The 72,089-nt window shown below is 41.3% G+C and overlaps 2 protein-coding genes across 2 annotated transcripts in view; both read right to left on the bottom strand.

Moving 5' to 3' along the window:
* The window catches only part of sema3e (sema domain, immunoglobulin domain (Ig), short basic domain, secreted, (semaphorin) 3E), a gene marked incomplete at both ends in the record, with an annotated part of 20,132 nt that extends 1,251 nt beyond the window's left edge, over positions 1–18,881 (bottom strand). The window contains 16 exons of the mRNA XM_083973241.1: positions 51–175; positions 421–491; positions 748–914; positions 1,103–1,144; positions 1,537–1,628; positions 1,804–2,029; positions 2,350–2,494; positions 2,581–2,650; positions 2,922–3,036; positions 3,133–3,275; positions 3,785–3,901; positions 4,190–4,283; positions 6,030–6,149; positions 7,174–7,233; positions 7,561–7,721; positions 18,767–18,881. Of these exons, the coding sequence (XP_083829367.1) occupies positions 51–175; positions 421–491; positions 748–914; positions 1,103–1,144; positions 1,537–1,628; positions 1,804–2,029; positions 2,350–2,494; positions 2,581–2,650; positions 2,922–3,036; positions 3,133–3,275; positions 3,785–3,901; positions 4,190–4,283; positions 6,030–6,149; positions 7,174–7,233; positions 7,561–7,721; positions 18,767–18,881 (1,863 nt within the window). The remainder of the gene's footprint in view (positions 1–50; positions 176–420; positions 492–747; positions 915–1,102; positions 1,145–1,536; positions 1,629–1,803; positions 2,030–2,349; positions 2,495–2,580; positions 2,651–2,921; positions 3,037–3,132; positions 3,276–3,784; positions 3,902–4,189; positions 4,284–6,029; positions 6,150–7,173; positions 7,234–7,560; positions 7,722–18,766) is intronic.
* A 14,382-nt stretch (positions 18,882–33,263) lies between these two features.
* sema3ab (sema domain, immunoglobulin domain (Ig), short basic domain, secreted, (semaphorin) 3Ab) lies at positions 33,264–56,547 on the bottom strand. Its single transcript, XM_083973204.1, has 17 exons — positions 55,755–56,547; positions 48,342–48,502; positions 47,866–47,928; positions 45,306–45,425; positions 44,269–44,359; positions 43,405–43,524; positions 42,490–42,632; positions 40,835–40,949; positions 40,643–40,712; positions 40,395–40,539; positions 40,058–40,277; positions 39,851–39,942; positions 39,712–39,753; positions 39,131–39,288; positions 37,525–37,592; positions 36,161–36,306; positions 33,264–35,950 (listed from the first exon to the last, which is right to left on the bottom strand). Exons 1-17 carry the CDS (start codon positions 55,876–55,878, stop codon positions 35,408–35,410), a joined length of 2,421 nt encoding a protein of 806 aa, XP_083829330.1. The 5' UTR covers positions 55,879–56,547; the 3' UTR covers positions 33,264–35,407.
* Between the last annotated feature and the right edge of the window lie 15,542 nt (positions 56,548–72,089).

The following is a 72,089-nucleotide window of genomic DNA, read 5'->3' as shown; positions in this document are numbered from 1 at the left end:
TTCATATGTCTGTAGTACAATATGTTCACATGTACAGGTATACAACTCACCTCGTGTTTTTCATCTTCTTTCTGAAAGAACCAGAGGACTTTGGCCTGAAGTGATCGAGGGACACACTCCAGTAAGGTGCTGTTACTTTCAACACTGTACACCAGCCTCTCCTCAGATCCTTCATCTACACACACACATCATAAAAGATAGTAAGGCATGTGCATTGTGCTACTCCAATGAACATGAAGAAATTGTATATTTTTTATATCAAGTCTAACACGTCTGAAGAATTGCATCATTTATTCGCTTATATACAGCATTTGTCGCGACTAAATTGCCTGAAACCAGTAAATATACAAAAGCATACCCATGCACACACACACACACACACACACACACACATCACACAGTCATTTTATACACACTAACCATCCATTTGCAGCCCATTGCACAGCTGGACGGCGTTGCCATGGCGAACATCCTGCCGCCTGAATCGTCTGCTGAGATGAGAGAGTGAAGCAGAGAGACAGCAATTTTGAACATATGATGAAAGTGCAAGAGATGGAAAAGAGAGGAAGAGGTGTGATCGGTGCTGATATGCAATACATAACACCAAGGAGTCGTGTCTGTCAGTGCCTGTGATAATGACTTAGGAAACTAGCATCAGAGCATTGTGAACTACCAAAGGTGTGAACAGCTGATTATCACACACACAGACACACACACACTCTCTGTAGGAGAAAAAAAAGCTGTTACCTCTTGGTGTAGACTCCAGCAGGGTAGTATCTGGAGCAGGTGAGACCATCCCAGGCACAGTAGGGATCTCTAGCTAGACAACAATCAGCACATTCAGAACCGTAGAGGTCACACTGATGCAGTCTGACCTGGGCCACACCCACTTCTGACCCAACATAAAGCTGTTGCTGTGGATCCAAAAAGAAAATGACAGAGTTATAAATAGAGATATATACTCATTTGTAAGCCAGAAGTAGGCTCCAGTCTAAGTTATGTTAGTACAAAGTGATGCAGTGTGTTGTGATGATATCATCTTGTGGCTAAACAACAGAATTGCAGGAATGAATGATAATAGGGATTCAGGTGCTCGTCATACCCGTTTAGGTGATATAATGATCTCTCTTATTGGTGCTGACACCTGGAAATAAGAAAAGATTTTTATATTATTCAAAAATGAAGCTGAATCAGTGGCTCATCACATCCTGAAAGAATAAAGTCTTAGTCCCTGGAGGCTTCCTGTCATGCTTCTATCCATCCCAAATCAGTTTTTAATTAAAATTCAGCCACTGCTTGCAGACTAGTTCTCAAACGTAACTGATCCAAGTAAAACTGATTATGTTCAGATCATTCTGAAGATCTTTCTGCAGGCTGGCTGCACAGTCATACTTGTGTCCCTCTGATGATTGAAATGGGAGAAAAAAAATCTGAAGGAAAACATTAATGGATCTGATATGCGTGCAATAAAATGGAGGATTTGCACGGTTACAAAGTCTAGTTCACTTTAACAATTTGCATCTAAAAATAAAGTACCTTGAATACTTGCAGTTCTTCCAGCAGCACCTCCTCCATAGTGTCTGTGTCTTTGTTGTAGATGGTGATAACTTTCAGCACCACTGAGTCATCTTAGGAAAAGGAGGCATCGATGTTAGACTGTTGCTTTTGACAAATGTTTGACAGGTAACGGCATTAAGTTCTAAAAATAAAATTTCAGGTTCAACACTGTCAACAACTGATGTTTTGGTGTTGGTGTTCTGGATTAAGCACAAAATATATTGTGTTCACTCTTAATGTGTATACCAGTGCCGATGTACAGAACATGGTAGTATCCATCCTGGGCCTGAACTCTGTCCACAGCGATCTGGGTCAGCTTTCTCCTGCCCGGCTCTGTCTGGAGCAGGACAGGTCTCCGGTGCTGCGGAAGTACTGGTCGATACATCACAGGATGAGCACGCACAAACCGCAAAACCTCATCTGGAAACTCTTTCGAGCTAGAGAAGCCACCGCCATTCACTTTGCTGGCACACTGTTAAAGAGAGAGAAAAGGAAGGAGCAGGGACAGACACAGAAGAGGGTCATTAATTGTGCTGGCACTGTGTATGGCGTAGGAAAGAAAAAAAAGCTGACATGCTGTAGTCTGGCTCAGACTGTCCCCGCATGACTTGCTGAGGTAGCTACAACACTGCTGACAGTCACCAGAGCTGTCCGACATGCTCTCAACACTGCCCCTCTCTAAGGGCGTCCGTCGTGGACACAGACTTGTGGAGAGTGCTGTGAATGCATAATGTCGGTGCATCAGGGAATGAAGCCCCATAAACACAACTTTATTCAGGCTTTAAAACTCACAGATCCAGGTCGAGGGTAGGGGACTCTGTCCTCATAAGGTGTCCAGTGATGCTCAGGTCTCTCTCGGTAAGCAAACGGACCGTTAAAGGCCGCTCTGATGTCATCCATGTGATAAACACACACAGCGTAACCTTTAAAGACCGCACTGCAAAAGAAGGTTTCTATTAGTGATTTGAAGGATAACATAATTGTGACTCTATAATGAAAGACAGATGTCGTCCTTTCACTCACCTTGTTGTGCTAAAGAGGCCAAAGATTTCTGGATTTTTCCCATCTTTGTTCTTGAGAACAAACACGTCCTCTGAAAAACAGAATTCAAAGTTTGTAGTCAGACTACAACTATGTTACTCTTTTAGTCACGCTATTTTTTTACTGGCTGTGCAACTTGAGGAAACAACCCCAGGTGTTGATGTTTATTGTGTTGATATTACTGCTGCAGGTGCGAATCACATGCAATAAAAAGATCCTTAATATTATTTAGTTCCAAATCTTTATGGCTTCATAATAAGGTATTTGCATCATTAACACTGTAAGTTCAACAATTAGTGTTAAAAGGTGTCCTTGAGACGTACCAAGCTCATCAAAGTGTGTATCAATGCCGTTAGGTCCAGCAACAGAGCAGATAAGGCGAGTTTTCAGGAAGGAGCTCCATCTATTCACCAGCATCCTCTGTCCTCCCTGGTCGTTCTGAGAGATGAAAGCAGATATGAGTTATGACTGCACTGTCAGTACTTTGGCTCTGTATTGTGCTCGGAATGTTTTCCAGAGCATCTGCATTCTCACCGCACAGACTCGCCCAACGCGCGTGTATACGGCCTTGCTCACTCCCTCAGCATCCAGCTCTTGTTCAGTGAAGAAGAAGTAAACTTTGTCATCATCCCTGTCATCGTTGTCAGGAATAACTGCTGACCCCACAAATTTCGGTTCTGTAGGAAGAATAATACAGAACAAAAGGCCTGAGGTGAAACATAAAAGTTAAAAGATAAGGTAGTACTAGTAAATATGTGCTGGAGCAAATCCGTATTGTTAAAAAAATCCTTATTGTATTTATTGCAGCTGAATAAACATTTGGTTAAGAAAAAAAAGAAAAGAAGAATCTTCAAACAGGACCAGTCTAGTTGAAAACAGTTATATTGCCATCATGTGGAACGTATCTACATCTTGGCTTGGGTTTTATTATCTTAAACATTTAATAAACAACTAATTTAATTTAACAATCAAACTACAATGAAACTATTAGAAACATATGTACAAAATATTTACACTGCGAAACAGTACATCTCCTATAGAATAGCATCTAATTTCCTGAAATGTAAAACTATTTTGACATATTTTTAAAAACAAAATTATGTGTGGTTGTAGATATACTGTGTCTGTTTGCACTGCCCTGCATTTCAAGGGAGATGTGATCATTTTTCCTGTAACGCACACCAACCATTGAGCTGCTGCCTGTCGTCTCTTTCGGTCCGTGTGTAGGTCTGGTTGTTAAGTCGACACAAAGCCCCATCATTCTCCCAGTAGTCAGTGTACAGGCCAATATAAAGCTCTCCTCCTAAATGCACAGACACACACAAGCAAACAAAGACTTAATTATTTACAGTGCGTATATCAAAACTGCAACCTCCTCTTGCTGATTACAGTGAAATACTGATATGAAAAAGACCACAAGATGGCAGTATTGACTGGTTGTAGGTCAGTGACTCAGTGTAGTGAGCCAGGCTCTGCATTGTGGAATTACAACCATGTGCATTCAGCTAACTGAAAACATACATTACAGTTTCACAGCTTTTGACCAAAGCTGATAGTGAGTGGGTGAGTGATTGATTGAGCAGTATCTTACTGGAGAGCGTAGATGTGCAGGGACTGTTGGGGTCATATGGACTGCGTCCTCTGCCACTTGTAACACTGTCCTCTTCCACAGTAAATAGCCTGCCCTGAAGACAACACACAAAAGGCACACAGATGTACACAAAGATACCACCAAAGCAAAATGTCCATGAACATAAATGTCTCAAAGACATCAAAGAAACATCTAAAGAGGAGCTGGCGAGTGTAGTGGAAGAGAGAGAGTGATTGAGGTGAATTAGAGTGAGGAGGGATCTGAAAATGATGGATGAGAAAGAGGAAGGAAGATAAATGAGACAAAGAGTGATGGATGACCAAATGAACGACTTAAGTCCAAATGTGTATCACCAACTATGCTCCGCTCTTATATCATAGTGAGTTCACTACTTCTGATCTTGAGATGTTGCTGCCCTGCACAGCAGTTGGCAGAAACACACACACACACTGACATGCAGACCTTAACTCCCTATAGAACCACAGTTCATATACTGCGGGCCACCACACTGTTTATGCTCGTCACTAGCAGATCAAAGAGAATGTCACGCATTGATTTATGAATGCCCATGGAGCCCTACTGTGCTGTGACTACCGCCCAATGTATGACTGTAACAGAAGTCAGTTTCTTGGTTAAACTCATCCATCATGTGATGTGGTTTATCAAAACCAAACAGAAAATTGGGTGAAGTGGTTGAATCATTACTTAGAAATTTGGGACTTTCTATTAAAATGCCTGGACCGGTGGTGGATAAATATTTGATTTGTTAGTCAGTGGTTGATTTGATGGTTAATAGGATTAGCATTTTACATCATATTCACCATTGTGTAAATATTATTAAGATTAAGCTTTATAGTAATTTTAGACTATATGTAAACTCTCACCACGATAATTAAATTTATTGGAGTTAATCTCATGGACAGATTGGGTTTCTCAAACACAAGGCTAGCAGCTGTAGCTGATCCAGCTTTGCTCACTCTGGCCATTCCAAAGATGTGACTGATGGTTGAGCCGAGCGTGGCTTGTGTGTGTAAGGTGTAAGGGGTCGACCTACTGGACTAGTGTTGGAATGCAGTGGAAACCTTCTCCACTCATCTATCAAAATAAAACCTGCACACACAAACAACTGGGACTGTTCAGTGTTTGACATCTGGGAGATTTGTACCATGTTGTAAAGAAACATGTTCACACTGATGTATGCAGGCGATTTTGCATGCCATTAGTGTGCACACAAACAACTGTGCAGCTGATACACAAACTTGACTTGACCCCAGATTAGGAAGGCAGAGCATTTGTCTTCCATGACCTGAAAGTCCCTGCTACAGAAAGCAGCACCTGGCCCATTCTCCCTGTTCAGCTGATCAGTAGCAGTGCCATCTGTTTTTCAAATAAAACTTGAAAAACTTGTATCAAACTATTCTTCCTCTCTAGGGGGAAATCAAAAACCCCACCCACTCTTACTCCATCTCAACCTTGTTGCTAGGAGGATAAACTCGCCCTCAGTAGCATGTGCAAAGTGTTTACAGTTAACAGCTTAGCAGTGGAAGCTGTACTAACAGGTCTGGAAGATCTTAATTTGAATATTGTCCAAAGAGTATGAATAATCAAGGTCCAGGCCACAGCTCATCCTGAAACATTTTCATCACCTATCATAACCCTATCCTTTGCAGTGTAAAACCGATGCACTAGGCTAAAAAAAGACCACAGTTTTTAAGATTGAAACAAAAATTTTAAGTAATAAGCGATGACTCATACCACAGTGCTGTTTGACTCTGCCATTGAAATACCACTTGAATATTTGATTGTTTTTTCAAACTTTAATGCTATCCTTGAGACTCACCTGCCCTGTGTGTCCTACTTTGATCAGGGCACAGAGGGGGTTAAACGCTCCTGTTCCACAGACCAGCAGATGGGTGTGGTTGTACTGCTGCAAGACCTTGATGTAGTTTGCACACTCCGACTGTTGGAAGAGATACAAGATGAAGCAGGCAGGGAGGGACAGTGGCGTGGGTGAGTCAAGGGTTGTGAGGGAGGACTAAGGTCACACAGCGAAAATGCTTTAATGGAAAAATGCCAGGCTTTTACTGCATCATCAATAATTCCAATATTAAGGTGAAACAAAGGTTAATGAGCACAGAGGGATATGTAAATCAAACCATACATACTGACAGGCTTAAAGGGATAGTTCAACATTTTGGCAAATTGGCCCATTGCCATAACCCCTATAGTCATAGCAGTAGGTTTGTTACCTTTATATGTCGGTGTAAGCTATTTTTAGAACGGAGGAGCGGAGCGGCAGGCTGTTCAGAGCTACACTATGGAGGCTAATGGAATTTCTTGGTTTCCCTCATCAAACTCATCAAATACAAAATCCCAAAACTCCAAAATGCTTTCGTGGACAAGTTGTGAGCTGCACAATCACCACGCTATGAGATAATAATGGAACGTTACGAAACTGAGCCGTTTTCGAGGTAAATACAGAGTCTGCTTGCTGAAAAACTGTCCCTGAACGCAACGCGCATCAGCGGTTTTGCATGAATTTACCTCTAAAACAACTCTGTCTCGTAACGTTCTATTATTATCTCATAGCGTGGTGATTGTGCAGCTCACAACTTGTCCACGAAAGCGTTTTGGAGTTTTGGGATTTTGTATTTGATGAGTTTGATGAGGGAAACCAAGAAATTCCATTAGCCTCCATAGTGTAGCTCTGAACAGCCTGCCGCTCCGCTCCTCCGTTCTAAAAATAGCTTACACCGACAAATAAAGGTAACGAACCTACTGCTATGACTATAGGGATTATGGCAATGGGCCAATTTGCCAAAATGTTGAACTATCCCTTTAATAGCTACAATGGATTTTAATAAATTAACCATTTAATATAGGCAGATTGCAACTTACTGTTATGCATATTGTCATTTGTTCTCTACCCATGATAATCAACCTCAGTCATGCTACCAATATGTACACTAGAGGCTGTGCCTTACCTTTTCTCTCCCCTTCATCAAACACTCCTCTATCTGAGATTCTGTACTGGGCCATTGGATCTGAAAGAAAACCAAGAAACATCAGTGTTGTTTAACTTTATATAAAAAGAAAGAGAAACATAAATTGCAAGTATTTTGTACAAATAGTTACATATAGACCTGTGTGTTGGAAATCTGACCAGAATGTGAGGGTATTGACTGATTTGCTTAAATAATCTCACAAGGTCTTATTCCGCTAATTCAAATAGTTTTAGTTTAATACTTTATGCTGAATACAGACATGTCACAGATACACACACTTAGTTTGGCTAACCTATAACCCCATGGGGTTAAAAGTTCCATATGTCTCACTTCCTGACAGGCTGGCAGAGTTGAAAACAGGCCTACCTCTCTGTGGTGTGTGTTAACCCGGTCCAGGCTAAGAGAGAACAGAGTATTCTTGGCCCCAATATAAAGTCTCTCGTGGCCCTCATCCAGCAGCATGGTCTGGGGCTGAAGAGACACTCCATGTCCCTGGAACACCCATGTCCTGTTCTGCTGCCAGAGCTCTGCAGAGACAACAACACACACACAGAGATAAGACAAAAAAAATATAGCAACACAAAAGAGGCCCGCTGTTTAGCTGGGGCTCGATAGCTACCTAAATATAGACAGAAGCCACAAAGCTATTCATAGATAGATAGATAGATAGATAGATAGATAGATAGATAGATAGATAGATAGATAGATAGATAGATAGATAGATAGATAGATAGATAGATAGATAGATAGATAGATAGATAGATAGATAGATAGATAGATAGATAGATAGATAGATAGATAGATAGATAGATAGATAGATAGATAGATAGATAGATTCTGCCCCTTACCTGTGCTAACCAGCAAGATCAAATTTGACCAAACCCCTCCCTAAAGGGATTTCCAACTGCTCTTGTAACCTGTGTTTGTGGCCCAACTGCTCCCATGGCCAAGGGCACATTGCAGCATGTGTTTCTGATTCATAGCTTCCTCAAGAGAACGGTTATCTTTCCATCTCATGTCTCCCTCCTCTGTGGCAGGAGCCTGCGCCTCCTCTCATCCAGTTTACCTTTGCTTGCATGTGTCAATGGTCGGATCATAGGTCTACAATGCATCTTGTTTTTTATCACCGCTGCAAGTACACAGGGTGCTCAAAGCTGACATCTTAGGTATGTACTAATAAATTGTTTTAAGGTCTAGTTTTAAGGTCTACAACTAACCTTCGACACACCTTCACTGAGAGGACCTGTTAACCAGCCTTAAAGGCATTTAGCAGAAACATGGACAGAGAACGATATGAGTCCAGCATGGGAAAGATGTTATGATTAAAGGGAGGCACGTTTGAAGTGGACAGTCAGCCCTATGGTCTCTTTCACAGAGACGCAGTTTTATCTGAGAGGAAACGGAACCGACCCCTTTATCAGTCATTAGTTTGAGATCAGCTGCCACTCCCTGTCAGTCTTGCTTTAGGTAATTTTAAATTGTACTTTCAAAAGGAGGCAGTGGACTGTGACAGACATGTCATTAAATATAAACACATAGTCATCAGAACAGCCAGAGATCTTTGAAAGTATCTTGTTCAAACTCACAGCAGAATACATAGATCATTTGCATGCAAACACATACACGCAGCTGTGCAACACACCCAGTTTTATCTAACTGATTAAACCTGACAGGCTGCTCCTCCACACCTGAACTGTGTTACAACAAGGTTGAGGATGAAGGATTTAATCTAGATGCACAAACCCCAAAGGTGTTCACTTCCTCTGGGTTACACTGGCCTGAAAACCAGCATGGATCCGGTGTCCTTGTAAAAAATAAAAAAAGACAGGGGGATCTGGTGTGTGTTAGCAAGGCTTTCGAAACCCCAGAGTTTCAAGCAGTCAAGCTAGGGTGTGTGATAAAATTTATAGCGCTTGCACTTTGAATTAATAGAAGAAAGAAAAACTGACTACCATCAGCCCTACACACATGACTGTAATTCTATAGGGCATTCTTTCAACTGCCTTAAAAATGCTGAGGTGTCTCCACATGCTAGAGTTGCAGGGGGTAATTGTAAGGTTTGTTTTTCTAGCATCTGTATATTTTAAGTGATACTTGATCCCCCAGATAGAAGGAGAGTGTTTATCCCATTTTCCTAGATTACTCATAGCAATGGCATACACACTGTGGAAGGTTATATTTGTTTAAAATGGGATTAGGTATCCACAGAGGAGTGGGTGACTGTGTACATTATGTTGCTATTAAGATTTCTACGTTGGAGACAAGTGACTGTTTGTTTGAGCAGCGTCAGATCTCGGGTGGTTGGGTGGCAGAGACAGAGGGGATGTGGCAGCGGTGTTCTGCCAGGGCTCAGACATGCTTCCTGTAATTATCTAATCCACACACTTGACGCTCTCTCTCTCTCTCTGTCTCTTTCTCTTTCTCTCTCGCTCACCACACACACACTGTCTCTCCACCCTCTATCTCCCCACAGCTCACTCTGAGTTAAGCTGAACTTGGATCAAAAACAGTCTTCTAAAACATTTCACCCTAGCTTTTGTACAAATGTCAGGCTGGCTCCCAAACAATCAGCTCCTTCTTTATGTGAAGTCAAATCTGCTACCACTTATTTAGATGACAGACTTAGACGGCTATTTAAACTGATGAGGTAAACAGTGTTTAAGATATTTTCCTACTTCTTTTCCCCTGCCTTTGGTAATAATGATGTTGAACATGGGTAGGTCATCAATTATTGCCTCTCAGAAATAAACATTTAACATAACTTCAATTATAAGTTATCCTGGGGGCACCCAACCTATAAAGGGAGTACAATACAGTCTCAAAATATGATATTAATTTGGAACTTTGGAATCAATAATTAATAAGCATAAGTATACTCAAAGGCATTAATTTACAATATCACAAAAGCAAAACATACCGTATTTAAGCTAGTGAACTGTATGAACCTGATCATTGGGACCTGATATGTTTTTCTCAAGACTCATGTGGAACGTTTATGTATTACATACGCTTCTGTGGGGGGTCTGTGTTTTTTTTTTTTACCTCTCCTCTTTTGTTTTTGCACTCCACGGGAGAGTTACTTGATATTGTGTTTGTAAGGTACATTTTGTGTGGTGCCAAGTAGTAAGCTGCTGCACTTGTGTTGCTTCATTTGTGTGCTCTTTTGGTAAAATCCTATTCATTCAGGTAAGTTTTCTTGTATGTGTTTTCAATGTATTGAATCACAAACTTTTGTTATTTAACTACACAGGAGTCCAACGATTGACTGGAGAATTTTTCCAAGGATGTCCTGGTGTCCTCTTCGTCGGAACACTACGCACACCACACGGACATTAAAAGGTTACATGCAAGTACTACTACTGGATGTGCTACAGGAATGTGCATTAAATATACAATATATCATCCTAATGATGTGGTTAACCAACATCCTTACCAGACCAAATCAAGACATGTACTATCCTGAAAAAGGTGGTTGTGTGCTTTTCTGTGTATATGCTATGCTAGGCCAGGCCCATCAGTTCCCAGTGTCTGGGACTCTCTTGACTTAAAATGGCTGTCTTTGGTCTGTAGAACAAAGGAACATATGGGCTCCATGCTTAGAATAGACTGAGGCCCAACAATGAATGTGATGATGATGATGAGCTGATTTATATGGACAGATGTGTGCCGCAAGACACAGACAAACTCTCTTGTTCTGTTACACGCAAATGTAGATACTTTTCCTTCCGTAATGTTGTTTACATATGTGGAATTGAACATTTGATCTTCTAAATCTATTGCGTCCATCTCTGAACTTGGATGTTTCCATGCCATGCTCATTTAATTAGGAGGAAAATGTAACCATAGCCACCACTCTAATCATGAGAAAGAAAGAAAGAAAGAAAGAAAGAAAGAAAGAAAGAAAGAAAGAAAGAAAGAAAGAAAGAAAGAAAGAAAGAAAGAAAGAAAGAAAGAAAGAAAGAAAGAAGCTTCCAACCATTATAAATACAAGTGATAAAAAAAACTACCACCAGGTTTATAATAAAAGAAGGCGGTGATTAATACACTTAATTACACACACTTACAGAGTGACTATAAAATGCAATTGGTGGTTGACACACAGGGATGCTCCAGGGGGCACAATGCTGCTTTCTCCTCTGTTATTAAGTGAGCCAGACACATGCAACCACTGCTCAGAATGCAGAAGGGAAAAGGGGGGTTTTCTGCATACACCCCATTCCTCCCCCTCTCTCTGCTCTCTAACCTTTTCTTCCCATTTGCAGCAAGTAAGGACTCCTTGGCTGTCAGCTAAGGAGCCAAAAGGAGGAAGTGAAGGAGCAGGAGGAGGGTGTTTCACCATCAGCAACCGAGCCAGGGAGACACATGGCCCTACTGTGATCCCACTTCAAATGGAAAACACAGAGAATGAGGACTCCCTGGAGACAGACACTTTCATCGGCTGTCTGAGGAGTGCTGAGAGATGCCTGAGAAGATTTGGTGAAGTGAAATCAAAATAAACTTTGTGATCTCCTCTTTATCCATCTATAGAAACACTGTTCCCCTGCACCAGGGAAAACAATATGTGTTTATGCCTGTGGGTTTGTGAATGTGCAGTAGCAACCTACTGTTCATTAATGGTCTCTTAACAGCATGGGGAGAAATGTTCATGTTTAGTCAAAGAAAGCGAGATAAATGCACCTAGGAGATCATAAAAAATATTCCTTGGGAAACTTAAAAACACAAATTAAATTTGCTATCATAATTTGATCTATTGCAAGTACTAAGCACACATTTTATGCCAGAAATTAAACTTTTGATAGGCGGGCTCATATTTCCAGAGGAATAAGCCTGCATTTACTTGTTGAGTAATGGGATTTGTGCTGGCACAGAAAGAAAGAGATTTATAGGAGTGAGCTGGAGGATGAATAAGAATAAGGGGGGAGTCTGTTCGCCTTATGTCGTTGAGGCCTTGGTGAGATTGTAGAGCTCTTGGGGGTGGGGTCAGGAGCTGGATAACTGGGGTGTTATGCCATTATCGGTATAAGGCCTTGTGTTTCTGAATGTAGGTAATGATGTCACTCTGCAAAATGAAAGCCACATGGAGTGTCTGAGGAGGATGAGGGAGCTTAGAAGTACAGTAAAGTGTGTTTCTTTGTAATAATGACAGAGAGCAATCCTGATTGATGAGTATCCCCGACAAGTGACAGATTGTGTTGTTGTTGGCCTGAACAGACATAAAGCGCTTCATTAAACATTGTCAGCATCTGCATACAGAACATGTGTCATCTTCCAAAAGTGTCCTTGATTTTGACTGACATTTAATCAAAGTCTATCCCTGTTAGTTACAAACAACGTTGCCTCTGATAGAGTACATGTATGCAGTTCCCTGTTGTTATGACGAGCAAGGCACGCCATAGACTTGAACTGGAACGATGTGAACGAAAGAACCGAACAACTGAGATGGGGGCAATATCTCTTACAGGTCAAGGAAGTTCTCTGTCCCCTTAAGGATCTGAAAGTATACTTGTTTGCATTCATCTTGTAATTTACCCTCTTTTTGCAACATTAGGCTATTGGCTCTGGAAGTTAGGTTAGCTTCTTAAGACGTGAGCTTTGATTTGGTATGCATTTTTTATTTCTCATATTTCATATTTCACATATTTGGGCCTGGTAAGTATAAGAACTTAGCATCATCTTTTGCCATGATGTAGTTGTTGAGGAAAATTATGTCCACATACATGGACTCTCGGTCTGAATTTCCATAGAATAATACGGTTACTATTGTGTAATAAAGTGCAAAACTCTATATCTCCAAACTGCACACAGCTGTGGTTTTCCTGACTGCTTTTGCATTTATTCAGAATGCATATAAACATGCTTTTAAACATGTTTTGATCACTGTGCAAAAACACTGTGATGTTCACAGTGCCCCTTTCAGTTTCAGCACAGTTGCAACGGATCTTTGATCGTGCTGCAAACAGTTGCAGGTATATATTGTACAATATATATATTGTACAATATATAAGTATAAAACATTTAAAACATAAAACAGTCTTTGTGGTACAGTAGCCAACTGGCTGAAGCCAGATCCAAGTGCATTATCATCGGCAGTGTCCACTTCATGCAGTAATAACTCATCATTCTGTTCACCAAGTCCATGGAGACGTGGACACTGGGCAGTGGAATGGGGTCCTCATCCTCACTACTGTTATCTGGACACTGGGTCCCATTAAGCATATTTAAGTATTATGGTATAGACAAGCCAAAAAGTGATGTCCATGCATGTGCAATGTGGATAATCCTAGAATCCTTGACAGGCAGTTATCTATAGAAAACAGGGATGACATATTTTTGTCAGCGAATCTGGGTGTTAATTACACCTTGGTTCCTTGAACAAAAAGCTATTTTTCCACCGTGACCATAGTGTTTGGCGTTATGACATTTAATTTCCCCTACAAGCTTTGTAATATAATTTAGCCACCTGTTGGCAGCCACCCCTTATTAAGGCGTTAAACCAAGAAGAGGTGAAATTCTAATTTATTATGCTGACGTTATTTCCGACTTGTAGGACTTTCCTGCTGCTTTAGAGCTAGCTAAACCACAGTTTTGAAAGGTTGTGATATTGTGCAATATATTCACAGAGGGAAACTTTACTTGCATGTTAGAAAATATCTTCAACAATCTTTTCTTCTCTAAGCCTTAAGAGGGATCAAGTAAACAAACTCAAATCAAACAATAAACAGTCTCAAATCCTATCTTTTCATTTACAATCGCAGGATAACCTGATATTTCTACATGTGTTTTTAATTGCACCACTTTGTTTTTTCATATTTATTCACGAACGCGTGTCTGCTTTTTGTTAATGTCTGTTCTCTCCTGTGAAGCAAAGTGAAATGTTTTCATAGCAAGATAAGCAATAAGTTTGAAAAGTTTGTGACAGTCTTTTTAGGCATGAAAATATCAGATTCTTCATTATCACGAAAGTGTATCACAAGTGAGTTCTTTAGATTTTTGCCCACTGTACTGCACACTTGATATGTTTACTGTCAGTTCAAATGAATAATTTACAGTTTAGTTCTCTGTGTCTGCCTAGACTCTGCTCGCCCACTTGCCTATATGTAAAAGTCGCCAAATCCCAATGAACTGCAAAGTGATTTTCACATGCACTGTCATTTGGAATATCTACAACAACTTCAGCATGGAAAACGTATCCCCAAGATCACATTTAACAAACCTAAACTTGTATATAGCTGTATAGTAGGACATGTGTTATTCAATTTATTTCCTCTCAAGATATTATATATATTCCAGATGAACAGTTCTCCTCTCTGTCCTCTGCTAGTTGATGTTGTGAAGAAAGGAAGAGAGGCTTAGCTTTGCTTTTAAAAGGCAAGCCTACAATAAACCAAACACACTTGGTCTTTGGTGTCTTGAAGTGCTCACTGCACTTGTCATCCATCATCTGCTTTTTCCCCACTGTAATATCATTGCACCATACTCTCTGTGGACTCGAACAATCTTCGTGCTTTCTCTTCTTTTACCATGTCACAAACTTAGCTCATCTCCTCTCCCTGGTCCCTTCACCAGGGAAAGGTCAGAAAGGATATTAGACTTCCACCAGCTGCCTTCCCCTCTAGACATCTCATTAATGAACTGCAGAGCACACACATAACACAATGGGAGAGAAAACGACACTGAGATGTACACAGACAAAATGAGAAAGTGAGAGCGAGAGAGAGAAAGAGAGAAGGGGGATGTAAAGGAGATGAAAGCAAGTTGAAAAAATATTGTTTTTCTTTTACTGACCTAAAAGGTGTGATTTATCTAATCATCACCATACCCTCCATTTTCCAGTGGTTAGATATAAGGTCTGCATGTGTCCTATGGCCATGGCCATGATCCAATGTGGTAAATGTTAATTATAGGTCTCTGCACATGTAGGTGGAAGAAAGTTAATGGGACTCCTCACTTCACACATTAGCTTCAAATAAGAAAAGAAAAAAAAATTAAATCCCCCCATGTCATTTCATTTCAGACAGGCACAACTTTAGGCCATACTGGTATTCCCCGTCTCACTCTCAGAACAAAGTCACCTACAGCCAAATCATTTCAAGGTTGTAAAATATAGAGAAAGCTTTTTCTTGTCTGGAGAGGAAGGTCTAAAATTACAGCTCAAAGGGGGGTTTCATACAGCAGTAATTGCTACCTGAGTAATCCCTGTGTTCACACATGCATGGACCTCAGCACCTTTTGCTGAAATCTCACAATTTTACAGTATGTGCAGAAGAAAAGAAATGTCTTAACAAGGCACAGCACTGTGCTCACACACATTCTAATTCAAATGTTGGACAAGTATTTGTTTATACAGTATAAGCAAGCGCACGTACAGTAACCCCATCAGAAGAGCTTAACATCTTTCCTTCTGAGACCTGCTGAAGAAAATATTTCTTTCTTACTAAACCACTATGACTTCTAAGTAAACACGTCCTTCACAGACCTGACACCTGGTCAATTTAATTATTGTGAATGGGTGTGAAACCTTTGTTCCAGGTGTTTGCTCTGGTTGCTCTCACGAACGCTTTAACTAAAATCAGGCACGCTTTCAGAGGCAGACAAGCTTGTGTGCAATAATAACAAGTCATTTTTCAGGAATGTGTGAAACAGTTTTGGGATTTATTTTCCAAGAAACTGTTTAGCAAACATGAGCAGCAGGCCCTCAGATCTATAAAGAATTGAGGTTTTGGTGTTGTTGTTTTCTCCTGTCTGTGAGGGGGATGCACATTTCCAGAGCAGTTCTGGACAGGTATCTATTATGTGGGTGGGGTGACATTTTGAGCTTTACTAAACCAGGAATACATTATCCCGATTTTGTCCAAAAAAACACCACTGAATTAAATGTATTGACATGATGGAATAAACAGGAATTGAATGTGGAACACATGCTTGACTTTAGCAATATTGGCAAAAAAAAGAGAAGGGATTAGCCACCATAGTGAACTTTTTGAAGCAGTGAAGAGTTTTTGGAGGTCACTTTGGATTAGGTCATGACCACCATGAAAACTGCTGTATTACACTTTCTGCAGCTCAAGCCAAGCATGACGACAGTTAGCAGAGCAACAGCTTCATTAGCAGCAGAATTGATGGTTGTCCTAAGAGAAGGGATCATCTCACTCCACAGGCCTGGAGATCTGAGTGAAGGTGGTGCCAAGAAAGAGCCTCGAATGATTCAGGTCCAAATCTTATGGATCTGCATCTAAGCATAAAAAAACTGACGAGAACACAGAATTTGTCCTAATTTCTGTACTATAGTGAGCTCATCTTCCTGCAGGGTATTTCTACCTAATAATCCAGGGTTTAGGAAGTTTGATTGGCCCAAAATCCAAGCAATTGGATGTATAGCCTGTGTTTAAGTTCTCTGGAAGCTGTGCAGCCAAAGATTATGGTCAGTCCACTCTATAGACGGTGTGACTGTAACCCAATACTTCACGTGATTTAGGTAACAACCTTATGGAACTGAAGTTAATTGGGGCGTAAGCAAATGAAAGAGTGGCTGGGATAAAAGTGAATCAAATGCATTTGGAAAAATCTTTACTGGTCCAGAAGTCTAGACGAGTAGATGAAAGACGTAGAGAATGATAATTTCACAGTGTGTGTGAAGTACGGCCAACATCAAAGCATCCAGAGATCTATACAGTGTGGTAGTGAGGTCGTCCTTGGAATGCATGATAATGTGCCCAAAGGAATTCATTCCCAGAAACCAGGAGAAAGCTGATCTGATATTTTATTGAGACCTTTATTGATCCTACACTTGGTATCATGTGTGGCATACCAAAGAAGTTAAAAATATTTCAGTTTTAACTTTTGTACCCGTTATCAATCTTTCTCTGAAATTGGAAAATCTTGTTTTTCCACCCTGTTTCTGTCACCAGATGTTATGGTAATATTTTTCTCAGTCCTAAGGGTGAATAGTTAAAGCCACATCCCTCTCCATCTTCCTGAACTGCATCCAAGTCATTGGCTCGCAAAGAATTCACACTATTCCTGTGCATGTGTCGGTCTGTTTGTGTGTGCGAGTGTGTAAGTGTGTGTGTGTATGTGTGAACTTAAGGGTGTGTGCAAAAATCACTGGCAGAGCCCATGAGGCATATATTAAGGCTTAGATGTTTTTCATTCCATAATGATAGGATCCAACTGCAGCCTTTTCATAGCGCTCTACACTAGCCAGGACATGTATCAGAGGAGAGAGAGGGAGTGACAGAGAGGTGGGATGTCAATCAACAAAGTAGCTTTCCCCTCAGGCGGTTAATGAATTGGGTGATATATGAGAGTCACAATCATAACAGATACTGATGTGGCATTCATGACTAAGCACATCTGCAATTTTTTCAATATATTAAACTCTCTCTCTTTTTCTTATCCTTTCCTCTGAGTTTAACTTTCAATTAAGTTTATTAGCTATTTTTATTTCCATCACCTATTACAGTTTTTTAACAACTTACTGACAAAACCCATTATGCAAAAATAATAAAAATAGAAATTTACAATACAGTACACGTCATAAAACAACAAATCTTCATTGCGGCTGTAAATGATGAACCAGACATGTCACCTCTCATAATAGACTCACAGTGCCGTATTTATGAGTTATTGACCATCCAAATTCCACACCTATATTCAGCCATGACTAACAGGCTTATGAGGAATTGTCACCTCCTGTTGCTATAGAGATCAAAGAAACTGTGAGAAAAAAGCCAGTGTTTACTCAAGAGTTTTATCTACAAAGATAAATCCCTCATTATTGTCCAAGAGATACACGACAGTCAGTCCGCATACCAGTGCATATACATATCTTACACTCCCACACACAGGTAAACAAGCTCTCACACTCACGTATACGCTTTTTTCTCTCTCAGACACATACACATACTGTATAAATAACCCTTTATCGTTTCGCCACTATGGTATGACAGAAAGCCGCATTGTGCATTCCCAGCCACCATGGCTGAAGGACCAAAACAAACTTCAAGGAGGCTCCTTGGGCATAAACAGTGATTGAAAGAAGTATGTACCTCACAAAGTCAAAGCAGAAGTTGCCCTCCTTGAATCCAACCCTGCGTGGTGACTTTCTATTCCTCTCAGGCTAAAACATAAATCTTCCATGCCTGTCTCATTACATGATAATGATAACCTGCGGCTTCTTTTTCTCACTCTCAGAGGATGCCGCTTCCTCACTAAGTCTACAGCACATATATCTTGAAGAGAAAGACACCATAAACTACAAATCATGGTTGACAGGTACAATAAAAAATGTTAACTTTTAATTTAGTAAATCTTACTAGCACTAACAAACATGTATCGGTGATTACTGCTAAGCATCAGAAATAGAGCTCTATTAATGTGTGAAGAATTCTGTTTTGTTACACTTGTGTTATGCTCAGTCTGCAGTGAGGGCTCTCAACAGAGGCTGCACTTAAGATTTCAAACAGTTTAACACACGGTGCTGCATCTTCTATGCCTTTGCTTTCATAGTGGTGCAACACAATAGAGCACTCAAATTGGAAAACAATGCAAATATTATTTTGGCACCTCTTACCTTTGTGGGAGAGCCGAATCCTTGGGTAGATGCTGTGGGCTGCGTGAGCCGTGCCCAGCAGGACAAGATACAGCAGCATCAGAGTCAGATACACAGTCCGCACGCACTCTGCCATCATCAGTGAGAAACTCGCTCCACACTCATCTACGCAGAAAGCATCTAAGTCCACACAGCATGAGCAGCAAAGTCAGTGATAAGAGAAAAAGTCCACAGGTCGTCACTAAGTTCCTGCAAACAGTGTTTGATGAGAGGCAGTGTCAGGAATAATAATCCATCAAGAGTCAAGATGGAGGTAACAGTCCATTTTTCTGATGATCAGCACAATGTGGATCAAGTAGATGTTTCTGTGCTGCTTCTATACAGTCTCTGCTATCCCCTATAGCAGCCTGCTGAAAGCTGCATCCACCCACTACCTCTGTGGACAGGGTAGTGTTCTGGCTGTTATCCTTCCTTGGTTTTAGTAGTCAGGGAGAAGAGAAGTCCAGTTGCTACATTCACGCCGCAGTGCCCACTGCTCTCTGTCCATTTGTCTGCTTGTTTGTCCGTCTTTATGCCCAAGCTCAGGTCCAGTTTTTCTGACTTGATGAAAGATTTTCAAAAATGTAAATAAAGTCTATAGATTAAAAAAACATCAAATCAAAACAAAACAAAACAAAACAAAAAACATCAATAGGTTCTCTGTCCCAGCAGGCAGGAAGGGTTGTAGCTGCTGTACTGTCTCTTCAGGCTGCGTTCCTCCTCTTGGGTCCACTGAAGCCAGTCATTCTCTGGACAAGAGCCCAGGAAAAGGCAGAGCGGGAGAGGGGAGGAGTGGTGAGCCTCGTGCCTGGCGTGAGGTCTCGCTGCACTGAGGAAGAAAGTGAAGCTCTTGCTCCTAGCTGCTCATGCTGGAACAGTCAGGGAGGGTCCAAACCTCAGCTCAAACCTCATTGAGTCTGTTCAGATGGTTTCTACCACAGCTACTTATCTGGGCACAGGCCACCTGGCACTGTGTGGTGTGTCTGTGTGTGTATGAGGAAACGCCTCCGTGTGAGTGGTTGGTAATGTGGCGAGTGTGTATCAGCTTGACGGGCTGAAAATTGCCTGCTCCTTCCTCTAGATTGTCTTGAGATCTCTCACCCCCTCCCAGGCAGCTGGATTAAGTGTGCTGAGTCTCCCAGGCGGGCTCCGTAAGACTCTCCCTCTAAGAAATACTGCCTCTCATGTCACTCTACAGACCACCCCTCTCCTCTCTTCTCCTCTCCCCTCACCCTCCTCCTTCACCTCTCTTCTTTTTGCTCCTACCTCTGCTGCATTAGCATGGACCTCAGCCAAGGTTTTCAGCCGCTTAACTCTGACACTTCTTTCATTTTCAATTATTGCCCTTCTTTGTGTTTTCCTCCATGTGGATAGTCATTATCACTGTTACCATGGATTTTCATGGACAAGGTTTCTTTCATGGTGATTCTCTCCTCCTTACCCGTGTAATCATTCCTGTTTATCTGTCTCCCCATCTCTCACACTCACACCTCAGTTTTTTAAAACCTAGTTATTAGCTTGTCCTTTTTACGTTGTCCTTTGATGTTTCATACCATCCCTGACTTCTTCTCTGTTTTTGTTTTTGTCGTTCTCCTTCTTTCCCTGTCGCCGTGTTCTGTCTAAATGATTTAGTATCAGTTTCTGTTTTCAGCAGAGTCTTTTTACCTGCATGTGAGTACATTTACTCATGGTATTATTGTGTTGGCATAAATTATTCATGTTGAGCTGATTGTGCTGCAACTGAGCAGTATTTTGTTTTGTCTTGAAGTCTGCAGTTTTAGTTTTTTTAAATATGAACCTAGCAAATGAACATTCCAGGAAAAAAGTGTCAAAGATGTGACATGTTTCGTTATTGAATTTGCTCATATCCCTCAGGAAAGTCCCAGGGGCGTCCAGCTGAGCATTGTCTGTCTCCTGTAAAGCTCTGTGAAATACATCTGTCTCTCTCTGTCTCAGTCTCTTTCTCACGGCTGTGTGGTGACACCGACATTAAGTCATGCTGATCCCTATAACATGGAAATGTTCCCTCAGTCTGCAAAGACAGAAAAAGATTTCCCTTTGTTATGCTCAGATCTGTTTCACTTTGAGTTATAGTTATAAATCTCTTTGTATTTGCAAAACAGGGATATAATGAGAGTGTTTCCCAGTGGTGATCTTCATTCATAATTGAGATCTCTACAGCAATTAAGAGCAAAAAATAAAACTGCACAAACATCATAAAAATATGATACAAAGACAAAGCAAACAAATATGGCTGAATAAACAGGAAGAATAACTAGAAGGGGAGACAGAAGAACAGAAGAAGAGAGCCACACAGTGTGAATCTGAGTGTGAATTAGGACCAATCCACAAATGGCAACCCTATAAATTTAAATACATGCAGTGATATGGAATTGGAAGTGATTGCATTTGGCTGTAGCAGCTGCACCCCCACCCCCTCTGCAACACCCTGGGATCTGATGACTCCAACTCCCACATTGCACCTGTTCCTTGCCAGAACAGAAGGACTTTGTGTGTGTGCACGGAGGTCTCGTAACACACACTATCTCTGTTATGCCATTGCCTGGTGCAATTATAGACTCATCTGTTGTTGAGGGTGAAACAACTGTTCACCGTCAGCTTCCCTGGAACTGACACTATCTGACTGACTGTGACACACAATTCCATCAGTTCTGGATCCAGACATTAATGCAAGAGCATATTTTAGCCTTGTGTCCTGATAAAAGGTTCTCCGGAAGATTTTCATTTCCGATCTCTTAAGCTGCAGCCTCAGATTAATAGCAGTTTAAAGAGCCTAATGCACACAGGCCCGTGGGCACGGCATCCACTTACTCACGTCGGCTCCTCTGTGACTGTATGTGTTTCTACTTCCTTCACCCAGTATAATAGCAGTAATCAGTCAGAAATGGTAACAGCAACAGCCCACCTCCACCCCTCTCCACTGCTTTTTTTTTTACTACCCCTCCCTCACTCTGTCTCTGCCTCCCTCCCCTTTTCTTGATTTGTGTTATACTTCCATTAGTATAACTGTGTTAGTAGCTCGTTCCAAGGGCCCTCCCATGCAGCACTCCTGTTCGTAGTTACTATGCCAAGCCGTAAACTACACTTTCTGTGTTTTAAATATCTGGGGGTCTACATTTCTTCTGGCCTAACCTGGACCAAAAACATCTTTGATCAAGTTGGGAAGACCCAGCAAAGACTATTTTTCCTCCAGAAGCTGAAGCGGGCTCATCTTCCTCAACTCCTGCTGATCAACTGAACAGTGAAACTCAATTTAAATTACTTGTAAAACAGCATCTTTTAAAGAGAGATAATGTTTTGTTTGCCCAACCAACCACTAATTGATTGATTATTGATTGATTGATTTAGTGATCGATTGGCCACTACTGCTGCAATGTGAGGTTCAGTAGCTGGACAGTAATGACCTGCAGCGGTTGGTGACGATGGCAGAAAGGTTGGAACCACATTACTTCCCCTCAGTGAAAGATATGCTGGCCGGCTCCGACATCACCCACCCTGGTCATGGACTGTTTACCTCCCCTTCCCTCGGGAAGAAGCTACACAACAATAAAATCACACACAGTCTAAAGAACAGTTTTTACCCACAGAAGGTCAGGTGTGTGGAACCATTGTTAGTTATTCATACTGGATGCTTGTTTGTTTTTACACTGTCGTGAGTTGCTAAACTGTTTTTCGATATTTTTTATAACAGTGACAATGTAAGTCTAAACTAAACTAAACTAAACTTTGCACCATTTAAAACTTGCCCTCTCAGATTTGTCCGTGAGATTCCACTAATACTTGGAATTTTTATTCAGCATGTAGTCTGCTGCAGAGATATTGGTTCAATTTTGTGGCTGAAATGTCAAACATGGCAACTTTCATGGTCAGAAAACCTGACAAGCAGCCTGTCACATTCTGCTAAATGACTCCTTCCTTCAGCTGCTGCTTGAGGAAGCCCGTGTGTGTGAAAAGACTGTTTGATTGAGTGCTGGTGTTCAGTGTTTGTTTGAACAGGCCATGTCCAAACGTCTGGCAGTGTTCCTTTCATGCTCTCTGAACACAGAAAATATTTTCATTCATGTTAATGCTCTGTCAATATCCGCCCAGTTCAACAGAAGCCCCTCTCACCTCACATCTGACCCGCTGAGACAGACATGTACACTCCCCCTGCCTCCCCCCGAAACCTACAGACACGCACTGTTTACATCCAAGCAAGTGTCTAGAACGCTGTGCATTCACCTGCAATGTGTTATCATGAAAGAGAGAGAGAGAGAGAGAGAGAGAGAGAGAGAGAGAGAGAGAGAGAGAAAGAGAAAGAGAAAGAGAAGGGAATAAAGACACTGATGGGTCAGTATGTGTGCATACATTTATGCATGAAACTGTGTGTATGTTAGTGTATGTCCACCGCCGACTGCCTGCAGGTTTCCTGTCCTGCTAAAGAAAGGTCAGGCCTCTGGTCTCCCGCGGCAACAGAAGCAGCACTCTGTGGATCCAGTGTTTCATAGCCATGAGATACTCCCACCGTTTACACAGGTGGCTATCATATGACCAGTGAAGATTGTCCCCAAGGCACACACACACTCACGCACACATATGCACACACTCACTGCAGAAACATCAGTCAGAGTTTGACAGCAGTTAGCAGACTTAGTATCCTTACTATAAATCAGTGGTTACAATATATATGATACAACTTCACTGAGACACGTAAATGTTTATCCTTTTCCTGCAGTTTGCAGGTTCTATCAGAGAGCTCATGTTGCGCTTTGTGTGATAGCACGCAGAGAGACGGAGCCACCGTCTGCCTCGAATGGACAAACTGTCAGAGAGGCAGACAGCGACAGAGGAGATATAGACCTACTTTGACTGAGAAGCCAGGTGTATTATGGTTGGCTTCGCTGGATCTGCTGAGTGTGAACATTATGGTATACAACCCACTGCGCCCAACTTCACACACAGGAATCTATACATGTAACCACTTTTAACATATGGCTACAGATAAGTGGAAAGAAGTCTGTATATATATATTTCGTTACCCTCCATTATTTCCCAACATCTCTCCTGCTGATTGCGGCTAACCCTCAGGTGAAGCCCTAAGTAGGTGAAAGACACGCATGAATGTCCATGGCACCAGACTGTGGTAAACACATTCTCCCTTTGGTCAATATGACGCCACTGATGACAAGGTGTCAGTCAATATGAATTGGTTACGGGACTACTGTTAAGGAAAGCTATGCAGCCACCATTTTTGGCTTCCTCACTTCCTGTGATTCAGCTCTCAGGACATATTTCTTAGTTACAGGCTTAGTAATGGAAAACCCAGGCCAGGCCAGTGCACTCGCAGTGCAGTCACAGATGGTGAAGAGGAGGAATGGGTTACACCTCTGGAGTGACATGTGGAAGTGGCCATCTGGCCTCATGTGTATTCTCATCCATCATCATGGTAACGGTCACATAATCTACAGGTGGGTGAGGGTGAATCCCCTTGAATGCATCTGTATTGTGTGCCTGTGTTGAATTCAGGTGAATTCTGGCATGTGTCCACACATGTGCAGAAGATGAAAAAGCACACGGACGTGGAATCCTCCTGTGCATTGTCATATGTTATGCTTCCATGGTGACATGACTGTATTTATGTAGAAAAGTCCAGGATTGAAAAAACAGGTGACTTTAAAATCTTTTTTAAAATGTTGTTTCGTCATTTCATCAAGTCCTGTATTTGTCTTGATCCTGTTCTGTTATGATCACTGTTAGCTGGCAAAGTACAGATAAACATACCATTGATAGTGCATGCATCAGACATCTGTATATTGAGTGTTTTTTCTAGCTCACTGGTTTGTAAATTATGCCCACAGAAAAATTTCACTCAGCACCAAAAGTAAACTAAGAGTTTCAATCACTTAGGAGAAAATGCATCAACTCAGACGGCACTTTGAGTTCTCTGTAGTAAAAGCTCCCCCCATAAAATGACCAAAGTGGAAAAACATCTCCTCCCAGTCTGACTGAGTGTAAATGTATATGGTGCCACTTGATGTGTGTAAGAGTTCATGACATGCATATGTTTCTATGATGTGTTTATGCCTCTGTGTTTATGAAATATGAATAGTGACAGGTAAATTGAATCAGAGCTCTGCCATCCTGCTTCAGGGCAAGACCACCATGTGGTACTGCTGCAAGGAAAAGTTTCTGACAGTCAGCTTTGAAGTCCTTCAGCAGAGGTAAGAGTGCTCAACCAATCTAAGAAATAAACATCCAACCGCATTAAAGAGAACCCCCTGTTTAATGTAGAGAGACATAAACAAAGCTTAATTGAGACCAAATGCTCAAAAAGTAGTACATGTCCACATTTGTACATTAAGAGTAAAAGTCATACCCTGGGCGTGTCTGTGAGTTGCTGTGTTTCTTTGTAAAGTATGTGCTCGTGTGTGTTGCTTCGCTCAGTTTGGCTTCCAACAAATACCAGACACTCTTCAAATCAACACCTTGTCCTTGAATGAACTCCAGCCTTGCTTATCACGAGGACAGAGTTGTTGCGAGACAACGCTTCAAGTTGTGTTGAGATGACAGTCACAGTGCTTCAGTCACAGTGTGGCTTTGTCATTGTCAAACATGAGTTAGGATGTGAGTGGGTAGATGACATATGGGTGGGAGATATCAAGGCTAATGTCTGTTCCAGATGTGTTGTTACTCTTGGCAGAACTATCAGTTAACCTGTTAACCTCCACTATATCATACTGACTGCTTTAAATGACCGTATCAGTGACCTGTGTCAAAACGTCTGTAGATTAATCTGCAGATGTCACTAAGTTTACATTTCTCCCTTGCTCTGATTAATTACCACTGGGAATCTTTTTGACCAAAATGAGACGTATTGCAGAGATCTCTAAAAGCAAACACACTGATATACTGTATGTGTGGACCTGTACACGCAGACACATGCTGTATGAACAAGAATGTGGTGCCTTACTTTGGAAATACAAACATAACCTTGGCATTTTCTCCCAGCTGGGTCAAAAAAGTGTGCTACAATAATCTGAATAATCAGATATTTTGGGAAATGCACTTTTTAAATTTTTGCCAAATTAGATATCGATACTGTACAGTTTACCATCTGCACCAAGACAAAAATTAGTCTGCCATTCAAGGGTTACAATATTCACCTTTAAAGCTCAATTACACCAATTTTACACAAAAATTAGATTAAGTTTAAAGTTTAAACCCTGGTAAACCTATGGAAAAAAAAGACTACTTTTGCCATGCAAGCTGGGTTTGCCTTTCGAGACACACAGGGGAGAGAGAATGAGCTGCTAGCTTCTGTGCGGACTGCTAAAACAGAGACGACACATCTCATCCCCGGGTTGGTGCTCCTGTCAGTGTCGGAGCCTCTGTGTGAGACGCTTCAATCGGTGATTGTGTGTTTAACTTACTTCAGGTCTGTGCTCACTCTTCCATTCCAAAACGCAGTGTAAGCTGTGGTGTGTCTGATACAGCAGCACCCACCATGCTGGGCAGCTGACAGATCTGTTTACAGAGTTTGAACTCTGAAAGATGTCACAGTGTGGAAAAGGTGTGAAAATTGGTGAGTTCACGCGGGTGTTGTGTTTAGGGAAATGCTGATAGGAGCCGGAGCTGATAAAAATCCATGTCTGCAGAGTCATTTGACCCTTAGGCATGAATGCCAATTGTGCCCTTTTCCAATGCCAACAAAAGCCAGATGTGAGCAAGACTTAGCAGGTTTTTCAACTGGTGGAAAAGCGGTTAAATGTCACATGTTGTTTGATTGAACAAAAGCTGAGGTGTAAAAACAACACATTGTGGATTTACAGGGTGTTATGTTTCCTGTATTTCCAGTTACTGGCTTCATATATATTGTACAGACATTTGAGTGGAGTTAACTTTCTTTAAGGGTGTGAATGAGAATATTTCCTATGATGTTGTACTATTTCTTTTATATGCCTCACTGCATCTTATTAGCGGTCCTATAAAATGTCCCTCACCAATGAATCCTCACAAAAAAAGAGGAAACTCCCATAAATATAACCTTACTAATAAGTCACAGTTTCAGACTGACGCCAGTGTGGCAGGATTGGGAACGATGCCACTGAGTCCGGTGTCTGTGTTGACTGACCCTGTATAATCCACTGGGTCTGTTTGTCACTTCATGTGTCCATAATTACTGGACTTACAATTCCACAAAAACCATGGCAAGATCCGCTTTGACTCTGAGAGGAGAACTGGAGGTAAACACTGGGGTTTTCAAAGTCAATATAATCAACACTTTATGTGAACTGACAAACACTTTTCCTGGAACAAAACACACTTGTTTTGGGCCACATATTTTGAGTCACCATGTGCGTACTCATCAGCAGAGTCTTGCGCAACCAGCATGAACTGTGAAAAGTAGATTATGTGGTGACTGAGAAAATTTCTTTCCTCCACCACTAATTGGATAATGTGACAACAGCACAAAACAGATAAGCTATTTTCACATGTTTACCACATGAAAAGGTTAACTGATGGTTAAATTTACCCAAGAAACACATGAAGAAAATTGTGAAACGGCTGGCAAATTATGTTCCCTCTCAAAATCTTAAAAACAATTCATGATTAAATGTAAGATGAACTTAAATACTGTACTTGTCTCAGCTCCTGCATTAACAACAAACTTTGTGGTTGTCTACTGTAGCCTACTTTCGTACTTGTGTTGGTTTTGTGATTGACACGACCTGACAGCTGTAATAAGGCAGTTCCCCACTGGAACTAATAAAGCATTTTCCATTTTTAAAATTTTTATCTTTCTATCTTTACCTGTCAATAAGATATGGACAAACCTGACACATAAAACTGCACAGAGAAAACATGTCTGTAAAAAAGATTGGGCATAAATCTACAAATGTACCGTTTAGCTAAAGATTTGTAACAGTGCTGAGGAATTTGTGTATAATAAAGAAAATCACAAATATTTTCCTGGTGAATTAGTCAATAAAACTAGACTGAGCAGGCACAAGGTTGCGTGAAATGTATGGAATTTGTCTGCTTAAAGAGAGAAACATGATCGCTGACTGTTTCTGTTTTTATCTTCTTCCTGCACTGGATGTTATTTTTCCCCATCTGCAAAGAATATTAAAGACAGAAGAAGCAATAAAGTCAAATTAATTTATCTGCATCTCTTATTCTAACCACATTAGTGCACATGAAGGTCGGAGCGTGGTCGCCTCAGAAATGCAAATGTATGCAGAGGAATATTTGTGTCTGTTGAGAAGTTTAATTACATTAGACTAAGAGAGCAGTACACATTCTCCCTGATATTTTGCTGCAGTGAGTATTCCACACTGACAGAGATGAATTTTGGTGGTGTGATGTTTAAGTTACGATGTTTCTAATTTATCATAAACTGCTTCAACATATTGACGTAGAGGGGGTTACACACCGGAGGCAGCAGAGATTGAGAGCTGGATTTGTGTTGTATACAGTACTTCCAAATTCTTAAAAAGATTTGGCAGATTTAAAGATTTGCTAATGTTTAGGGAAAGTCTTTGCTGTTCTCAACAGGGTGAGATGTGTCTAATACATTTTTACTCAGACATTTCAAATTGATGGGTCAGAGTCTTTCTTCTTTCTTATACCCACTGACAGTCAGTGAGCAGAGCTGAGGCAGAGTGACACAGAGTTTAGCCTTGCAATAGATGATGTGTTCCAGGAGCTGCAGCCAAACTTCACTTAAGCAGACCTCAATCAGTTACAGATTAGAAGTGTGGAAGGGAGAGGCCAGGCAACAGTAAGACACACAGCAGGCTACCTACACATATTTCTCCTGACAAATTGACCTCAGCTCTTTGGTGCACAGACCTTTGACCCATGTCAGGGTCACTAAAGGTCAAGCCTGAGGCCTCATTCATCTATTGTCTGATCCTATCTCATTAGCTCCTTTCAGCAGCTTTCATGCTTCTGTTTTCATTGCCCCATCTAGTGCCTTTAGTCTGATATCAGCTGTAGCCAACAGCCTCTCCCTTAAAGGCTTGGAAGATAATCAACCATAATCTCTCTTTTTTTTTTTCGTCTTTCATTCTACTTGTTTACATTTTTTGTTTTTTGCATTCTTCAGAATCACACACTGGTCCATCCATCAATCAGACCAAGCTGTGTTTGGATATATACACACATTTACATTTACATTCACCTGGTCTAAGATATGTGCCACAGTGCCAGTGCTAATATTGGACTGTTTAGAGTAGACAATTACCTTACTTGCAAAGGAGCTTACAAACACACCTAGATAATGGCACCATTCATGGCAAAGTTTATTCCACTGTAATTGTATGTTTTCGAGTGCATGAGTCAAGTGTGAAAGGTGAGGGAAGAGAGAAGACTTTAGGTTTCTTTTGTTTAGTTGATCTGTTCCAAAACCAACAAATGCTAAGAGGGAAAAAATGTATTAATCATCTGGGTGTATACTTGTGAACTAGAGGAGCAATTTAAATGGCAGCTCACCAAATTATACAGTAATTTTGTTCGGAAACCAATAAAACACTTGTCATAGTCACATTTATATTATGTATGTGTGTGTATATGTGACTTTTAAAAATTTTTTTTATCATGTTTGGTTAAGCTGCCAGGTGTGGGTGCACTCAACTTGTGTGTCCTTTTCATGTATTATTTTCATATGTATTTGTCACTGATCTTAAGTATCTGAACATAAGCACACAGGTGTTATACTTTTCAAAATTTTCTATTAAAAGTAATAAAAATTAGTGGCATCTATGGCCAATTCATGTGTTATAACAGTAAGTAGCCTAGACGACACTATATATGATGGTCATAAAAAATAACATTGTAACAAGTCTTTTCCACACAGGAAATGAGCTAAAGGTCTTGTCATACTTGTAGTCTAAACCTCTTATGCCATGCTGCCACTCAGAGAGGCACTTGAGGTTCTTGCCAATTCGACTGCACACCACCAGCTCCACCACTGCCAAGCTGCTACAGCTGCCACAGCTTAACACTCTGTCCTCTGTTTTACCCCAGGCAAGGGATGTGCCCCTGCATGCTAACACGACACGCTATACCAAAGTCTGATGGAGAGCAGCACACACAGATACACACGAACCTGACCATGCTTCAAAGCATTATCCGTTGATGATCTAGTCAACCACCCCCCGGTCTGCAAAATTAAGTTTTCCAGAAAATAGTGTTATTCCATCACTCTCAAATTTACACACATACACACACAGACTAGCAATATGGGACAGGGCCAGAAATCTACAAGCCCTTGATAAGTGACAGCTGGAGGGAAAAGAATAGATCATTACCTCACTCAGAGAGCACTGTGATATACCATACTCTAAAGGGTGGCAGAGCTTCAGTATGACATATGAATGTTATTTCTCGCCTGGCTAATGGGCTGGATGCAGTCAGGGGTCATTCTATAGTTGAGCAAATGTCAGACATGTTGTGGCTGAGTGAGTCGTGTTTGGCTGCACTAAGGCTCTCAGAGTGATGCAGTTCTCTCCACAGCTCACCGCTGGGTCATCGGTCCTTCGTTTAGAAAACACCTAAAATGCTGGCAGTATATTTCTGTGGTTTGCATCACAATCAAAGCATCAACAAATATGTGGATGTATTTACTTTAGCATGGTGCAGGACCTGCTGCTTTTACTATTTTCCATCTATCTTCCAGACAAACCAAAGTGTTGTCTCTTGAGGTGACCCCGAGCAGACCAGCTCGCACGCACCAGTGATCTGTTCGTGTGAGTACACGTCTCCACCAGAATCCCTCTGGGCCTAGTGAAGCATCGACCCAGTCTATTGTCACTAGTGTAGAATAAAATATTTTGATCTCTGCTCCATTTCACTTTTTCCAAGCCTCCTAATATAGGGGAATACACTGCTTCTTCTTCCCCACTGCTGCAGTAAACGACACAGCTGCAGGAAAAAGAAGATGAATGTCTGAGGAAGAGTGCAATGTACTGTGCATGCAAACTCTGCTCTTACATCTTCACTCAGCTGTGCGCCAGATGACTGTTAAACCACGCCTTTGGGAGTCTCCATGTGAGAAAGACGAGTTTCTTGATGAAATAGACAAGGTGAGTAACCACACACACAATTTTTCCATTTCTTCATTATATGCAAACTTGTTAGATTTTCTCCTCTCACCATTTATTAGACTATACAGTATTGACTTACATCTTTTATTTGAGTCTTGCTTGTGCTATTTTTAAACTTGTGTGTTTTATGTGTAATATGAGTCAGGTCCAAAAGGGAGAATGCAGAAGATTAAGAGGCCTAATTACTGAAAGTGCAAAGATTTGTGAATAAATGAACTCTTCTGTTATATTCTGTTCAATTCTGTTATAAGACTGTCTCACTCCGTACCAGAGAAGTTTCAGTACAATAAATTCAGCAGCATGAACGTAAGTAACTTTTTACTAATCTCTGCATTCTCCGTGACTCTCACTCTGTCACTCATGTGTCAGTTTTTCCATTGAGTGCAGTGGTCCTTTGTGCGAGTGTCAGGGCGGTCCTTTTCATTCAGCCGTGACCTTGGCTGCTAGTCAGAAAGGGGGGGTGCAACTATTTTCCATCAGGCTGCCGTGAGTGGGATGGTGGAGCTGGAGTGTATTGAAAGAGGTACCCTCTGCCACTGGAGGGCAGTCACGCTCTGCAGTTACAGAAGTGCCTTCAATGCCAAAAAAACAGTTCTTTCAAACACCTTTGGAAACAGATGGAAAAAGGGCAGAAAGTGCAGCAAAGCCTTTCCTCATCAGCTTCACAGAGACTCTGCGATGATGTGAACAAAGTGCGCACTGGATGCTGGGATCATGTTTCTCTTTGTAGTTCAAAAGGCTGAATGTTACTGCCAAAATCCAATTTAATGTTACTTTATGTCATATTATATCCTGTTCTGGACTGTTATAGTATGACCTGGTATGCTTTTGAACACACGCTTATGTTCAACCCTTCATACCACAGTTTGGCAATGTCAAACATTAGTCAAGAGCAGGGTCACAAAGCCAAGTCATGACCCTGACTGAGAAATACTCACACTCTAAAATGCAGTCAGTAAGTTCACATGTGGTAACAACAGTGGTACATTTCAAATGCTGTCAAGAGAGAACCTGAATGATATGCTGAATAGTGCCTGGAAGTGTGTGTGTGTTCGTGTCTGAAGGTTTGTTTTACAATATCAATCTTACCTTATACCTCTGGGGTCATACAACTTTGTAGAGACTAAAACATTTCAGTGGCTGTGGGAGGTTAAGACTTATAGGTATAGCTTAGTGTGTGAGGGGCTAGGGTGCAGTGGCTCAATGATTGACCCTTATTAATACACATGGAGAAGGATGTGTGTGTGTGTGTGTGTGTGTGTGTGTGTGTGTGTGTGTGTGTGTGTGTGTGTGTGTGTGTGTGTGTGTGTGTGTGTGTGTGTGTGTGTGTGTGTGTGTGTGTGTGTGTGTGTGTGTGTGTGTGTGTGTGTGTGTTTTCTCCCCACTGACACTACACTAGTGTCTTGGAAATGTTCTCTTTGAAGCGCCTGAGGCAATTTGGGCTGAAACTCATGAGCTCCCACAGCAGCAACTGAATTGGCTGCAGAGGTCAAGGTCAAAGCCCGGGTGAGACATATGCTGACTGACCTTCTAGGGTTGGATCAAAGGTGAACAGAAGTGTCAACAATAAGTCTTTCCATGTTCTGCCGCTTTAGGATTGCCATATCTCAGGTACCATGTTGATTACTACATTGCTATACAAAAAGATGGGACATTTGAGAACACTAATACAACTTCAAGGATGAATATGTGCTTTTTAATTATAACCACCAGATGGCAGTAGTGATACAAAGTAGAAAGCAGATAATTTCTCAGTTCTGTGAGGCTCTTGAGACCTGATTTTTGATCGATGATCGTTTGGTGTTTTTTTTTACTGGAGTTGTAGACACTGAAAACCATCATCTACTGTCGGTTTGCAAATAGAACAGCTGGGTTTCAGCTGAGAACTGTAGGGGACCTCATAAATTATTCACATCACATCTCACATCAAGGTCCTAATAACAACATACAGTAATTCCTCTGCTGCGGGAGGCACAGCCTAGTACACAGCCTCACTTCTCACTATGAAATAGCAGCCTCTTATGCCAATTAATATTACTGCTCAGCCACTTTGATTTTTAATATACAATGTGTTATGTTGATTGTTTCATCTTATTAATTAGGTCATTTTTCTATGTCCCTATAAAGTAGTTGTGCAGACATACACTGGACACGTAGATCATTAAATTAACCTTAGTATTAAGACTATGTTATTGAAGTTTATAAAAGTTTTCCTCATTAATATGGAAATGTACAAGCTTCCAACATCTAATCTGATCATCTGCGCTAAAGGAAACGTGCCACATGCCATGATAGCAGCAGGACATTGTACATTAAAAATAGATTTAATGAAACCAGCACTTTATGAAGAGACATTTATTAGATCAGTAGAATACATCATCATCATCACCATCACCATCATGCCAAAAAGCAGCAGCAGCAGCAGCAGCACTTCATTTCCTCACCTCCACCGTATGTCCAAGACAGATGCAGTGAGGCGGCCCTATATTTTTTCTCAATAATGATGATTTTATAATATGCCCCTCTCCACTGAAAGTCACCACAACTCTGGTCTTCGACTTGTTTTGTTAGCCTAAAAATCTCTTCCTGGCTCCAGCTGTTTCTCATCTTCCGCTGTTATGGCTTCCAAAAGCAGATGAAGCCTGCAAACATCCACTAGACAAATGTCATCTGACATACTGGTGTGTAGCAATGCTCCACCGACATTGTTCATTGTTGTTAACTGGTCTGTGGACATTGTATAGTCCACAGTAAGATCCGGTTTAGTTCTTGTTTATATCTTTTGTGAATACCTACCTCAGGAATTATCAGTTATACAGTTAAGAGTCCTAACAGAAATAGTATGTACATCTTTGAAATAGCTAACATTGTGTACTGCATTAGCAAACAACAGAATAACGGTGACAACATCAGACTAGTATATCTTTGCTATAGCAAAACAGGAACACTACAATAGTATTCACATGCACTAATACACAGTGTCATACTTGTCAAACATAGACAATAGTATTTATATTTACATAATGTTCACAGCTACATTCCAGGTTTGTGTTTGTGTGTGTACAGTATGTGTGTGTATTGTGATTGTTATATCCATGTTACATGCAGTGAAATGAAGTTGTCACACTGCGTAGCCTGTGAAGAATATGGACATGAGGCATAAATGTGGAAGAAAAATACAGTACTGTATGGAGACTGGCTTATTGCTCAGTGCATTTGAAATGTAATGCATGTAATATTGACCAATATTGATAAATAACTTCCAGTCTTACCACAGTATTTGTGATAATACAGTTTTTTTTAAGAGATTGGTCCTGTAAATCAAATAAATCAAATCAAATGATAACATGTAAGAAAAGAAAAAGCCCATGCACATTGAAAAAAATATTTTCACAATGTACATTATTGCAGATCAATAAATACACATGTAGTGGAAACAAAGTGTATACAAAGCATAATTAAATCAACGTGGAAGAACTCAGTGTGACATTTTGTGCACTGAGATAATGCAGCTGGCAGACATTCCCATAAATTGACAGTCAACAACTGTCAAATTAACGACTGTTGACACTGGAAGGAATCTGATGATTAAAAAAAACGAAAAAAGAAAGATAAACATGACTGAATAATAAAACCTGTTCTTGTATGGGAAGCTTATCGAGGGTGTAGAAACGCAGACTAGTAGAAAATCTCCCTGTTCACGACTTTTTCTTAAATAAATTTCTATCTGGGGAAACAACATAAAAGCAACATGACAACTGCGAGCCATTCCCTTTAGTTTGAGGAGACGTCATTGAACACAGTATTTACACATTGTAGCTACATAATTGTATTTGCAGACAAATGGTGTTGCTCCCAGTTTCTTGCAGTGCCCGGGCATTTTTCTCTCATGTGATAATACCAAAACATGACTAAATATCCCATGTTGTGCTTCCAATGAGCTTCACTGCTTGCGATTCCACTGCACATCCATTTACACTCCTTTTTAATACAATCCCACCTCCTAGTCTTTTATATTTGTGTAGTAGAAAATTAATTATAAGGACTTTTTTTTAGGTATCTATTTAGTTTCACATCAACAAAGACACCTAACTAGCATGCCATGAGACAATGCCATTGACACAGTCATCTCAACATGGAGTCAGTCATAGCTATAGGGTGGATATATGCATCCAGTTCTTGTGCTGGTTGACACTGTCCCTCTGCTGTGCTCAGGTCACAGAGGCCAGCTGAGATAATATGCTCCAGTGCTCTGGCGTGATACAACATCCTGTTTCCTGCAGTCTTCTGTAGCGGCATACTGTAAACATGGCTGCCCACGCACAGAAACACACCAGCAAGCGGATCAGGGAAGTATTACCTTTTTTTTTTCCAGTTTAACTTTTCTATCCAGTCTTTGTGGAAGAAGTCTGTATCTCAGTATGAAGAAGAAAACTGGGTGAGTTAATCAGGGTTACAGAATGAGAACTGGGTGTGGTTTCAGGTTTGGATGTTATTAAAAGTTCATGTTTATACGTCAGACACTGCGGGGGGCTCTCTCCAGTTCATGGGTCCTGCGGTTGCGTCCCTTCTGCCTCTCTTGCAGGTGTTTCCACTTGGCTGCCAGCCCTTGAGCGTGCATGTGGGTGTGAGGGATCACCACAACCTTCTGCTGCTGCTGCTGGTGCTGCTGATGTATTTGTACCTGCTGCAGGTGGGCTTTCTGCCTCCTGTGCTTTCGCTCTCTTTTCCAAACCTGCTCACAGAACTCGTCCATGGTGTTGAGAGTTGGGTGATTCACCAGAGACAGGAAGTCTCTGTACCACAGCTTTTGATTTGGACTTTCTCGAGGTGAAGAAAGGTCCTGGGTTGGGGCCCCGGCTGCGGCTGCAGCCTCTTCATCCCGGTGCAGCAGATCCTCCAGACGCTCGGTGTCGATGACCTCTAAGGTCACCTTCAGAAGTGTCTGCATGAAGCCGTGCTCCACAGCCTGACACAGGTAGAAGCCCGAGTCCTTCTTGTTAAGTGTGCGAATCAGCAAGCCCTGGTCCGTCCGGATGAAACGATCATCTGATTTGATCTATAAAGTCAGACAATTTGTTTCAAGATTTCAAAATGATTACACAAAGTGTATCTCACTTGAGTCAACCGTGCAATTAAATATTAATAAAATATTAACACTGAAATATCTAAAACAATAAATATATCTAATCTGCCTGGATAGATAGATTGTATCTACAGTTTTCAACCTAGAGTAAAGAAGTACGGTATGTGTTAAGCTAGCACCAACCTCCTGTTTGCGGTCGTCAGTGGAGCGCTGGTACTGCCAATATGTCAGAGCTCTTTGAGACTTGGGACTACACTCAAGGAAAGTGCTGCTGTTCTCCACACCGTACACAGTTTTATCCAGGAGAGTTGTCTGCCCGCTTAGCTCATCTGGATAAAATGAAGAGAAAATAAGAAAATTAAGTCACACAAGTTTGTTAAAGCAAATATTTTCTATTATTTCTTGCTGATATTACTGGTTGTTCTGCAATTTATTTTAATTGCAATGACAGAAAACAGCTTTCTACAGCAAGCCTTAGAGGGGATTTCTGTGTTTTTTGTTTTGGTATAAAAACTCTGTTTTTCTGCTTTTCTCTAGCTGAAAAGTATGAAACTCTGTTCTGCAAGTACTCTCAGACTTAACAATGACTGCATTTTACATTATTTTGTCACATTATCCTGTCTCTTTTCTCCTTGCACTCAATCATGTGCTGAATATGCACATCCCACCACAGTGGCAGTCACTGGAGGAAACTGGCTCCAAATAAAATCTGGGTTTTATTCAGTCAAGTATGTGCAATTTTTTCAGCTGGGGACTTTCTGCATCGTACAGTTGGGTTTCTATGACAGATCTCCTCTTGTATTCGCTGGTAAACTCAACAATTAACTTTCCACTGAATATATTGTTATCTAATCAACATTTTTTAAATCTTTGGTCATTTTCTTTAAGAAGTAAGTCTGTGATTTTAGACCAAAGTATTAAACAGTATATGGTGTGTGTCTGAACTGTTCCACCTCAGCGCCGAATAGATTTTGATAACAGTTTTTGTCTTGCTTTCTTTTCCAGTTAAATGAAAGAAATGTATAATTACGCAAGTAAGTCCTGTTTTTGGACTGAGCCCATAAATGGGGCAGTTGAGTGGAGGGCTTGGCGACACAGAGGAGGCTTGAAGGAATCCTGACCATTTTAATTATAAGTTTCACAACTCTAATCTTCACCACCAGAAACACATAAAAAGCACAGACACAACACCACACGCACTCAGCTGGATTCTCGCCTCCTTTGATTGACTCAGGAAAGGCCAGCAGCTGCTTTGAGACCGTTTCTGTTCAAAGTACAACTAAATCCTCAAAACAAAAGCTTCTTTGGTCATGCAGTTGGAAAATTGATTTTCTGGGTTTATTATCTGCTTCAATATATTATCTAGAAATTTCTACATCATTTAAGAAAAATGTATGTATATTATTAGACAGAATTATATCTACAGAGCAACTACAGGGTTATAATGTCTATATGCATTACCTCGATTATGATCAAATTCTGAAGAATAATTTAATTCCCAATTAAATATCCATTGACATATCCAAAATATATATTATTTTATATACCGTGGTGCTGCAGATCTGAGCACTGTGTGAGTGGGTCTCCATTCCTGATATCCTGTCTCCTAGTTCTCCTGCAGAAACACAAATATACACACCTTGATGAGTCAGCACAAGCACCAACCTCTTTGTTTGTGTTCAAGAGAAAATGTTCATACTGAGAGATAATATGTGTGTGCATGAAGATGTTTATCTGAATGTGACTGAGATGTGCAGCAGTAGTGGAGGCCAACACAAATATATAAACTAAAGTAACAGATTTAATTATAGGGTGTGTACAACAGAAGAATTCAAACCTAATCAATCACTCCAGCCTGTCATCTCTCTCTGAGTTGCAGATGCAATGAAGATTTAGGAGTTTCACATCCAGTGTCAAATGAAACTCTGGGATATTTTCTATAAACAATAATTGTAGAAACTATGGAGACACCAAAGCAAACTGATAACTTCACACTATCTGCTTCCCATTGTTCTAAGCTGGTCTTCCTTATTTTTGAATGTAAGACTCTGGAGTCCAGCTAACAGCGAGAATAGGATGCTGTGCAGCAAAGCATTCAAATCAATAAGCCCCATGGAGCTATGAGTGGGAGGCTGCACACACAAGTACACACACATGAACACATACAGATCAGTCCACTAATACAACCACACAACCACTGAACCTCTAACACCTACCTCACCCCTGGTTCACCCAGACAGCCTGCAGACATTGCTGACATGGGTTCTCATTTACAGTAAACACATGAGGCAGGTTATATTTCTAGCTTTCTGGTAGAAATATGACCTCGTACCTTTAGGGTTTTTTGGCAAAATATACAAAGCCTGCACTATAAGTGTGCCCTCGCTCCAGCCTGAAACCGTAGTCTGACTGCACATGTCCTTAATCTGAACATGAAAACCCATACAGTATATAATCTTAGTTTACTTAAGTGAAGAAAAGTCTATATAAAGAGGGCCTTACCATATATAGCGCATATCCTATGTTACTGTGATACTTAAAATTTGTTTCATTTCAACAGAGTTAACATACATCAACTTCAGAGAACACATCAGATGTGTTAAAAGAGCTATTTGTTTTGATATTGATACAAATCCATCTTCTGCTTTTTTAGCTGTTTACTTGCCAGATCTGAGAGCTTCAGCCGTCATTTACAAGAGAAGCTATTATACTACCCCCATGGGCAGTGGTAATTCTACAAGGCAGACTGGACACTACAGTAACTTGGTATCAAAACATAATGAGAAGGGCCTACAGTAGTTAACATGCAAGTATTAATAGAAGTGAAGAAGACGTTATGGAAGTATAAGCACTAGCTTTTGTTGAGTAAAGGAATGTAGTCTGATGCTGACCTCACAATTCTTCCTCTAAACTGGCAAGTGCTGGTAGTACTGGTATGCTGTCAATGCTAACATTGGCTATGTCGCAAAAACTTATAAATAGCTGATGCTGCTGGATGCAACATATTATGGGTAGAAAAACTTAATAGCAGATTATCAGAGCTTACTGTATAAAAGCTGGATATTTGCTGTGTAGAGAGTATTAAACCACTTGTAAATCACAATGGCAAGATAGTAACATTACAATCACAATGGTGCCATATGTATTCAGTACCTTTTGGCCATGGGGAAATATCTGGAGCACTCGGTACCATCCCATGCACAGTATGGATCCCTCGCCAGGCAGCACTCAGCACAGGCCTTCCCATAAACCTCACACCGGTGCAAAGGCATCTGGGACACACCAATGTCTGAGCCCAGGTACAGTTGTTGCTGTGAAGGTAGAAGAGAAAAAGACTGATATAAGTGTTGGATATTTCATGTCTTATAGGAGCTACAATTTAGGTTTTAAGTGTTGCTGTGTTTGGCTTGGTTTAAGTTCAACAAAAATACAAGTCAAGAATGTGGACAGGCCATCAAACTACAGGTGCTCAGAAACCTCCTACCTGTCAATTAGCTGACTCATTATGTTTCTCCCTGTCATTTAAGTTGATGAGCGAATTGTTGTGCAGAGAAACCTAAGTGAGATCTTTGTGTGATAACAAGTTCATCTCCAAGTGTTTAAAATGTGCACACAATCATGTCTTTGTTCTGTCTTTCAGCCCCGCAGCAAGGTGTGTCGCTTATGAGGAAAAACTCCTGCTCTAAGAGACAGGTTTTTCACACACATGAATGATCACTTCTAGCATTTTATACCTGTTTTGTTGAAAGTTCCATGGCTGTGATGGCTGTTGGCTCCTGACAAAAATAAAGACAACAGTAGAAAAAAAAAGATCAGATAACACGGATAAAACCCAGCACCACATTTAATACATGTAATGTAAGAACAACTTACTCTAAAGACAGTCATTTCTTCCAACAGGACTTCCTCCAGGTCATGCCAGGAGCCTCTGGGAATGGATACCACCTTCAGAATCGTCCCCATGTCTAGCAGCACACAATGGAAGCACGTTATCCTGATATATTGATATCTACAATGAGTACTGTATGTTCATCTACAAAAAAACGTATTAGTTTACAGCACATGTGCAAATTTGTATACCTGTGCCTATGAACATTACATCATACTGTCCATCTTCTGCTTCTACTTTATCCACCACTATCTGAGTGAACTGGTAGTCCACATCTGTTTTGACTATGATTGGTCGATTGTTAATGGGGTAGACAGGGTTGAACATGGCTGGGTGGCTTCTGGCAAAGGTCACAACTTCATCAGGAAGGTCCTTAGTTGTATCAAATCCTCCAAATGTCTTGCTTGGACACTGTGGAGAAAGATAATTGTTACGCTGTAGGACATAAACAAGAATTAGCGTTATGACCCCCCCCCCCCCCAAGTGCATCCTACACCATCAGTCCAATTAAGAGTGTACTGTACTCACTGTGCCAGGTCGTGGGTAGGGAACACGTCCTTGGAAAGGCACCCACTGATAGTTGGGTCCATCTCTGTGAGCATAAGGACCCAGAAACACTCTCCTGATGTCCGTCATGCTGTACATACACACAGCCGAACCTTTGAAGATGTTGCTAATGGGCAGAAAGAGTGATGCGGGTAAGAAAAAGTTTGGTCGATGTTGAAAATACAGGCCATCAGGGATTATCGTCAGAATTGTTTAGATGCCAGCCACACCTGGAAGTGGTGAAGACTGCATAGACCATGGGGCTCTTGGGATCCTTTGTGCTCATGAGAAAAACATCCTCTGAAAAAAGAAAAAGAAAACACCATACATTACAGACATATCCTCCACTGAAAAGATAACATTTCATCTTCAGGAGATAATGTGTGAAACACGTTTTAAGGTGCTGGAGCAATCTCACTCACGTAGCTCATCAAAGTGGGTGTCGATTCCATTACTGCCGGGCACAGAACAAACAAGTCGAGCTTTCAGGAAGGTGGTCCACTTATTTACCAGACTTCTGTGACCTCCCAAATCATTCTGTTAGACACATCGCAAGCAGAAGTTCAGCAGGTAAGTTTAATTATTCTGCAATTCCAGAAATATTGTTTTCAGTTTCAGTTTCAGAGACCACCCTCCATTCCCTTACAGAAAATCACTTTAATTTTCAACAGGTTTCTAACATGTACCAGTATTCCCTATTATTGCAATTTTGAACAGCTTGTTTCTATGCAAATGTATTGCTAAATGGGAAAATGCATTAGCTATATAATGTTAAAGAGAGACTTGCATTGCCCAATTTTGTATGCTACTGCAGAGATGAGAGTCTATGGCTCATTAGCCTCTGAGTGAGGTGAAATACTGCTGGTTGGATGTAGAGCATGAGAATTGCAAACCCTCTGCCACTGATGCTGCCATTTCCCCCCTCTTACACCTTTTTAAAGCATACAGACACAATCACTCGTCAAAACAGATAGGGAAAAAAAGTAAGATAGCTCTTCATATACTGGCTGCTATCTCTGTACTGACTGAGGAGAAACTGGAGTCGTAAGGGAGCAAGTAAATGTTGTAATTTACATAAAGACAGGCCTTGTCAAGGTAACATTTATTGATTCAAGCACTTTGGAAACATGTGAACTATCTTTGTTTTCTGTACTTTATTTTCACTAAATGCATTTGAAACTCACACATCTGACACACTTGCAGCTCACTGTAATAGTACGAAGTATACACTCTATAACATTAGATGAAGAGTGTTTTTTTTATGTTGAGACAAAATAAAGTAAAGTATGTTCCACTATATTTTGTACTTTATGTATCTGTGTGTTTCACAGTACAGTGTTTGTTTTCCAGAACAGTGAAGACAAGCACAGAAGCACAAAGCAGCTCATAAAAACCTATCCCATGGGTGTTGATTTATGACGGCAAATTAGAATGTGTCCAAATAGGCATAGGCCCAAATTAATACTGAATCTTGCATAATGGATGGCTTGTCTTGTGATGAGGACAGCAGATTCCTGACATTCTGGGTAATCAGGCTATTACGAAGGAGGCACGAAATGCAGCTAAATGGGAGGCTGATGCTCAATGACTGATCTGCAGTCAGCTTGGTGGATTTCTGCTCAATGAATGAGGAGGGGATTTGGACGGGGAAAGCTGATACAAGGCCAGTGATTTAACAACCATCCCCTGGAGCTGGAGGGTGTCACACACCCGATCACTGCCAAGGCCTGGCATTAGGATAACAGTGCTGCCACTGACGGCGTCTTTTCCTCTCAGTTTCTGGTGACATTTAACATTTCTCTCAGGTTTCCATCTTCAGGGGCGATTGCGCCATGCACAACAAAGCCCCCTTCTCTCCAGGCTAAAAATAATCACAGATAACAGCACCTGAAAGCTGCCATGATGAAAGCCACTCAGACACCCGTCAAGTGTTTTTCCAGATACAGAAGCTATTTCACATAATGTCAGCATGAGTGTGTGTGTGTGTGTGTGCGTCTCATTGTCTCTCTTCTTTTGTGTGTGTTCCTTTGTGAGAGTCAGCTCGTGTGACGGTGACTGTTAATGTGCGTATGCGTACTTTGCAGAGCTGTCCGATACGAGCATGTGTGGCCTTCCCAGCATGCTCGCCATCCATGGCATTCTCTCTGAAGAACAGGTAGATTTTATCGTCTTCTGGATTGTCACTCTCTGGAATCTGATGAATGCTCACAAACCTGGGATCTGTGACACACAGAGACACATACAGAGACAGATGAACTCAAGATGGCAAGCAATTAAGTAAAGGCCACTTGCCTGGTGCCAAATTGTCAAACCAAGCCGCGTAAACACAACAAAGTGCTCTCAGTTTTATTTTAAATCGCGACCTGCAAACATCCACCTGACAGTTTTTAGTATATGGTCTTATCAACACAGGGATGTTTTATTGAAATCTAAACTCCACTGGCAGCCAAAACAAGTGAAGTGTGATGTTTGCACTTTGTCAGAGGATGAGCTGCAATATTTTTTGAGAAATCTGCAGATGAGCCACAGATCTTGGCTGAGGCAACAGGGTAATGGATTGCAATAAAGTAGGTGAAAGGACTTAAAGCTGTGGATTCAATTCATAGTCTATTGGATATTAAATTTGTTTTTCATTATTAACCAAAAGTGTCATCTACATAAAAAGTTATATTGCAACTTCTAATAAAATGTCTAATGGTAAAATACAGATAGAAAATAAAATTACTTTATTTCTTGTTTTTTCTCTTATGCTCTTACAAGATAAATAAGACATGGCAAACTTTTCTGTTTGATAAGCAGTTCAAACCAAACAGTCAACCATGAGCAGATGCAGGGAAGCCAGCCCGTTTTTAAGGATCTCAGTGATGATCCATGATTAAGCGTTTGCAAATCTGAGCTCGCGTCCAGCAAAAACAAAAAAAGAAATGTTTTTTTTAAGCTATTCATAGATATGATCAAATATATAATCAGTAATTATTCTTTTCTCTCTCACCATTCAGCCACCGGGAGTCATGTTGCTCTGTCCTGATTGGGTGATGCTTGCCAAGAGTGCGAAAAATGGCAAAGTCTCGCCCCATGAAGTCGGCTGATGTTCCAGCGTACAATTCCTTGTCTGAGGGCACAGGGAATAAATTGTGTTAGCATCGTAACACTGTATGAGAAAACAGTGTGTCGTGACTTTTCCTTGGTGATGCAGGTGCAAAAGTCTGGGGAATTGTTCAGGGGCTTAGCAGTACAGGTAGACTCAGAGTCCTGAGAGAACACAGACAGTGATGGACGTGATGAACATCAGGAGTGTGAAATTGAGATTAGCACAGTGGGAAGGGCTCGAGGGGGATGCGAGGGAAGCATGAACGGCTGGAGGGACAGATGAGGAGGGACAGGACAGAGGTGTGAGACAGGGGGAGTACATAATAATGCTGGTGAGAGGGGACAAAGAAAGGGGAGAGAAGATGAGGAGTGATGGGCTGGAAAATGGCCATCTGCTGGCTTTAACAGTGTGATATAACACAATATGACTGGTGATGATTGGGGGTAGAGAGGAAAAACATGCTCACACAGTCCTGCTTTATCTGGAGATAATTGAGAATTCAGTGTGAAAAAACTCAGTTAAGAGTCATCTGCCATGCACACCCAGCACTTAAAAGAGGTAAATCCAGATTGAAATAGTTTACAGTGCTGTCAATGAGGGGTGTGTAGATACAAAACTACAGAGCAGACCCACTTGTAATGAATGACAGGAATACTCTGTTCTGTCATTCACATATATTTTACATCCTATATCTGCTGAAATGAAAGAGCAAAACAGAGGGTGTTTTCAGGAGCTGCACCACTGTGTATCCGGTTTTAAACTCACCAATTAGCATGGAGGCTGTGAGCAACTTGGGATCATAGGGGCTCTTCCCCCGGCCGTTTTCTATGTGAGGCTCCAGTCTGAACACACTGTCCTGAATGTAAAGAGACAGAAAGGCTCAGGAGTTGTAATGTACTGTCAAATGCATGGGATTTGCATTATTTTCTGGCACAGGGAATTAAATTGCTCATGGAAAAAATGCGTACAGTAGGTGCTTCAGTGTAATTGTGGGAAACCGATTTTGCTGTCAGCACTTCAAGACATTTAGGTTGGGGTAAAATTGCAATATTTAAAGAAAATCATTACATCGAATCATATTTAAAATTTTGATCCAAGCCATAATGTAGATAAACTCACAGAAAAAGTGCTGCCATTAAATGACAAATAGCTCTTTTAACACACAGGTTAAAAAAAGACAAACAGTTATTTTAATCAGCGGTGTATTTCAAAACATGAGGAGAAATCTGAGAGAATTTGTGGGATTAATGCAGGTGTTTAAAATCATCTGCGTTTCCTCACTCCACATACCGTAACAGTAGAAGAGTTGAGTATAAAAACAATAAATCTCATCACTCACTTATGACTTGGTGACCTCGTCCCTCAGAGGAAACCCATCAGATGAATGACATTTTAAGCTTCTGATCTATATACAGTAAATGGCTTTTCTCAGAGATATTTCCTGCCTCTAATTGTCTGTTTAGGTGTCTAATGAATAGGAAACACGCATTTATAAGTCTGACTCGGTGACATTTGAAGGAGAGGAGAGCAATTTCCTTCTCTCATACTCAAATGAACACACATACACATACAGTACAGCAGTTCCATATTAGAGTGATGAATTGGAAATCCTGCAGACTGTGAAACCCCGTGTTTAATTTTCCACCTCATTTTGCTAAATGAAACCATTTTTAAGTACTTAGCAAATCATTTATTGGGAAGAGAGCTCATACTCGACTAGACATGGTCCTTTACAACTTTAAACGCTTAAACTTTGCTGTGATAAGCTTCCTCAGCAAGCAGATGCAGTAGTGGAAACGTACCTCTAGTTTCCTGCCCACCTCCAGGTAAGAACATACAGGGTGGAAGGCTCCTGTCCCACACACATAGAGATGGGTCTGGTTGAACGGCTGCAACACCTTGATGAAATTCGAGCACTCCCTCTGATGAAGCAGAGACAGAGACACATCAGGATGAGTAACTGAGGCTTGATGCAAAAATCATTTTAAAACCACATCTTTATTTATTTTTTAATTTTTTTTTACAATATTTTCTGATGATGGGTATTAGTGCCATCGTTATCCACAAGCTTGTTGCCATAGCACCCAGGACATCTGAGTCATTAAAAACATGGTGAAACAGCTGGATAAATAAACAGGTCAGACTTCTCTAAGCACAAGTTGCACAGGAAAATCCATTACTTAAATAAAATGACCTGTAATGATAACAGCAAGCAAAGCTCACTGTAGCCTAATCTAATGTAACTCATCTGAAAATGGCCAACAAACTGAGTTGAGTAATAATTCTGAATATAATATGATGACCAGACTGGGCATTATCCTTCATGACTCTGGATTTTTTTTTTTTTTACATCATCTATGTCCAGTTCTCCAGTATTCATCTCAACCATGACACATAAATGTTTTTGAACTCAGTGACATTTTGCCCCTTCTGGCTTCATAAGCTGTGTGATTTCCCCACAGAATTAATGTAAAACATGAACAGAAGGAAAACAAAAGAGCTGGTCAACAAAGCTAGGCCATGATAAAATAATGTTGCATATGTAGATTTCTCATGTGTGTGTGTCTGTGCACAACAGGCATGTGTCCTATGCATTGCTCAGTACCATATGGCATATTTCCCCATGCTCTGGCAGCACGTGCCTGAGCAAACCTGGCTTTATGTAAAACTGAAGATGTCATCACATGCTCATGACAGGAGAAAAAAAAATGCAGGAAAAAAAAAGAATAGCACCACAAATTATGCATGACTAAGTTCATCTGGCTTTACTAGGTCATCGGCAGACAGCAGCCTCTCTTTGTGTAAGCCTCTGTTGTCATTTAATCAGCTGTCTTTACTAGGGTTTACATGTGAGTAATGAACATGACTGCAGGCAACAGCACAAAGCTGTGAATATCTACATATTCAATAATTTAGCACATCTAAAATACTACCTAACCTATATTTCTTTTTATTTCTTGTGAGGAAATACAGGCAGCAGCAGCAGCTTTCCTCTTTCTTGTGGGTGTACGTACGTGGGTGTCACACCTCTCGCACTAATCTATCTCTTTCTTTCCTCTCTGCTTCCTCTCCACAAGTGTCTGCTTAGGCTACATCAGGAGCATCAGCGGATTCACCCTCCATCTCTCTCCACCTCCCTTTAATTCTCACTTTTCTCTGACTCCATAACAGAAAGACCACCCCTCAGGGCACCTTATTCATCCATGCCACAATGTTTACAGAAAACACACAAAGGACTTCACAGCGCTTCAAATCAGCCACACAGAAGGGTAGAAGGGCAGGAGAGCTTGCCCTGTTCTGGCCAATGTGAACTGATGCATAAACAGCATCGCCACAATTTTACATTCCAGTCTTTTGCCCGAGGCCATGTTGAAGATAGAATTCATAACACATCTCGCAGAGAGAAGAGACAACCTCTCAGCGTGTTTACACAGAGTTTCACCACACCACACAAGCTGCACTAAAAACTGCACTCGGCCAGATTCAGGGAGATGTGATGCTTGGCTTGTCATGCAAGGGTTGACTAAGGTGAGGGAGCTGAGAAATCCCTGGATCTCAGCGTCACCACAAAGATGATTGTGAACTTCAGCTCATCAAATTTAATAAAACATTTCCATCCAAAGTAAACAGAGTGTGATGCCTATGTGTTTGTGATTTGTTCTCAGGTACGGTGTAGGGTTCCTGAGAAATTACTGTTCTTCAACCTGCTGTTCAAGTTTTAACTTTATCAGTTCAATAAAGACTGAAGTCCTAACACAAGGGCAAGCCACAATACTATAACCTCACTAGGTGACTGTCAGAACACACACTCTTGATGTTTCTGAGCGCAAAGGAAGAACATGGAAAAATTACAGTCTAATAACATGGGAACACTAATGCCTGTGATCCCTGAATATATGACAGTGGTTATTATTCATGCTGCACCGTTATACCAGTAGGTCTGGCAGAAAGCACAGTGATTTCCCAGGCTTCACTCTATTAAATGAGAGTGCCCAGAGGCTTGATGAGTGATTAAGGTCACATGATGGTCTCAATCTTGGCTCTGAGATTATGATCAGACCTATGGTTAGCTATGTGTGTTGTCCATATAGCAGATTGTCAACAAACGAGTATAAAACAAGCTGAAAGATTAAACCAAATCTTATATTGCCTGCGATTAAAATGCCATATATACGGAGCACATATCCAGTGTAATCCCAGTGCAACTGCAAGAGAAAAATGAATGTGAGATTTACTTTGAGGCCCGCAGAGTTGTATGTTTTTCATAATACGAGAGAACAAAGACATTTTCAAAAACATCTGTGGGAGTGGAGGGGCAAAATGCTAACACCCACTTGCAAGATGGATGGTTTGAGCTCTTACCGAGAGATCTTTCCCTGCCCACTTGCATTCATCTCTCCTGGTGGGAGAAGCTGGCCAAGGGATCTGCGAACACAAACACAGTTCACGTACATGTTAGACAAGAATCACCTGCCTGAGTCGATACAGCTATGACTTGTGTGCATGCATGTGTAGATATGGGGGTTGAAGGGGTCACAATGCGATTTGTTATCCACTTTGTTTCAGTTTACTCCATTATTCATCCAGGTGCGCAGTGAGCAGCTAACATGCCTGGCACAGCGTGTGATCGTGTGCGACAGCCCAGGTCTGAAATATTCATGAGGCACTTTTCTGTAGAAACAGAAAAGAGAGTCCAGAGATACCTGAGCCCCTGAATGGCATTCTGGATGCAGATGCATCCTCCAGGCGGGTATTTAGTCGGCCAGAAATGCAAACAGACTTCACGAATGGTTTAAACCACCAGACAGACCGACTGGAAGTCAAAAATTGCTTTTTACCTGTGCATAGTCTTTGCTGATATTGATGAGGTTAAAAGAGAAGATGTGGTCCTTGGCTCCCACAACAAGTCTTCCTTTCTCTTCATCCAACAGGAAGGTGTGGTAAGCCGAACTGTTGGCCAGACCTTCGAACGTCACAAGGTTGTTAGACTCCAGCATTTCTGCAGAGCAAAATGGAAAGAAAAGTGGCGATCAGCATAATATGATAATCACTTCATGAAAATCACAGTAACAGTGGGTACTATGAAAACTCAAGAAAACCCATCCATCCAATCCAATTCAGGCTGATTTATTTCAGTTGTTGTATGCAGTTTCCAGGCTCTGTCTGAAAGATATAGCCTTTACTTTCAACAGCCATTTACAATTCATGTGACCACCAGTTCACCTCTACATTCACTGGTCGGTCTGCTCCACTGTAATGTACCACATTGCCCCTGTTGCCCCTTTGCACTGAGGTTTTTATATTTGCCCTCCCCTCCTTCCTCACCCTCCTCCATTTTTCATGTTTGTTTTTTTGGTTGTTTTTTTTTGCATAAATGTTGTTGCTTCCAGTCTCTTTACAAATTGTCTCCAGGGCTGGACATTGTACAGCTTGGCCGAGCAAGGCAACTGACAGATTCTCTTCACTTTCTGCCAAATTGCCAAATTGGACTGGGCAGGTAATGCCAGCCCTGGCAGCCAGTGATCAAACTGTCTACATGGGGAAGTGACCTTGACCAGAGCAGCCAAGCAGAACTTGGTACACTCACAGCGGAAAACTGGGAGGACTATATAATATCACATTACCCTGCTAATATTTCATAATCCAAACTGCAGGATTACTTGAAACCACATCAGCCATTAGGGCGGGTTACTATGGGCTACAGCTCACGTTTTGCAGTGTAATGCAACGGTCTGCCAAGTCTGGCAAAGAAGTGACATTTGCTTTCACAGCCAAAAGCCGAACTTGTCACCAACAGACATTGAAGATCTCATTACCGTAACGACCTCTAAAGGTGGCATTATGACTACGGCATTATAACACCTTTTGTGTAACATGCAGACACACACATACACACACATTCACGTCCTTCTCACATTTTGTTCTCACCCGCAAAGTCTAACCACACTATGACCCCCTCCCACTGACCACCCACACAAAAGGGTGGAGAGTTATGGACCAAAGGGGAACTGGTTACTTTGGTGCTCTCTTTCTCTGTCCCTCTCTCCCTCTTTCTCTCTCCTATTCTTTCTCCGAGAGTAAATAACAAAAATACCCATAAATGTTTTAACAGGGAAAATGCCCCCTCTCTGAAGTGTGTCAGAACCCAAGAGAGTGAGAAGACAAGCTAAAGCAAAGCTGGTACAAAAGAATAGAAAATTGGAGAAGAGTGGGCATCATGCTGACAGCTTTTACTCATTCATAAACTGTCATTTTAATGACAATTTCCCAGTTTAAACATGGGTCAAGAAAGTTGTTTGTCAAAACTGTGGCAGCTGTAATCTGATAGTGTTAAAACACATCTCTATACAGTCATCTGACTGAGATCCAGCCAAAAGAAATTGCGAAACAGTAGAACTAACACGAGTATATTAAATTACATAAAACATTGACTCTAAATCATCTAAACCAAATCAATAGTCCTTTCATGGGCCATTTCAAATCAATAGGCTTTTGAGAGTTGAGGTTACAGATTTACCCTTTATCTACACTGTAACAATAATTATTAACAGGAAATATAGAAACAGCGATGAGTTGGTTTGTTAAAAAAGATGTAGCTGAGGGGATACAGCTGTGGGAACAAACCTCTCGAGCCTGGTTACAAACTACCTTGTCTTCATTTTTCACTTACACAAGTAGGCTACATGTATGCACATGTTTGCCTCATTCAAATGTACACACACATGCACACTACTGTACACACAATGAGTTGACACCCTGTCTTTATTGTTATTGTCTTGGCGATTTAGATGGTTTCCTGTGCCCCAGCAGTAATGGGGAGAGATTTAGACAGTCTGCAAAATATAAACTCACGTCGCTGTGTGATCTAGCCCTCAGGCCCCCTGACTCCCTCACTCCAAAGCCTTCCGAGAACTTGACATCTAAACCTGACTTAATAAGTCCACGAGGATTTGAAAGTATTCTTGAAGTCGTAAAGAACAGATCTAGTCTGTAGCCACTCAAGATACTCAGTGGGACAGTTTCCAAACCAAAATGTCGGCTCATGGTTAATGGTTTTACCCATGAATACCACACAGGATTTCAATTATGATTCAAGATTTACAAAAAGCTATTAGATAAATTAACGTGAAATATAGGCAATTTTATTTCATTGGGGGGATTACTGGGCTCCTTGTAACACAACCACTGCCTTAAGAATGGAAAGAAGCTCAAGGTCATAAAAAAAGTTGCAGTGAAAGTTTTGCTCAGCCCAGTCCAAAGCTGCGTCCCAGATTTATGTTCTTCCTTTGTAGCCATGGTGATCAATCATTAGTAGATTCACAGCAAGCCCTTCGATGACAGCACAGTATCACCTGCCTGCTACCTCTGACCCTTTTTCACCTGCACCACGACTGTCTTTGTGTGTGGGTGAGAAAGTCAGAGAGACAGACAGAGGAGAGAGAGAGAGAGAAACCATCTTTCACATGTGATTTTTTTTTTCTTTTTGCTCCATAAACAAGAAAATGTCTTTAGTTTCACAGCTTGTTAGGGATACTGTTATTGGATATCATGCACCATAACATAATAATGAATATAATGCACAGTCACTGGAAAAGCTAGTAGGAAATCTCTGTACTGGTCCTAAAAATAAACCACCAACAACATAAACAACGTGTTTGTGTAATTTGAATAATGTGTGTCTAAAGGAAATGAGTCATTTTGGGCAGAATAATGTTTGTTTTCTTAACCGCAGAGTGTCAAGGAGCTGTAGGGAAACTGCACAGACATGATGACTGCACCTCACTTCTTCTCAAACCACAGCCCTGAGTGAGAGAATGGAGAACAGCATCACCACATCCACCCGCCCACCGTACACATACACAAATGTCCCCAGTTTATGAAAAAATTTCTATGGGAGTAGTGTCCATGGCAACAGACCATTCAACAGAGACTACAGCTAAGTTATTAAAAGCTAATCACCCAGAGACAGAGACTCTGTGGGTATTGTGTGTGAATATGAGTGCCTGCGCGCATGCGTAAATTTATGGAGCATGTTGTGATGTGTGTTATTGGAAAGAAAGTGAATGTTTCCAAGCCACGCCAGAGGTGGTGGCCTATACATGTCTGAACGGGTGGCCCCTCTGGTTAACTATTACATGTGTATGTGTGTGTGTGTGTGTGCTTGCATGAAGCACTGATCTGCAACTTCAAAAGAAGAAACCCCCCAATACCCTGTAAAAACAGTTTTCCTATACAACAGCCTCCATGAAACAATTTCATTTTGTCTGAATTTGGAGTCCAGACAGACAGACAGGTGGATGGCCAAATGCGTGGCCTGTAACAGGTGTCAGCTGCTGTCCTGCCCTGTTTTACTAATTTTCTTTCTTCCCCTTCAATTGTTGAGGTGAACCTGTCAAGACTCTTGCAAATGTCACTTTCTACCAGCTGTGTTGTTTTTTTTTTGCCTACATTTTTCTTTTCCCACTGCTCTTCACATCCTTTGCACACTTCCCTAATTGTTGTAATAAAAACTATTATACCACCGTTCTTCCTTTGATTTTGAAAACCTATTGTCCCACTCTCTGTTTTTCATCTTTCATGTTCTGTTACAATGAATTTGTGAGCAAGAGACAGAGGCAGCAGTACAGCGAGAGATGGGAGAGAAAGAGGAGAGAGAGAAGAAGAGAGAAGGAGAGAGAGAAAGAGAGAGAGAGAGAAGGGGGCAGATGGAATGGATGCAAAGAATCAACAGTCCCTTGTGAGACTGATAAAAATAAACTCTTTTACCCTACATTCTCTCCGTCTTTCTCTTTCTCAACTGGAGGGCACAGAGAGTGTTATCTAAGTGCTTCCTAAGGAAAAGCAGAAACACATCTTGACAATAACCTATGTGTTCCCATACAGTGTACATGGGAACACTGGTGTCTGGTTCAGTAGGTTGACTGACATTCATCGTTCACTTTGCTGAGTGTATGATTGCACACTGACAACGCAACGACGCAATGTATCACATCACCACTCAAAGTGTGTACAGTCAGTGAAACAAAATACCGCAAAGCTTTGATAGTCACTAAATTTGTCCAGTGTTGAGCTGAAATGCAGGAGAAAAGATCCTCTCTTATGGTTTCTGCAAATTTGTCTGGTGATCACTGCGTGTCTACAGTAAATGAAAGGATATTCATGAAATTGTTTATTTATTTATCATTTCATTTGCATCTGAAACTGAACTTTGTTGCATTTTACACCAGTTTGCTTTGGCATGCATTATGCATAATGTGGCAACAGCTCTTATTGACGTTCTAATACTGATTTCAGGCTCTTACATATATGACACTATGTGTGTTTAGCCTTTAACAGTGATTACCTTAGCAGACATACTGAACTAAGTCAATTTCTTCTTCACAATATCTTTACTACTCTTACAGAATGATAAATTCAAATGATTGCAGAATACAGCTGGAGGAGAGCAGACATTTTGGAACCTGAGAAAGCTTGCGAGCATCCAGCTCTGTGAGTGTATAGGATACTTTCCCATGGCCATTCAGAGTTTATACTGTACACACCCCTAGAAATCCAACTCCGCTCTGAAGATTCTTAACGTGCTTCTGGATTATAGAGCCTTTCAGAGAACTTCTCCGTTCTCCAACTCTGATTAAAAGTCATTTCACACCACGCTGAAAACAAAAAACAAAAAACAGCTGTATGTGTGAATTTAGTGAACTGAAAAACTAAGAGGTTCTACTGGAGTTTCATTTTTCAATTGTTTTTTCTGTATTCGGGAGTGAGAACTTTGTTCTGCTGCTGTAAATGTCTTTGCCTGAGTGTGCGTGTGTGTATGGACGTGAATATGCACTTGTGTGCAAGCCCTTGGCTCAGCTCAGGAAAGGGGTGGACAGGTCAAAAAGAAGGAGTACTTTTGGCAGTACACCCATGTCCTATAAAACTAAAGTACCCTCTCTTTCCTTCCCTAGACAGTAAACAACATGTGATGCACTTCTTGTGGCCCATAAACCTGCAAACCATATGGATCTCTGTTTACTCCCCAGAGGATCCATTTACCCCGAGGGTGCGAATCGATCTTGTATCAATTTATGTCACAGCAGAACATATGTGAAACAACTGCACTCCTATTGCTGCAGTGCACTGTAAATCCGTAGGCCCTCCGACTACCTCATCATCACCCAGTCACTTGGTTGTTGATACAGTTGGACCTTAGCTCATGTTTAGGTAGCCATGGGGTACCATTGTTATCCTTCCCCCTACTCCACTGCCCTTCTGCCCCTCGACCCCCACTTTCAAAGATCTGTTGGAATCTCCTGGGGTTTAGCGGGGCGGTTGGTGTTGTGCGTGTGTGTGGTGGTGCTGGTGGTTTTCCAGGGAAGTTGGTATGTGTGCTTCAGAGAGCCGTAGAGGAACTCATACTGTGGAGAAGCAAGCTGCTGCTCAGATTCACGCTTTCGAGATAAATCCTTCCCCGCTGTGTTCGTATAAGTCAAGTCTTCAGTAGAGTTAAAAACATCTGCATGTCTGCACCCCCAAAGACACATTACTTTGGACACACACACACACACAGATTTCCCCAGTATTTCTAGTGACCTGTAGGGGTCAGAGTTCCCTCACCTCACAGTCACATGTGTCACCGATCAGACGTCGCTTCTCCAGGATTGCACAGCTTCTCAGAGTATCAAGACAGTATTCTGTGATTTACAAGAGTGGCTCATCTGATTTCCTCTTCTACATGAGCAAATATGAGTCAGCTTCACCTTTCACAGGGGTAATAAATAATTTATACGATGATATAAATGATTCATAACGCAATAATCCCATGTCACCTACCTAATGGGACCTACAGTGGATAACGTTGGATGAAATTCCACAGCAATATATGAATAATATTGTTTCCACCACTCTGCTGGCATGAAAATTATACCTGCTCACTATCCTCTGGCAAGAACTCCTGAGCCAGGGATGGTGCCAAATATTTTATACAACCAGCCAAAATGTGAATGAGGTCTAATGGAAAGTACTGAATGTGGAGATGGCAGCGAAATAACAAAGCTGGCAAAGCTTCTACCTGAAGGCCTGGCTTGTAATAGAGATATCACTGAATGGGCGTGATTCACCAAACTGACAGCATGTGGTTTTAAATGACTGATATGCTCACAGGTATCATTAGCTATCTACAGATGGCCATGTATATAGTGTGTGCGTGTGTGTGTGTGTGTGTGTGTGTGTGCGCGTGTGTGTGTGTGCGTGTCTGAGTATGCGCATGCTTGTGTGTATAATTATGGATCTCCCAGTGCTGAGCGAGAAACATTTCTCTTTGGGAAAGCCATCTGCTGAAACAGACCTGCACCATTCATCCTGAGTATAATTACCATGCAGGGAAAAAGAACGGAGCGGAAAAATGACATCCAGGAAAAAAGAAAGGCAGAGAGGGATAAATGACACTAAACTGCCTGGGAGTCTTTGTCTGGCACCACTTTTCATTGCAAAACTGACAACAGCACTTGATCAAAACAGTGGCAGAGAGACAGGAAGAGAGAGTGCAATCAGTGACAAATTTTTGTAATAAACTGCCTGGTTACACCACAGAGATACATTAAACGGGATCACCTCTGATTTGGCAAGTGAAGCTTCTTCCCTAAATCCCACTGAACTGCTCACTTCTTGGCATAAAAGTAAATATAAGAATCCCTCTCATTAATTCCTACTCATTAGTCCCAGTTGATCATTTTACTGACCCAGTGCAGTACTATTCTTAAACACTGACATAAGCTTTCCACGAGAATAACACGTTTTTTTTTATTTTATCACCATTAGATTAAGTGTAATTGATAGTGATGGTCATAGATACTATTTTTGGAAGAGTTGTCTGCATGATCATGAGATGACAACTTGCTTTAAAGGTCTGCACATGACAGTTCTAATGTTCAAAAGTGGACCTCAACTGCCTGACTGAAATCACGTACGACGGATATGCAACCAGAGCTCACACTAGGTAAAAGTATAAAGCTCGAAAAGCCTTGAAAAGAATTCATACAACTCAATTTACTTTGTGTTATTTTTATAAGTAAGCAGCTATATAAGGGACATATATGATCTAGCAGTTACTGTAACTTCAATCAGTTTATTAGCACAACATAGTATGTGGACTGCAGATTTAAATCTACAGGGTCGAGAGGCATAAGGTGCTATGATGTATCGGAGAAAACAGAGAAGAGTTTAATCGTTTTAAGTACAAAAGTGTAAAACAAATGCAAGAAACTCACCTTTATAGGAGAGTTTTAGTCGGGGGACGTTGTTCTTGTTCTTGGTCTCTTGGGCTCCGCTGCCGCCCGCCCTGAGCAGGACGATCCCAAAGAGCAGCACAGCGTTGCCCCAGAGAGAGCCCATGGTCTCGGGGCAAGAGAGGCCAGACAGGTCCTTTAAATACAAAACTCCAGTGCAGGCAGTTCGATCTGATCTCGTACAGTAGAAGAAATGCTGGAAACAGAAATGTTCCTGTTGTCCAGTGATTATGAATAAATGCTGCTGGGTCCGTCCAGAGTGGTGTTCACCAGGTTTCACCCACGGCCAGATCGAAAAACCCTTTCCTGTTCCAGAGGTCAAAAGCCAAAATTAGAGTCCAACTCCGCGGGTGACAGAACCTGCAAAGCAGAGTGGGGAGGGGGGTTATGGGTCAATGTCAGTGCCAGTGAGCCTCCCACACCAGTCCAGAAGTCCAAGGTAAACTTAAGACAAACTAACCACAAATATGAGATACTCCTATGCTAAATGCAAGGAAGAGTGAGGGGGTCTGATTACATCTGCCATAGTTTTCTGTCCTGGCAACATGAAGCTCTGTCTGAGCAGCAATCCATGTTATCGCCGACTCTTAAACTAAAGGAAGGAAAAACAGGTCCAGTTTGTTTCAGCTGTTAATCCAGTCTGCTTGGTAAATAAAAATCTGCACATCTGACTCTCTCTCTCTCTCTTTCCTTTTTAAACTGTTTTTCTATCTGCCTCAATCTCTACTTGAAATTGGTCTGGACTAGTACGCAGCTCTGCCCTGTCCCCACAGCACAAGGCACACAGTGCAACTGAGAACAGCTGAGGCAGACAGCATAGTCAGAGAGAGAGAGAGAGAGAGAGAAAGAGAGAGAGAGCGAGAGAGAGGGAGAGGGAGAGAGAGGGGGGGAAGAGAGAGAAGGACTGAAAAGAAGAGAGTGCAGTGTAGGCGGGAGAGAGGGTGAGAGAGAGAGCATAGAAAGCATGAGAGAAAAGAAAACTGTGAAAGCAAAAGTAGTAGGAGAGGAAAGGTTAGGGCAAGGCAAGAGGTTAGAAAGAGTGTGAAAACGGGAAAAAACGGCGGAGCATGAAAGTGGAGCGCTCTGAGGAAACACAGTCTTACTGAGGATTCAGTTATTTCAGCTTTGTTTTATTGTGTAGATGATACATTATTAATATTAAAAGTATATGTTATTACTTTAATAAACGCAAAATCATATTTATCAGGGACAAAATCACAGGGAAAATATAGGAAGTTCCTAATTCTAACAAGATGAACAATCTATTTTGTTTCTTTATCTGTGTTTATCTTCCTCCTCAATAGTTGAATTTCATCTCTCCTTGTTATCTTTTTATTTTTGGAGACCAGCTTTCTAATTCTTCTGCAAATGGTAGATGAGCTGACAGACAAATGAATTTCCCTTTGGCGATTAATAAAGTCATTCTTACTCCTATTTTTGAACTGAATCTATTCCATCCCATCCGAATCCTTCTAATTAAAAAAGTATAATACATAGGATGTTTATTTATAATCTAGCTTCTCCAATGACTGTTATCTAATATTTAAGGAAGGATTATCAGCAATCCCATTACAAATGACAGTAGATTAACTTTCTCTCTGCCGAGTGAAGAAGCCAGACCGAGAGGTTGCAAAGAAACGATACCAATCGCATGCGGGTTGAGCAGCAGCATCTTACCTGAGTCTGATGGATTAGTGGCAAACCTGCCGTCACAGTGTTGTTGCTCATGGTTCATATAGACCTACAAGAACAACGGACGTATAGACATCTGGTCAGACCCATCTGACTGCTGATGGCGCCACCTAAATTTTGACAATCTCATGGGTGAACAAAGAAGCTCCTAGAATAAAGTTGGTTTCAAGCTTAATTCAATTTTCAAGCTAAACAGTCTGTCAAAGTGTAACAAATGTCAATCTGGGGGAAAACAAGGAAGTTTTAGTACCAAGAGCAAAGAACTTCATTCCTAGAATGAAATACAATAAATTTACCAAATCTGAGCAGAAACAAGTGTAAGATCTTGATGATCAATAAATCAATCTTTTTGTGGTCAGATGAAGCTCTTGTTGGTTAAGACACCATCGATGTCACACAGTGGTCAGAAAAACATTACAAGACCAGATTAACAATGTTTTAATAGCCATTTAAGCATAAAAACAGATTGACTGGGCATTTATTGGCCACTCAATCATAGTCTGAAGGGGAGTTCCCTATCTTTTGTCTTAAACCATCCCAAATGAGATGTCAATCTCGTTCTAAACAGCAGACCCTCAGTGAGCTGATTCCTTCTCGTGGTGAATGATAATGACTTTGGTGGCAATGGTGTGGTTAAGACCTCTAACTGGCTGTATCCATCTGGATAAAGAGCCATCAGACAGTGGGAGGAGAGCTGAACTAATCCTGTAGTGAGTGGATGGGCCTCACGGTTATGCTAATGTAAACTGGCGCTCGGAGGTTCCAGGGAGAACACTGGAGACTATGGGGAACAAGTGTCACGCCACAGTCTCTGCTTCCCAAACAGACTGGATTAGGGGCTGCAACAGACAGATCCTTTTCTTTGCTATGTGGGATTGGCAGTGTTGACGTACCAGTTCATTATTCCAAGAACCATGTAACACAATCTGCCATAACTAAGGCCAGACGAGTGATTGTTTGAGGTGAATTAGGAGTGAATGGCCCACTTGAGAATGTTACTCCACACTTCTTCTGGCCATACTCCTTGCATGTTGATAACTGCAAAGTGTTTTCATGCATTTGATGCTCAAGTCTTAAGTGGATAACAGTTAACTACAGCTCCTTGTTCTACGTGTCACATCAACAATGACATCTAAGCTCTAAACTCAAGAACTGTCACTTGTGATTCTGTTTTATTCGTATCAAAAATGCATATGCAGACTTGAAAATTGGCTGTTAAATCCTCCTGCCCCTTCTTCAAAAAAAGACAGTGGCGACAATGTCCCAATTCCTGACACAGGGGGGTATTCAGAGCTTCCAACTCAAGAGTTCTCCACTGAGTCCTTTCAATTCAATTCACATCTCATCCTAACTCATCCATACACTTTTCCCAAACTTTTCTCTTGATCTTTTTCATTTAGCCTCTTTACAGACTCTTAAAATGTTTGTTACTTTTGAATGGCCTGGAGAGAAACTAGCTGTGTGCATGTAACCTTGCAAATTGAGAACTTTCTTAAGCTTTACAGTCTTGTAAAATTGTTGACTCTGGTCCCACGTTCGCCCTTCACCTCTTGGCCAAACTACACTTTGAAAATATACTTTGTAACATTGGTCCAATAAAAAATAGAGTGGCAAGTCATTGTTTATATATGGGTTTTTTTACAGAGCCCAAAGGGAGTTGTGTGTTTCAAGGTTTCAAGGAGAATGCCCCCCTTTTGAAGCACCAATTCAACCTCATGGGCTGAAGTACTCTGGCCATCTCAGAGTTCATCAACCCAAAAGTGCGAGTGCAGTCTGTGTGTGTGTGTGTGTGTGTGTGTGTGTGTGTGTGTGTGTGTGTGTGTGTGTGTGTGTGTGTGTGTGTGTGTGTGTGTGTGTGTGTGTGTGTGTGTGTGTGTGTGTGTGTGTGTGTGTGTGTGTGTGTGTGTGTGTATAAGGGGGTGGGGGGGTTCTTTAACTCATGGAGAGCAGAGGTATGTTTGGAAGTGCAGTTGATGAGGGCTGTGGAGTAGGGACAGCAGTGGAGATCTGTCGATACCCATGAGAGCTTGAGCCCCCCCACCACCATCAGATCACTTGGGCTTTCTTAAACAATACTCTCCCCACCTCACCACACCTCCTGCCCACACAAGTACACCCCCAACCCTCAGATCTCTCCACATACAAGCTGCTCTCCTCTTCTGCCTCTCTCTTTACGTCACCTCCCCCCACTCCACACAAGTACATACATTAACCCCCATCTGCTCCATGTCTCCCCATCTTTCCACACCTATACCCTCCACCAAAAACTCTTTCGATCACTGTCTCCATTCCTGTGTCCACTCTGTCCTTTTCCCTGTTCAGTCCACTCTGACCTCCACCTACTCTCAACTCGCCTGTGAATGTAATCCCTATACATGGAAGGATTTGGCTCAGCAAAATGAGCCACAAGCCCAAGACAAGCAAATTAACCACATGTGCCGCCCACCTACCCTTTTACAATACCAGCCTGCATAGTTTACCCCTGCATCCACCCACCCAGCTGTAGTTAAGAGCAGCTTCATGTCAGGCAGCAGTGATGGATTAGAACAGGCAGCATACAAAAAACTAGAATAAATGAATTAAAAAAACAAAACTAAAACAAAGAAATCAAGGTTCACATCTGCTAAAAAGTACAGGAATAAAAGCTATGTGAAGTTCCATGTTTAAATACGGAACTGTGTTGGGAATGTCTTTTTGTAAAAATGATTTGTCAAGGCATTCACATTGCATCTGCCTCTCAGTTCCCCTGAGTAGAATAAATTACTGTAAGAGATTTTAAAATACCACTGTATGAAATTTAATTGTCATGCTTGGCGAAAGGAAATATATGATGCAGTGACGGCATGGATATTGGGTTGCTGGTGTAGTGGACTGGTATACTGGCACTGAAATTACTGTCGGCATAAAAACAAACACGCACGCGCACACACACACACACACACACACACACACACACACACACACAAGTCACACACTCACAGACATGCAGTGATGGAAGCCATCTGTGTGAGCTGCAAGGTCTCGGCATCAAGGAAAAAGGTGAGGCTCTTCTTCCCTTCTTCACCTTGGGAGCTACTGGGAGGAGCTCAGGTCCTCAACAACTTACCCCCTGGGCTGTGAGACAATTTACAAGAAAAGAACATCTAATCTGACCACTGCTGAACACCAGTAGCACTAGTTGGGACTGGGAGAGGGTAAAATTATATTCGATCATTTCTGTCATCACTGCCATCAGTGTCAAACAAAAACCTCTTTTCCACTCTGACTCTTCAATGTGAGCAGACTCATGAGAGTATGGCATAAATAGACAGAGTCTGCCATGCACTATTCATGACTGAATAAACCACATGCTGTTGGTGATTTACTCTGTCTTAATGAAAAATGGATGAAAAATACAGCAAAAACCTCAGAGCTATGAATAAATTACTGGCAACAGTGTATCGTCTTCAACACCGAAGCGACCACACCCTTATTGTGGCAACGACAGGTCCACTACAGTACAGCTTAACCGGGGGCCAGTTTTTGCCATTATATGCCAGCGTTTGTGATGACGAATATACAATTTTTAAGCTCATTCAATTTTGAAGCATGAAACAATCATTTCAAATGTCATTACATATTCATTAACAACAACTTATCTACAGGACAATACCATGAACGAGGATCAGAGGATGCAGTGTCTGTTTGGATGGGCCTCACTTCTTCACCAGCCACATGAATTTATCATCATCCATCAATATTTCAACCTCCAGGCTACCTGCTTCTCACCTCCACAGGGAACAACAAAAACACACAGCCTCTCTCTGACTCACGTAGCCCTACAGAGTGTGACAGCACCAGTAGCCCATAAACTGATCCCAGTTTATGGGTCATGTATTGCTACAAATATAAAGTCGCGCAGTATGGAAAATCCTTCAAGTGACATCTTTTAACCATGTGATTTTGTTAGATAAGACACCCTGTGGAAAACAGTGCCGAGAGTAGAGTGGGTGATATATGAATAGCAGTGAGCCTTGTGATTTGTGAGCGGACCGTGATGACCATGAAATGCCACAGAGCGTTAATGTCATGTGATACGTGTCTTTAAAACACCTAAAGCTTCGACTTTTCTCAGATACATTAATGATATCTCTATGCACAGAGGTGCTTAATACACGGTGCTTTTACACTTGTGGCTCTGAGTTCTTTGGTGAAGTTGTACAGTGGCCAGTTGGCAGACATATCATTTCCAAGAAGAGCTTTTCCATGCTTGGGCTTCTAGAGGTGTTCCCTTTAAAGTGATGTGCTCTTCTGGTAAATCAGCTCCTGATTTAAACTGCAACAGGGTTTTTATGGAAGGGAAGATACAAACCAGACACACAGTGCAGTTCAAGTTAGGCACCATTTCTCCGTAGCCATCTATTAATGCATTTACTTGAGAATAATAATCCTCAGAAAGAAGCCATCACAATTGCTCTATGATCTTGTCCAAACATCCTTCTATAAACTGAGTTTGGAAAATGTAAACTATTTCTCCTACTGAATGTCCTGCTAATGGTTATCTGCATTGATCTTGATGGGACAGAAAATATTTCCATTACACCAGAAATGCATATGGACACATTTTAGACATATGTGACTTTGTGACTCCCAAAACTTTCCAATATATAATGCAATCACGCCTAACAAGTCCACATATTTTACTAGAAATATAAGAAATGTAAGACTGATGTATTTATGGCCAGGAAGCAAAGCGACAACACCAATCAAACCCAAAACATAGTCTGAACTTTTTGGAAACTCACTTTCCATAACTTATGTTGTTTAAATTGTTTTAATCCATCATTAAATCCAACATCTGCCACATAAATTCAGTGTTTTACAGGGTTTGAAAAAGTGCTGCAGTTTTGCAGATTTACTGTACAAAAGTAATATATCTCTTGAGAATAAAACACCTACGTTTGCAAAGCTGGTGTTTCAGAGCGGAGTCTCGACTTTCCCACTTTCACTTCAGCAAAGGGAGGCCAGGTAAAATAAGAGAGGGAGAGAGATCAGGGGAGTGAGTTACGATGTGGTATGGTCACTGTTAACACTATGTGTGTGTGCATTTGTATGGTGGAGACAGACAAGCTTAAACTCATCACCAATGCTGTTTATTGACTCAGCTCAGAGTGGCAGCAGTCTAGACATCACACAGCTCACTTTGTTCATGCTATAACAAACTGAATTGACATGACTGCGCACTCCACTTTCTGTCTCTGCCGTACTCCTGGCGGTTTACACAGCAAGCTTTGTGTAACACGAGGTGTGAAGAGGAAAAGATTGGGAAAGAGTAAAAAGGAGAAAGAACCATAAAGCACTACACCGTAGCCCAGCATGTAATGGTATACCATCTGGAAGTAGACATAACAATAACTTCTTCTAGGCAAACATGTGACCGACTCAAACCTCTTTTTTCCCCTCGTTGCAGGCAGTGCCAATGGCAAAGAGGTTAGCAAGACACACAGGAGCTACTGTTTCTCCAGTTTCAAAATGTTCCAACCTGCTGATACACTATTCTTAGAACAGAGGCATCTTACCCTGCTTGCTGAACTCTGCCAACTCATACAAAGTCTTGAAATAATAATCAACATTCAATATTTTCTAATGGTTTTTGCTCCGTGTGGAGCAAAAATCTGCCCGTTAAAATGCAGCCAGATTCACTCTGTGACTACCCCAACATGACGGTGTAATGCTGGGGCTTATTGAAGGTTAAAGGTTAAACTTCATTAAAAATCAATACAGAAGTCCTGGGATTATTCCCATGTTGAGCCTTTGATCAGAGAAGAAGGGATCAACTGAGATCCTGTGTCACTATGGGTTAAGCCTAGCATCTGAGCATGCAGTGCTGCTTTCCAGAAAACAATATCTCTTACCAGTGAAGTCGAAATTCAAAAGATGAACTGAAGGACCAAATTTCTGAACTATTCATTGATAAAGTAAATCCATCAGACAAATCCAATTAGTCAACTGCTTGTTCCTTTCCAAATGGTTCTGATGTGCTACACTGAAATAAGGTTTGGTTAAATGTCAGGAAACCATAAAGCAAAATCAATGTTGACTCTTAGTGGATAAGTGGGATGCTTCTTTTTGACATTAAGTAAAATTCTTATTGTTTAATTTGCCAAAAATAATTACAACTTTAAGTTTACCTTTCTTATTGTTTCTTCTAAATACATGTTGCATGTCCTTGTGATACTCCTTTTTGAATTTTAATCAAATCACCTTGTTTGCTACAACTGACCCCTGAAAATCCACATCAGCAGTGTCAAGTGAGCCCATAAACATTGGGCGTTCTGACATTTAAGGATGGATTAACTGACCTTGTCAATAGCATGGGGACACTGGGGGGGAGGGAGGGGCTTGATCGATCGATCTGGGGCGTCTCTTTTAATGGGGCTTCTGGTGCTAAGCTGAGGTCAAACAGAAGGGATCCATGAGCCTGCATCCTTCCTCCCAGATTTATACCTTCAGTCCAAACCTTGACTCTGACATAAACCCAATAACCCTCATTCAGCCTTGGACTGCTGTTCTGCCCTTAGAGAATGTGATCTACCTGCCCTAAATCATTGAGAGCAACAAAGGATGAATGGAAGGAGGATAAAATAGAGAGAACAACAAAACTGAAGAAGTGAAAGAGTGCAAAATGTGGGGGAAAAATCGATCCAGTTCAGAAATTGACAAAGGGGAGATTGCCCTGCACCGCACAGACTAAGTCAGAAATTATCATTATTTGACAATTATCCATTAGAATAAACAGCGTCCAAAGGTAATCATCGGTCAACATTCAGTTCACCCTTCCAAAAAGCATCTCAGGGACCGCTAATTATGGGCCTGCTGCATTGCTCCAAGGCTCCATCAACACTCTGACCATCACCTGACATGAGAAGCTTCTGTCTAAACTAAAGTCATGAGGAGCCGCTGGTTGGGCAGAGAGGAGGCCAAAAGAAGGGCTTGTGTTTCTTTCCACATAACCCCAGATAAAATCCAACAGATACCACCTCTGGCTGATGTCCGCTGTCACTCCTCCCTTACTTATTCACACTTCTTTGTGCCACTGTCTTGTCAGACAACTTCCAGTGCTCTGTAGCTACAGCTAGAAGCTCACTCTGCTGAGGCCCTGGGGAAGCTGATAAAACAGCAGCAATTCCACACTAATTAGTCAAGAGGAAATTGCACCTCATTTTAGCTTATTGCTGGACACATAGCAGAAATGTGACACAACATGTCTTTCATCCTGCCCAGTCGGCCCAGGTGTTGACTCTAAATTTACCACGGTACATTCCCCCTGTACATTTTTTTTAAATGAACAAAAATGTGTATTCTTCGCTAGAATTAACCTGTTGCATTTTTTGCATTAACCACTCCACCCCTCATTCCTCCTGTATCCTCCTCATCCACAGATATGTTATTATATGCACATGGTTGAACTTCTGCTGCTGTCTGCCAGGTGCAGCTGTATAATTTTTACAAGTTTTTTTTACATGTGGCTCATAAATAATCTTTATGATGTGGCAAGAAGCACTGGGGATTAATGCTCCTTTTGTATAATGATGCACCACAATCTCTGCTTTTTCCCTAATATTTTATTCATGTAAATACCACATTCAAGTTTTATCTTGTGTTTTTAATGGATCAAACTTCATGTCACATAAAAAAAGCATTTATCAGAAAGTGTGTCCTGCAGATGAAAACAATTCACCATGAAAGGACAGTGTGTTTAGTTTCACTTCCAAGTAGAAAGCCTGCATTCCTGTAAGTTAATACTGAGCCCTTGATGACAATCAAGAGTTTCTGCTCCAAATTAGGTGGGGAGAACCCCTACGACCAGTAGAAAGAGAGCGAGGTATTATTGTATGGCCCCCTTAGCTAAAGTATCAATAACTGCTGGGTTTGTCATGGTTGGGTAAGAAAGGCTGCTACCTGGAGGGAAGAGAGAAACAACACATATCCATCTCTCAATCTCTGATTACAGCACAGATAACAAGCACTCTCACTGTTCTGTCAAACAAACTGAGAGAAGAGAAGAGAAGAGAAGAGAAGAGAAGAGAAGAGAAGAGAAGAGAAGAGAAGAGAAGAGAAGAGAAGAGAAGAGAAGAGAAGAGAAGAGAAGAGAAGAGAAGAGAAGAGAAGAGAAGAGAAGAGAAGAGGCTCACAGTAATTGGACAGCTGTCCAATTACACAGACGCTCCAACCCAGAAACTCATGCCCAGGATGGAACCCTTGGCCCTGCTTTCGGTACCAAATGTATCACGTCACATTAGTTAGACACCAATCTCTGCCAAGGCATCAAACACAACATGGCCACTACTCTCAGAGTCTAAAAATCTCATTTATCCACACTTCCTTCCCCTAATCCCTTTATCTCATCCTCATCCAACCCTCATGTTCTTCTGCTTGGGTGCCTCATCATGGCAGCCATAGATGTATACTCTTAAAGTGACCCATGGGTGAACGAAGATGAAGGCGACCACTGTCACAGTGAGCGGGCACATTCTGGTAATGCTTCTGATTGCATACAAACACAAACAAAAGAACTCAGAAAACCCTCCTCCGTGCACAGTAATTCTATTTCTGCCTGTGGCCCTTTGTTCGATGGCTCTGCCCCGCTGCCCCTGATCACAGAGGGTTAGAGTGTCCAGCCTGTCATCTCCAATTATACCACCGTGCTGTGCATCTTTCATGTGTCCATACAATTGGGAAAATGCATGATTTTGTTTTCATCATTATGGTGGATCCATTCAATGTGAGTGTTGTGAACATGGGTTTAAATGACTGTTAATGAGAGCTTAGTTGTCTAATCTAGTTTGGTACAATGTACATACTGTAGCTTTAAATCCATGTATGTGAATAACCACTATTAATAAAAAAAAAAAAACATGACAGTCTCTCCAGTGTTAACAATGTGTCTCCTTTTGGAGATGCATCACAAAATAGCCTAGTGTCAAACCTACCACCATGAAGTGAATAATTTGGCCTTGTTTGTTGAAAACAACCAAATTGAGTGGAAGAAGGACACATTGAACTAAACCCATCCTGAATATGTAACAAAGCATAATTGAGAACACAATGTAAGATACATTGCTAAATTGAGTGATTAACCAAACCTGCAGCAGTGTATTATAATGCTCAGCTCCCACTCTCTTTCTCTCTCTGGCATGTGGTCTTCCATGCTGCTGCATGATATACTGTGCTATGATGGAGGTAGCAATAAATGAAAAAACATAAAAAGAATCTCAACTCAAACTCAACATTATATTAAAAGTACAGCTCGTGAGACCATGTCACACCACAGAACAATAATAATGTTATGAACAAAGTCAAAACACAAGCTTATTTATGATTTGCAATATTTTACCACAGCCTTCCCATGAGGTTTTTATTATTACTCCTTTTATCTTTCCTGACACTGACTGTACCCAACTATCAACTTTGAAACTGAGGTATTACGCAGGTTTGGGAGCCAGAAGCGACCTTTTGACTCTCGTCGTAACATCTGCACAGACAGGCTTATCATGACCCTGCCCCACCTCTACACCCTGTTATTACAGCTGTGGTGTGTGTTAGCGAGGGTGTGGCTTCCCGTTCTCACTCTTTTAGCGATGACTCCCCAATCACCTGCACACCTGCCTTACATCAGCTCATCATCTGCAGTTTATCTACCACAGCTCTTCATCTATTCTTGGGCAGATCGTTGTTTCAACCACAGTTTTAGTAAACGTTTCAGGCTATAGCCTCTCATGCTCAGGATCATCACTCACCTGTCCGTCTCCCAGCGTGCCTCTCTGTGTGCCTGCCAGCTGAAACCAAGCTTCATGCCAACCCCTGCCAATCACACAACCCCCACTACCCACTCTGGTATTTGGAGTTCTTAACACCTGCACTCTATGAGGAGAAAGGTCAGCACCATAAGGGGGATGAGAGAGAATTAATGACACACTTAAAGAGTCTTGTCAAAACAAAGTGAAACTCACCTCAGGATATCAGGGTCATTATAACACTGTGCTCTACAAAGACTGCCACGCCCCCTTCCCAAACAAGATAGAGGGTAAAGAAACATCCCCCAGGGTCTGCGGTGTCTGTGGTATTTACTTAAGGCATCTTTACAATGTCACATAGGTCAATCAATGGTATCTTTTGACCATGTCATATTTAGCAGGAAATTGTGCTGAAACGATGAAAAACAATGTAAACGTGTCCATATTTACAGACTTCTTTGGTCGACACATTACCAAATAACTTTGAGCTTGGAAAGGGTAAATTTGAGCCAGGTTCGGCTCTTTCGCTGAAGGCTGTGGATTTTATTTTTCCTCTTAACCAGAGCCATGTGCATGGGACCCCAACTACTAGTGCAGTAGTCTCATTAAAATGAATGTGAAAGATATGTTTTTCAGTGTTGTTAGGTCTGAACATGACCTTATACTGTAATCTTTGCAGCTACAGTAGATATACACTGCTTATGCAATAAAAGTTGTAAAACTGTGACAGAAACAGAGCTCAGTGTGTCAGTGTGTTAGTTCTGGCAGCAGCGGTTCCAGGCATCCACTTCTTTTTCAGAGACCTAATGTAGCTAAAGCAACAAGCTGCACAATTTCGTGTCTGCAGGCCTGTCTACAGGATAGTGCTATTGTATAAAAATAACTATGATGATCTGTGAAAGTACTGAGGTAAGCTAAAGAAAACTAACTTCCTTCTAAGTCTCTGCTAATGTCAATCTCGAAGATAAACCAGTTGGATGACACTTTAATGTCTAATTTCCAGGCAGCGTTCTGCAGTAGAGGCAGATAAGAGTGATAACAGAAGCAGCAGATAATGTGTTAATGGGTGTTAGAGACATGTCCATTCATCATGTCTTAATTAGTCTTACCTTCATTAACTTTATCTTAATAATGCGGCGCAAAAATTAATGACTCATTTAGCTAATTAGGATATCTGTGTGTGTGACTACAGCAGACTACGCTTTATAATTCCGTGCCTTGAAGCAACTTAAGCAAATGCAAAATAATCATTTAAGTTAATTTAATAAGGCTTTGTCCTTCAATGACACAAGCTGACTTTTTATTCAGAGCAGCCATCTAACCACAAAGGGTTTCACTCGACTGGGTTTTGTGGAATGTGTGTGTGTGTGCGCGCACAACAGAGCACGCGCAGGCATGTCTACATGCGTCAGTGAATGTGTGCGGTGGTGGGGGTGTGACAGGTAATACGGAGGAACTTGCCCTGATCCCCTGTTCCTCCACGCTTCCTGCACCAACAAAAAAGGGTAAATCTGATACTTTGTCACAGTTTGCAAACAGAAGCGTCCGGCGGAGCAGAGGGTTTCACCCTAACGGGTCAGCTAGCATGAACTACCAGAACACCCATCTGTGTCAGCACCAGGAAGGCTGTGGGTGGGGATGATGATGGGTGGCTGAGATAAGGGGAGGTGAGTACTGGATGAAGACGAAGATGGAGAGATGATGAAAAGACTGAGCGTCTAGATTGAGAACTTATTGTAAAAAAGAAAAAGAAATGATAGATGGGCAAATTAAAAGATGACAGTGGAAAAAAAAGAAAGAAATGAATGGATAAAGCGCCCTTGAATGAACTGATTTAATTACATTAAAAACAATACACAGTTTAGTCAATACAATGGCAGAAGTGCATGTTTGCACTTACTTAAACTTGTTATTTTCAGGATGAAAGGCTGTTGAAAAGACAGAAAAACAGAAAGTGATATTATGCAACCCTCAATTTGAAACATATCAGCAGGTGACTTGAAGGAAACCTGAGCTATAGAGAAAGGGGTTGTTTTTTTAAGATAACCTTAGAAACATTAAGTGACTGTGGGTCAGAGATTCTAACGCAGTAAAGACATTTATTATCACTTTGATGTGAGCTAAAAAAGTAGGATCCTGTTTCAGTAGCTATCATAAGAAAAACATCTGTGTTGTATTTACATACAGGAAATTGTGAACATTAAATGTATATGAAAACATAAAATACATCTATAATGTCTGTGCTTCTTGTTTGAGAGACTGTTGCCAGAGGCAAAAACTGCAGTAGAGCCTAATCCTACTCCTGCTGGAACGTGATCTTTATGACCAATGCTCCCTCCCACTGTCTTATGTTAATATACAGATTATTGTTCAATTTACTGCTTCATTATTCCCCTAATAACATTACATCTTCATGTATCGTCAGGAAATTAGCTGTCAAACGCAATTCCTTTGAGCATTCTCCTTTCTCTCAGCAAATCACCTCGTCAAAGTCTTGGACCTTAAGCACCTCATAATGGCACACTGGCACACACATATGCAACTTACAAATTTGTCTTGTTGCTTTTTGCCTTCATGTTGTAACATTTGCATTGGTATTATGGCTTTTGTACTTAAAGCAGATATCAGTGGAATGTTTTTGTTAATATAAGTCCTAAATAGTCCTATTTTCCGTCAGCAATCACTTACATGAAGTATTTCAGCCTAAACACGAGTCTCTCCGTCACTCTGCTCTGCTGTAACCCGAGGAGAAAATTTTCCTTGTGGGATACAAGTGTTATCCAATGAGGAGAGAGAACGGCATGAAGGGCTGTGTGTGCAGCCAAGGGATGCGCGTGAATGTGGTGACGTAGCACGAGGACCAATTGATGCCTGACAAGGGCGGGGGCTGCTAACTCATGGTGCGTTCAAAGAAACTCGTACTTTGTGTTTTTCCTTCCTGTGAAGTCATACCAGTTCGATCTGGTACGAGTTCACGGGTCGGAAGTTACGAGTGGCCGTTATAGGGAACTTTCACAGACAACAGGATGGTAAAAACACGAGCTACGGGTTACCTGGAACGCTACCAAGTCGTAGTTGTGACTTGAAGCTGTAACTTACGGTTTCAAAAGCCTGCCTTGAACGCAGCATTAGCCGAAACGGCCGTGAAGCTGATATCTGCTTTAATATGTGGCTTTTATATTCACATTGTGGCTTTGGCATTGTGTTGACCCATCTGGGCCACCATCTCCATTAGTAACATCATTAATATTTCTGATTCTGCAATATAAACAATGCCACAATCAGAATTCATAGCATTGGATACATAAACTAAAATTTCCAGTTCCACCATTATTGCCTTCTTCTGTCCAAGCAAATGACCTACAGCTCTGCATCAGGAAATACTTCCTCAAATTATGCCACCTTGAAATATAGTCTAGGTGACATCTATTAGCACTTCATAGGTTACAACCACACTCCAAAATCCACAATGAATCAATGCAGAAAGCATGTCATTGTCTTGTTTGATTAAATTATGTCTGGGCAATTTTCCTGTCTCTGGAAATTATTAATGGCATTACCGCTAATGCCAAAGAAAACAGAACTTAAGATGTTCAGTACATGGATACCCAAACCATTCTTTGAGAATTCTTCTGTTTACTTCTTTTATAAAGACTATTGACAAAGGACTGAGTACCTCTGGATCCTTAACTTAACAAAGAGTCACTGGTGAGGGAAATATTTTGATGTTTTACTGCCAGCAAACATTAAACAGGAATGCCTATTTCACAATGAAACCATAACAACCGCATGCTGTACAATTTGCTACATGTGCCAGTGACAGACTGTGGCGAAAATAAACTACTAGCACATTTCATTTGGGCCATCTTGAGGCTCCAGTAGCCCTTGGTCGCTGACCCTCACACTGTGTGAAGAGGGTGTAATGAGAGGAAATTGCACAAGTGACTCCATATTTTCTACGTGATGACAGTATGGAGGAACCCGTATGTTCAACCTTAAAACCTTAAACAGAGGTGCCACTGGCAATATTGTTATTGATATTATTATAACTGGAGTTATAAGCAGTATACAGTAAATGGAGTTCTAAGATAAATCGCAAAGCACAACATTATCCTCTCTGAGTGAACTCAGTCCCTTCAAGCTTGTAAAAGCAAGTTTTGTCTTGCTACAGTTGAGCTTTTGCACATATTCATATATTCAAACAATCAGCTTCTTTTTTTCCTACACACCAAACAGCTTTTACGGGATCTGGCTGAGCAGTAGCAGAAAAGTTATGTTAACCCCTCTTAACCTCACCTCCATGTGGTAACAGTCAGCTACACTTAATGAGAGGTGTTCTGTTGCATTGTGCCCATGAAACAAAAACCATGCACATGGCTCTGGCTTTGCAACAGCTGACCATGTGAGGAGGAACATTTAGACTAAATGCCAAGAGACAATGCATTTTCAGTTCAAGCTGACCCACATTATAATGCCTTGACAAATATTCAGCATTCTGTGTATCCCAGAAAGGAGTTGTAACTTCAGGCAGGGACAGTGACAATGGCATTGAGCTCTGTTTTAATAAATGAAGTAATGGACAGGACTTTGATTTAAAAATCCTATAGCTGTTATGAAAATCTGTCACGCCCTCTTTTTATCTTTAGCTGTTAGTTGATAATTATGTGTAAGGTAGGGAGTGGTCTTGTCAAAGAGAGAAGAGTCTGTTCTCCCACTCTCTCTCTCCTGAGACAGGGCAGCTGTGCACAATCTATCTCTCCCTAATGGTGTGTATATCTCTGTGTGTATGTGTTACAGTATTTGGACCAGCATGAGCCACTGTCAGCACCTTTAACTGGTCCCCACAGTG

This window comes from Trachurus trachurus (genome assembly GCF_905171665.1).
Source record: "Trachurus trachurus genome assembly, chromosome: 6".
NCBI classification, from domain to species: Eukaryota; Metazoa; Chordata; class Actinopteri; order Carangiformes; family Carangidae; genus Trachurus; species Trachurus trachurus.
This window is presented reverse-complemented; position numbering and strand designations above follow the sequence as displayed.

What these genes read in the sequence shown, in the direction of transcription:
- sema3ab (XM_083973204.1), bottom strand. Translation starts at nt 55,878, where the DNA reads ATGGGCTCTCTCTGGGGCAACGCTGTGCTGCTCTTTGGGATCGTCCTG. An exon ending in CCTACCCACGACCTGGCACA is followed by an intron (nt 40,278 to 40,394) that starts GTGAGTACAGTA and finishes CTTTCTCCACAG; the next exon opens with TGTCCAAGCAAGACATTTGG. An exon ending in TGGAACTTTCAACAAAACAG is followed by an intron (nt 39,289 to 39,711) that starts GTATAAAATGCT and finishes CTACCTTCACAG; the next exon opens with CAACAACTGTACCTGGGCTC.